This window comes from Toxotes jaculatrix, chromosome 3 (genome assembly GCF_017976425.1).
Source record: "Toxotes jaculatrix isolate fToxJac2 chromosome 3, fToxJac2.pri, whole genome shotgun sequence".
NCBI lineage: Eukaryota > Metazoa > Chordata > Actinopteri > Toxotidae > Toxotes > Toxotes jaculatrix.
Window position 1 is genome coordinate 563,470 of NC_054396.1, and position 72,089 is coordinate 635,558.

The 72,089-nt window shown below is 40.2% G+C and overlaps 3 protein-coding genes and 1 long non-coding RNA gene across 4 annotated transcripts; all 4 read left to right on the forward strand.

Annotated features, from left to right (window-relative positions):
• Nucleotides 1-902: 902 nt before the first annotated feature.
• Nucleotides 903-10,178, forward strand: LOC121178908 (chitinase-3-like protein 1). The gene is made up of 15 exons (XM_041033391.1): nucleotides 903-930; nucleotides 1,042-1,068; nucleotides 1,173-1,377; nucleotides 1,489-1,542; nucleotides 2,234-2,399; nucleotides 3,783-3,907; nucleotides 4,007-4,109; nucleotides 5,482-5,664; nucleotides 6,170-6,286; nucleotides 6,833-6,965; nucleotides 7,349-7,544; nucleotides 9,275-9,443; nucleotides 9,562-9,741; nucleotides 9,843-9,989; nucleotides 10,095-10,178. Exons 1-15 carry the CDS (start codon nucleotides 903-905, stop codon nucleotides 10,176-10,178), a joined length of 1,917 nt encoding a protein of 638 aa, XP_040889325.1.
• Nucleotides 10,179-10,982: 804 nt separating this feature from the next.
• On the forward strand, nucleotides 10,983-19,138 carry arfrp1 (ADP-ribosylation factor related protein 1). Its single transcript, XM_041034947.1, has 7 exons — nucleotides 10,983-11,322; nucleotides 12,889-12,976; nucleotides 13,328-13,410; nucleotides 15,855-15,936; nucleotides 16,433-16,503; nucleotides 16,711-16,811; nucleotides 17,391-19,138. The coding sequence occupies exons 1-7, from the start codon at nucleotides 11,230-11,232 to the stop codon at nucleotides 17,476-17,478; spliced, it is 606 nt and encodes a 201-aa protein (XP_040890881.1). The 5' UTR covers nucleotides 10,983-11,229; the 3' UTR covers nucleotides 17,479-19,138.
• Nucleotides 19,139-22,983: 3,845 nt separating this feature from the next.
• On the forward strand, nucleotides 22,984-42,135 carry LOC121179404. The gene is made up of 3 exons (XR_005893865.1): nucleotides 22,984-22,997; nucleotides 23,126-23,131; nucleotides 41,849-42,135. It is a non-coding gene; the product is annotated as an uncharacterized LOC121179404 (long non-coding RNA).
• Nucleotides 42,136-63,609: 21,474 nt separating this feature from the next.
• LOC121178909 (regulator of telomere elongation helicase 1-like) lies at nucleotides 63,610-66,544 on the forward strand. Its single transcript, XM_041033392.1, has 6 exons — nucleotides 63,610-63,636; nucleotides 64,009-64,086; nucleotides 64,456-64,601; nucleotides 65,416-65,539; nucleotides 66,172-66,335; nucleotides 66,452-66,544. The coding sequence occupies exons 1-6, from the start codon at nucleotides 63,610-63,612 to the stop codon at nucleotides 66,453-66,455; spliced, it is 543 nt and encodes a 180-aa protein (XP_040889326.1). The 3' UTR covers nucleotides 66,456-66,544.
• Nucleotides 66,545-72,089: the final 5,545 nt, after the last annotated feature.

Here is a 72,089-nt window from a genome sequence, read left to right on the forward strand (position 1 = left end):
CATCTTCATCAAGGTCCTTATTTCTTACACAACAGTGTAAAATGTGAGCAGTGTTACTGCAAACAGAGCAACATGAGGGGATTTACCAAGGCTCATCTCAACACAACAGCCTGAGAAACAAATCACCCACTGAAAGCTGACCCTCAGGCTGCAGTGTCAGGGGTGTCACTCAAATACTGAGTTAGTCGTAATGACATCATCAAACAAGGTTTGAACTGTGCTTTGCCATTTTCTCATGAAAGGTTGAACCATTCAAAATTCAACAATTTTCTATTTTAAAACAAAGAACACTGAAATCAACAAAGCAGCAGATGAAACAGCAGCTCTTTCTGTGAATCCTCCACTCCTGCCTTCGCAGCTCCTCCAGCAACTTTAGCCTTGAGGTGAAAGTGTAATGCCTCAGTATGAAATGTCCTTTGTCCAACCAGTCTGTTTCAACATATCATAGTTACACATTGATGGATATTAAGAGATCCAGAGATGGTTTGGAGTTGAGTTTCAAACATGGGTTTCATGTCAAAAATGCTTTAGGTGAAAACCTGGAAGTGGGTCACTCTAAATTGTTGAAAGAATATCAGTGTCCTGATGCTGGGCAAAATTTGGATACTTTTCTTCTTCTAACTGCCAGGGGTTGTCTTATGACTATAATTCTGCCATCACAACCTGATGTTTTACAGCTCATCATACAATATACACATGATTATATATTTCTCTCCAGAGGAAAAGTTCTACTTCAGGTAGGTATCTAGATATGAATACCACACTATGTGACGTAATGTGAGATGTAGGACTGGAGTGATGTTACACTGTGTGTACATTTTCTACTTTTCTATCTCTGTTTCACAGTGTGAGGTGCCACACCATGGGAGGCTGCTGCTGGGAAGAGATCACAAGCAGCTAAGATGAATGCAGGAATAACAAGTATGATTGGTGAGATTTTGCACTTGTTGGCCTGATAATTATCTAATCCAACTGCACTATTTTTTCCTTAATACAGCAGTTCATGCAACTGCAATGACATGTGAATTGTGCCTCTTACAGTGGCTCTGCAGCTCTTCATGCAGATTGGTAAGAATCACATTTTAAAACAGGGATGGGAGAGAATGTTTAGTAGCAGACTTCAGTACTGTGTGCTGATGGGGTTTTTTTTGTTTGTTTTTTTCTTGGTCCAGCAACCACAACCAAACTGGTATGTTATTTTACCAACTGGTCACAGTACAGAACTGGTGTGGGAAAATTCCTTCCTCAAAACGTGGATCCCTTCCTGTGTACTCATCTGGTGTACTCCTTTGCAATCATCAGCCATGCCAATGAGATCTCTGAATATGAGTGGAATGAGAAGAGCCTCTACAAATCATTCACTGAGCTCAAGAACAGGTAACAATTGTTCCATGGAAAGTATGTAAACTAAACTAAAACGGTCACAGTTATTTTGAAATGTAATGTCCGTTCAGCCAGGTTGTCATTTCTTTGTGTGCACCTAAACAGAAACTCCAAACTGAAGACTGTACTGTCGGTCAGAGAGGGGAACGAGGGATCTCAGTGAGTTGGTTCCCTGTTGTAAACTCCTAATGGAACTCCTCCATCTGCTGACAAAATGCAAGAATGACTGCAGAGTGTAGCATTTTTTACTGCTCTCAAGTTGATCATTTGGTTGTGAAGACTGGATATTTGCCAGTATAGTAACAGACCATCTCTGCAAGTATACACACATACTTGTATGAATTAATTAATCAGTGGTACAACTACAGGAGTACAGCTAGTAGCTGAATACTGGTAGTAGTAGTGCTGTTGTGCACAGCAAGTTTTTGTGTCCTATGAGGACCTGGCAAAAATGTATTTCTGGAGGAGAATTTTTTTCTCAAGTAATCAACAAAATATTAACCAAGTTAGTTAATTTAACCAAAATCAGTTCATAAAGTTCATAGTTTGCAGTCATTCTGTTTCTTCTCCCTGTTAATGTAAGGTTATGACTAGTTATTTGTTATTGTTTCAATACTGAATAGACTAAGTAATTAATATTAATTAATAAATTACAAAGAAAAGAATCAGTGAAATAATTAGTTGTTTAAATTATTGTTAGCTGCAGCCAAATCAATGGCCAAATTGAAAGATACATTATAAAGTATCAGTTATTGTCAGTCCAAATGTTTCGGTGGGCTTTCAAAATACTTCAGTTCACTATTTTGTACCACAGACAACAACACACACAATGTCATTGTATCTACTGAAGGTTCTCCATCATGGTGTCCACTCCAGCCAACCGTCTGAGATTCATCCAGTCGACCATCAAGTTCTTGAGGACTCATGGATTTGATGGTTTGGATCTGGACTGGGAGTATCCTGGTGCTTATGGAAGTCCTCCAGAGGACAAGCACAGGTTTACACTGCTCTGTAAGGTGAGACTGACGTGTGTATGCCTGCTTTTCCCCACTAAAATCTATTTGTTCAACTCCAACTTTTCTGTTTGCAGTCTTTTTTTTTTTTTTTCAAAAACTTACTCCAATTTCTCTTCTTTTTATGTGACTTGAATGTAATCCTAAGTTCTCAAATTTATTTATTGACTTTTGATATTACTTTGCTGTTGTTAAATGGATACAATTTGGATGCTGTCTAACCACAAAGAACAAATATAGAGCAAACAATTTGTCTGGCATTCCAGGGTGTGGCAGTGAGAAGCAATTTTCCACCACTTTCAGTGTGATGAAACATAATTGTCAGTCTGGGTAATTGCATAAAAAAACAAACAAAAAGCAAACAAACAAAAAAAAAACATTTATATTTTCCTTCCTTATTTTTTGTGAGTGTTGAATGTTACATCATTTCTGCACTAGTCATTACATTTGAGGAAATGCTGTTTTCCTAAATGCCAATAATCACTCTTTTTGTTGTCAGTCCTATTGTGTTTTGACTCTTCAAAATAAGCTCCTCAGTTCACTATGGAGCTGAATTTTAATCAACAGCTTTACAACTTGACACAACTATTGTGATTGAGGAATCAAAGACACCTCTTGAGAAACAGGTTAAAATGATTCGTGTCTGTTGAACCTTGTCGTTCTTCTCAGTTTCTACTCTTATAACATCATGTATCTTCTGCTGCTCATTGTGTGCTAAATTCATATCATTTCACACTTGTTACTATCTACTTCAAAACATTCTTAGTGTAGGAGGCAGCATGTTACTGCCCTGTTAGCTTAGCTTCTGGCCTAGCCTATCAGCTTAGCCTCTATTTACTCACAGCTACTGTGTTACGGTGTTAAGATGTATTATTCTAATGAATACATCTACTAGTGGCTCTACAGTCTGGTCTATTACAGAAGGAAGTCCAGTCTCAATCAATCAAGAACTTTATTTGTCCCCTGGGGGGCAATTCAAGTTATTATATATATATTATTATTAAGTATTCAACAAAACCCTCAAATGTGGTTTTATAAATAAATAGATCATTATCTACTAAAGTTTTACTGGTAAATGATTAGATTTTTCAGCATAACGTAAATATGATTACCAGCCAGGTGTTTTCACCTCATGAGTCTGTTCTTGTGTGTATCATGATGGCAAAATAGACCTTTTTTGTGTTTATAAATAGCGAGGACACATTTGTGGTGTGAGCTTAACTGGTGAACTTAACCCATTGCCCCACAATTATCACAATTATCACACTGAAGTTGATGGGAGCTGGGAGGAAATTGAATATGATTTGCAGTGATATAAAATATAATCTTATGTTCTACATTTCAGACCACTGACTAAAGTGTAAATGAATTTCCATTGATTTCTAGGAGCTTTCAGAGGCCTATGAAGCTGAGAGTAAAGGAGGCAGTAACACACAACTAATTCTTTCTGCAGCTGTGTCAGCACATCCAGATGTTATAGACACAGGATACGAAATCACTGATGTGTCAAAGTAAGACATAGATTCCTGTCAGCTCCACATTGAGTATGTTTTTTTATTAGATAACGTGCTTAAATGAGACCTCTCTGTCTTATATTTGTGTGTGTTTAGGTACCTGGACTTCATCAGTGTTAAAACTTTTGACCTCCATGATGTTCAAGATGCAGTGACAGCCCACCACAGTCCACTCTACTCTGAAAACAATGCTAACATAGTAAGAACACATTTTTTTTTCTTTTTATTGAACAACCACCCTTCATGTACTGTAACAGTCAAAAGTTAAAGTACTCTTGATATCAAAATAGTATTTTTAGGGTGTGTTTGGAAACTTGAAACACTTTAAAGATTTAACTAATTAGCAAGTGAAGGTGTAATCACATAGAAGATGAATAACAAAATTTAAATGAACCCTTTCTTGGCATGTCCTGGTACATCAACAGTAATGGTAATATTAAATTAAAGCTCCTGTAAAGTGAATGTAAGAAAAAGAAATATCCATTAAATATGTTCATATAATTGATGGACACTGTGGTCATCATGTGATTGATTGGGGTTTGTATATCAGATAAAATCCTGTAGATTCAAGTCAGGAGCTTCAGTTAATGCCAGTGACTTTGACTGTGTCAAACTGCTGATATCCTGGGATTTTCACACACAACAGTGTCTAGAGAGTGGAGCCAGAAACAAAAACCATCCATTGAAGTAGCAGCTCTGAGGATGGAAACACTTTATTTATTTCAGTGGCCTCCCCCAGTCTCCAGACCTGAATCCAGTAGAACACCTTTGGGATGTGGTAGAGCAGGGCATTGGCAGCATGAATGAGGTGATGGATCATGTCAACGTGGAGCAGAACCTCAAAGGAACATTTCCAACATCTGGTGAATTCATGAAAGCAAAGTGAAGAACTAATCAGTGCTCAGTGTGGAGCTCCTGATAAAGTGCTCACTAGTCATTTGCCCATTTAGCATTTTTTAAATCCTGTATTATTTTTTACTTTTTGTGGCTGAACGACACTTATAAACCCCTCACAAAGTTGATATGGGGAACGCGTTAGCAAACACCTATCTGTTTACACATCCAGAAGAAACAGAGCAGCATACAATTTTAAAATGTTTTTGTTTCTCATTCACTTTTTTTCAAGCTTTATCTTACTTTTCATTAAATCCTGACAAAAATCATGTGACTGATAAATGCTCTACACTTATTGCACAGTAAGTCAATAACTTTGTCTGCCTGCTGTTTGGTACCGGACAGGTATTATACAATGGGTTTATCAGAACCTTTTGCTAAAAAAAAAAATCCCGCTGTTGCTCAAAACAAGGTTGATAAAAGTAAACTTGCTTGAACTGCAGAGTTTGTTAAAAAAGGGAAAGTGTTTCCCACTGTGAGATGTGCCCTTTCTCAGTATCTGTGAGGCTGTTTTTCTGTTTGATGAGTACTTTTGTAAGAGACAGACTTTTAATGTTTGGATCACATAGCCCTGCAAGAGAGCAGCCAACGTATACAGCTGAGGTCCTTTGACCTGATAGACAAATAGACAAAACTTCAATTCCTTTACAGCTCTTCTTCCTTTCTTTTCCTGTCAGGATTATGTAATGCACTACTGGATGCAGCGAGGAGCCCCGGCAGGGAAGCTGTTGCTGGGATTTCCCATCCATTCTCGTTCTTTTACACTTTCTACCAATGCAACAGGCCTGGGTGCCCCATTCAGAGGCCCTGGAACCCCGGGGCCTTACACCCAGCAGATTGGCCTCTGGTCTTACTATGAGGTAACAAGGGGACATTTACAATGGTACATTGTGCAGAGATGTATGGTCTGTATAGTCACATCAATAACAATCAGTGTAGAGCACCCCTATATATATATAATTGTGACGTTAAAACCAGTGACCTGTTTTAAGGTTGTGAGTGATAGGTGCACATTTAAACCAAGCCATTCATAAATGTGTGCTTCATTCAATAAGTAGAAAAAAAAGTGGTGCTGCTTGCTTGTTCTGACTCAGAATCCTTTAAGTTTCTTTATCCAAAGTTGGATCATCATCTATATAACATCAACACAAAATCAGTCTTCATCCCTTAATTAACAAACTCATTTGTCACACATTTTCTCACTCCTTGCTGCTGGGATTTACCTAAGGCCTTGTAAAGGATTCAGCAGTCAAGCCCAAACACAGAATAGGAAAACTCAAGAAGAGACAACACATGAGTTTTAGTGCCTGTTTTAAAAGTACAGCCGCAACTATTGTACACCATGTTTTGATGTTTATTTTCCAGACATGCTCTTTCCTGAAAGACACCTTGGTTCAGTGGATTGACAGTCAGAAAGTTCCCTACGCTGTCAAAAGCAATCAGTGGGTGGGCTTTGATAACCAGAGGAGCTATGTCGCCAAGGTACAGTGTCTGCAGTGGAAAAGTACTCTGATTCAGTTCAGTATAAAATACAATTTGAGGCAAACAAATTTGCAAACTCAAGTGCACATAATTCATTTACAACAATCAAATGAGTCAAAAAGTGTTGAAGAGCTGTAGCATTTATCGATCTACACACAAGGCAAACTGAACACTTCTTGTACTGTGGCTGTTTACAAGTCCAGTCGCTTCTGGAATAAAGCCAAACTTAAATTAAAACATATTAAAACTTCTTTCTCTGACAGCCTTCGTTTAAAGTAATAATAGAGAACATGTGTGGGGTCAGTGATGATTGCGTGTGCCTTTCTTAGGACTTGCAAATAATTTTGGAGCTTAGATTAACAACACTGTGCAAATTATTCTTCAGTTAATCCAATAAATAAATTGTTTGCTTTTGCATTAAGAGTTTCACTAAATCTAAACCTTAATCTGACATTAAATACAGTTCCAAAGTGTAACTCTGGAATATGGACCATGTCTGTCGGTGAACGTGTGAGGATCGCTGTCTCACCTCTGTTTGTCTTACAGGTGGACTATCTGAAGAGCATGCAGCTGGGGGGAGCTGCTGTGTGGACACTGGATATGGATGACTTCTCAGGACAGTTTTGTGGACAGGGACAATTTCCACTGACATCACATTTAAAACGTGAACTCAGTAATGGTAAGGCTGCCATACTCTGCATTATTCTATTTACTTCTTGAAAGTTATTTCGATTCATGAACACAGAGACATTTTGAGAGATAGTGATGCCATTCAAGATCTAACAAAGTACAGACAGTCACAGATTAAAGAAAAAACCAACACAAAGTGTCATAGTAAGATGTTGGGCCTCCATGTGCCACCAGAACAGCTTCAATACACCTTGGCATTGATTCTCCAAGTCTCTTGACTCTACTGCAGTAAACCGCTAAACCAGTCTGAAAACTATAGCTATTTTCACAGCCTGCTCAGTAAACTAAACAATATGAGAAAATTTGGTGGATTGCCACTTTAAAATAAATCCTTCCGTGTTGTACAGTGCAATGTTTTTTTATTTTTTCTAGACCAGGTGGCACAGAAAACAACTCCTGACGTATCTCCCCCTGCAGCATCTGCTTCTCCCTCTGAAAGCACACGACAAACACAGGGGCATTTCACCACAACCAGCAGCACCACAGCAAAACCAGACAACAGCTGCTTGCAGAACATCACTGTTGTGTATCCTGTCAACAGCTTCTGCACACGCAGAGTTGATGGACTGTACATAAGATCACACGATCCAAAGACATTCTACAGATGTGTGCAGAGGGCTACGTACATCACAAGGTGCCACAGCCTGGGGACAGCTCACAGCAGCGGAGTGCAAATCATACCATCAAAAAATGTAGTCATAGTCAGCTTTGCTATAACCAAGCTATGTCATGTGTTACATCTGTGGAGTAACTGGTGATTGTGTGTAATGTGTTCAGACAAATGAAGTTAATGCTTTATCTTCTATAAGTCCAGGAATAGTACTAAACTGGATCCATATTCTTAATACTGACATTAAATCAGTTGTCTCTGTCCACTATGAAAAGGCTGGCTAGAAGTAATGGACACAGAAAATGATCAGTTAACTTCTTAGCTTTTTTGGCCCTTTTAGTCCATATTGTTTGGGTCACATATTTCCTGTATGTATGTCTCACACATCTTTATGTATTTTTTTGCATTGTTGTATTTATTTGATTTATTGTCTTTGTCAAGAAGGTTAAGTTTTCTGTGTTTGTTTGTCAGCAGGATTATGCAATAAATGCTGAACTGATTTGCACCAAACTTGGTGGAGGGATGGGACATGGTGTGGATCCAGTTAAAAGGGTGGATCCAGGATTTTTTAAATCATTTTCCATAACATTGTGAGATGTTTGCATTTTTCAACGTTTTTGCAAATTTCTCAGGAAACTGTGTTTGGATTTTGATGTAAAAATCAGACATGTTCATGGTATTGAGATCTATGAGTCTGTACCATTTGATGCAGATCCCGATACAAGTCAGAATCTGGTGGAAGACAATGCTTAACATGTGTTGTACTTTCTGTGTTTAATGATAAATAAGTATTTAGTATTTATGATATCAGACTACTTCCTTTTCCTTTTTTAATTATAAGAGCCAAACAGATGTGCGTAGGATTGTTTGGCTTTGGCAGGGGTCTGCACTTTATAGAAAGCCATTCTGGTTGGAATGTTTGTTATGCTGAATTGGTTGATGTTTAAATTCTCTCTCAGCTTGATCAGTAATATTTGTTGTCATTGCTGATGATGATGACTGGTGTTATTGTTGTATAGTAGGCCATGTGTAAATGAAGTCTTCTGTTAAGGTAAGGGATCATATTTCAGATTCAGATTCAGAGAACTTTATTGTCATTCACTTCACGTCCCAAATACCTATAATGAACGAAGGTTTGTTGCACCGGCTCGGAAGATGACGGAAGTTAAAAGTAAAGAAAAGGAAAAACACAGTAAGTTTCCAATAATAAATTATCATAAAATACAATAAAATTACAAAAGTGTGCCTGTACTCCTTTTCAACAAAACTGTACATACCTGATAGTGGAGGTTGAGGATGTCAGAATACAAAAGAAAAAAAAATATACACACAGCTGGCCATTAATATTGCTCATGCCGGTGGTGTGTGTTATATTATTGAAACTACAAAAGTATGAAGTACAGTACATGGTATGGTGTATATATCTATTTCTATGGTATTTTAATATACCTATACACATGCAATACCAAAAAATACGAAAAGACAACCCTTTTCAATGCGGCATCAATTCCAACATTCTGTGGGTATAAAAAGCTGGTATTGTCAGTAAGTCATTCCAAGTTCATCATTCAAACAGCCATGAACACATGACGTCACTTAACGGACGAGTAGCGCCACCTGGCCATAGCGCACCTTTGGGTTGGTGGCAGGCAGTCAGATGTTGCTCGTGAACTTGGTGTGTCTCTAAGTGTCATCAGCAGACTTGCATCAAGACACAGAACTACTGGCAGAGTTCGTGACAGACCCAGGAGTGGAGCCCCACTAGTGACAGACCGCAACGATGACCAGTACCTAAGGACCTATGCACTCAGACACCGTTATGCAACTGCCACACAGCTGCAGGCCCATTTACGAGATGTGAGGGGTACTAAGGTTTCCAGAAAAACCATTCGCAACTGACTCCACCGCTTTGACTTGAATGCCACCGTTGCAGGTGACTCCATTGACACCAAGACACCCCCGTGAATGTTTGCAGTGGGCACAAGACCATGTGACCTGGACAATGCAGCAGTGGTCTACTGTCCTGTTCACTGATGAGTGTCGGGTCACCGTGCACAGAAATGATGGTCGTCAGCGTTGCTGGAGAAGGCGAGGTGAGCGATACGCAGAGGTCAACATGGTCCCCAGGGTTCGCTTTGGTGGAGGAGGTGCAACAGTCTGGGCAGGCATCACCAGTCAGATTTGGTTATTGTAGATGGCTCAGTCACTGCACATTCTTACCTCAGAGACATCATAGAACCCATCATCATCCCCCAGTTCCGCCAGCACACCCCCAACTTTCTGTTCATGGATGATAATGCTCCACCACATCATGCCAGAATTGTCACAGCTCGACTTCAGGAAGTCGGAGTGCCTCATATGATATGGCCAGCAATGTCCCCTGATCTGAACCCCATAGAGCACGTCTGGGACCAGCTGAAGCAGAGACTGGACGATCGTACCCCACCCCCACATGACCTGGCAGAACTGTGTGTAGCACTTGTGGAAGAGTGGAACGCATTGCCTCAGAACAACATCATGAGGCTAGTGAGGAACATGAGACGTCGCTGTCAAGCTGTCATTGCAGCAAATGGTGGAAACACCCACCACTGACATTGTCAATTTTTGTTATTTGGGGCTATCCTTGTTATTGTCTAAATTTTGGGGGTAATAAATATTAAACTAATGAAAATGGTGTTTCTTCTCATTCATTATTAGTAATATCAAAGGGAACTTTTACTTATTTCATTAAAATTCAGACCAAATAGGAAAAGCACTCATAATAATAATATCCCTAACTTATTGTGAGTAGTGTGTGTATATATATATATATATATATATATATATATATATATATATATATATATATATATATATATATATATATATATATATATATATATACACACACAATTATGATTATTATTATAGTATATTTAGTTACAGTTGTGGTATACAGTATATCCAATATATTATAATAATAATTGCACATGCCAGTGGTAGAGATAAATAAATAGAAATATAGAAATATAGTTCCTGAGAAACAACAACGTATTGCACGGAGCAGCTGTACAAATAAGTATAACAATATAAAAATGTGTGTATTTACTTCTCTTTCAGCACATACAACAGCTTTGTATACGTCTAATTAGAAATAATGGAGGCAGTCCAGCTGAAACAACAGTCATGGCGGTTTAACTGAACATTTTCTGGGATTTTTTTTTCTCCCTTCTTTACTTCTGAAAGCCACACATTTTGGGTTGGATGTTTTCCTTTAACTGGATTTCACTCCATGAAGTAAATATCGAAATCGTCTGTGGGAAATGAAGTTTTTGTGAATATACAGCCGTCTCACACAAACGGTTTAACGAGACACTGTTTACTTCATTACCCAGAATTCCTACTGTTCAACTTCCTGGTTGGACTATACGTAGCGTCAGTGCTGGTTATAGCTTCGGAGTAGGAAAATAGCTGCAAACGACGACTTTTATTGACTCATTTTATGAATCTAGTGTTGTTAGTCAGTCGTGTTTATATACATGCTTGTTAACAGAGATTATAATGAAGACACAGTGGTGAGACTCGCTGTGTTTTGCCTCATATATAGGCAAGGCTAGGTTATCAAGCTAACTAAGTACCTGTGTTGTTTACATTTTTTTCTAAGATGTATACTTTATTATCTGGATTATATAAGTACATGTTCCAAAAGGACGAATACTGCGTTCTGATCCTGGGACTGGACAACGCCGGAAAAACGGTGAGTTAAATAACAATCTGAATTTCTTGCGCCTGGGCCAACTCCTCGCGGTGTGGACAGTTTGACGGTAAATGTCCAGACATTAATCCTCAATATCCTTTGAGTGAGACCACTAGGCCCCAGCAGATTAGTTGTGTATTACAGAATAAACATTTCTTATTCTTCGGGTAAGACTGAATGCTCCGCGAGCCGCCGGTACACCGGGGGAGACGACGAGCGAGCAGTAGTTAGGGACTGTCTGTAAAGTTCATGCAGCCTGGTCAACAGGGCTTGTCAGATGGTTCCCCTTTCAAATCTTTCAAATGCTGTTTTCTAGTTATTCTCAGATCAGCTTCATGCTCACCTCAGAGTCCAACCCCTGCCTGCACGTTCCCTATTTTTAGATTAAAATCGGGACATAGGGAGTAATAAGGTGTTACAGACCCTTTCATATTTTGTCACACACACTTCAAACCAGTTTTTGTTTTCATCTGTTCCTCCTCACTCTAGCTGCACACTACTGTTTTTCAAGAAATATCCTGAAATATGGCCCTGTGAGCTAGCACAGCACATTGGTACCATGAAAGCATACTATTATTTCAGTACCAGTCGGGTTATTTTAATTAGTACATACGACAAATATTAAGGAATTAACCATTCTCACCAGATTTATTAAATAAATTATGGATACTTTTAAGCTTCTGAGTATCTGCCAAAGGGTTCTTGTTTGTGTATTTATGTGTTCATTTATTTGCTGACTTGCTGTTTTGTTTTTTTTTGTCTTTACATTGTATTTTTCCAGTGTTCGATTGTAACCACTGGTGACAGGCGTGGCTGTCTACTTTATTCCTTTTTCCTTTCTTCTTATTTGTGTAACTTTGTCCACATACCCCCAGAGGTGCTAAAGTTTTGGGCCATGGGGTGAAAATATCACCTGAGCAGCATCAGTAAAGTTTTATTCTGAAATGCAGTGATGATGTTTCTCAAAAGTGATTTAGAATTAACCTGGTTCATTGTCTGGATATCCAGACTACAGTGTTAACTCGTTAATCCACACTGATAGTGTGTACTGTCATTTGTGTTATTTCTGTGTGGTGCTGCTGTCACACCCATGTGGTTTGGGTCTGTCACTTTTGTGTTCTCAGAGTTAAAGATAAGTGCAAACCGGACTCTATTCAAAATTAAGTTTAGTCAGTGTTTTCTAGTTTTGGCAGAGGAAATATTATCTCAGCATACCTTAGCATGGTTAAGGGTCGCGGTTCAATCTGGCACATAATTACTACTAATATGGTACATGTAAAATATATACTGTGTACTAATATATACATGTGTATAGTGCTTTAGCCTGGTAAAATTAGTCATTTTCAGAATATTACATTGTTAATAAATTAACAAATAAAAAGTGTTTTCATTTTGTAGATTTTCTATGTGGAGCTACAGAGATGAACTTGATATGAAGATATGACGTGATCTAATGACGTGTGTGTGTCGGGAGTGTCGTAGCCCTATGCCATGATATTTGATGTGTTAAGCAAAATGTGCCCAGTCTGACTTATGCATCAATCTAACTGTTGTCTCTCTCTGCAGACTTTTCTGGAACAAACCAAAACAAAGTTCAGTAAGAACTACAAGGGAATGAATTTATCAAAGATCACAACTACAGTTGGCCTCAACAGTAAGTCAGTCCAGTATGTGTTCAGTTGTGTTTGTCATGAAGAGTGATGATCTTGTTGCTTCAAACAGTGACTACCCTGCATCACTACCCTGTGCATCACTATTCTGTTACACCAACAAAATTGACAGCTTACTCCTCTCTATAACATCATGGTAGCAGTGATCCATTTCAGCTTTTTGTCAGCTGAGTGGATGATGACCGAGCCAGCATCAATCAAATTGGGATCCTTTGAGGACGTCTTCCATGGCTAGCTGCAGTTATTACTGGATATTATTGCATGGCTCAAGTCAATCCTTTTTATTCCTCTTACACTGTGATAACATGATGGTCTTTGCTCACTTTCCTTCACAGTTGGTACAATCGATGTGGGCAAGGCTCGTCTAATGTTCTGGGATCTGGGAGGTCAGGAGGAGCTCCAGTCTCTGTGGGACAAAGTGAGTTCAAAATGAAACATCTACAGTGTCCTGAGGGCAATTCTTCAATAGCCTCACACTGACACACACATGCACGCACGCACGCACGCACTCCATGTCTGTCAGCACACTGGAAAATTATTCTCTTTCTAAGACACAGTTAGGGAAAAAACAAGCTGAGATTTCCATAATAAAGTAGAAGTATTTTGTGCAGAAAGCCATAATATTTAAAGTTTCAGGCTTTCGAGTTTAGTGTAGAACTTTAGTGTGTGATTTATCCACACAAACATTACTTCACCACCTAAGTTAGTGTAGCACACAGTCGCTTCTTTAAACTCTCCTGTAGGAACAGTCCTGGACTTTGTGAAACAGGACCTCATGGGGTGGGGTGTCTGTCAACCAGTGAATGACGAGTGTGTCAAGAACCTGTGGATGTGAGGGGGACACAGTGACAGTCAGAGGACACTAAAGCTGTTTATCAGTCAAAGGGGAGTGACACACACTACATGCTGGAGATAATGCCCCACCTGGCCTTCTGCGTACCCTCACCTCACATCGTGGTCCTGTCTTTTGCAAGTAAAAATAGTACCTGGAATATATATGGACTATCAGGAATATGTACAGAAAATCTTATAATCCATCTGGTCACTATATACAGTGGAGGAAAAAAGTTTTCGGACACCTTTAAAATTTTACACAATCTCAAATATTATCATGAAATATTTGCAGCAAAAATCTTTTTTGTATTTCACAAGGTGTGGCTGCATCAGACAGACACAAACAAAGCAAATGATTTCTTTTGTTTATTGTTATCAAGGAAAAAAACAGCAAAACTAAATTCTTGATGGTGTCGCCGTGTCAGTTCTCAACTTTGTCGGTATCAAATTTAACAAATAGCAAAGACTGTGTTCCATACTGAACAAAAAATAAATAAACCGTCACATAACAAAATTAATATTTAGTACTCCTGCCATTAGCACGCAGTAGCGCTTTAATCCTGGCTGGCATGTTCTCCATGAGCCTTTCACACTGTTGAGGGGTAATCTTCTCCCATTCTTCTTGAATTACTGTTTTTAATTCTTCCAAATTCTTTGGTTTCCACATTGAAACAGACCTTTTGATAATCCAGCAAAGATTTTCAATGGGGCTCATGTCTGGGGATTGAGCTGGCCACTCTATGACCTGGATATTGTGCTCCTGCAGCCAAGTTCTACTTGACCTGGATGCGTGGCAAGGGGCATTATCTTGCTCAAACATCCAGTTTCGACCTCGACGGAACAGTGTATGTGCAGAAGGGAGCATGTGGGTTTGAAGAATGGCACAATACTCAGCAGAGTTCAATGTGCCATCACAGACAGTGACCAGGTGACCAACGCCAGCAGCACTCATACATCCCCAAACCATGATACTGCCTCCACCATACTTGACAGTAGGTACTGTACATGCTGGAGATAATGCCTCACCTGGCCTTCTGCATACCCTCACATTAGCACGAGCAGCATTAAGCTGGAAACTGGACTCATCCGACCACAGAATCTTCTTCCAGTTCCTGGCTGTCCAGATCTTGTGTGCTTGGGCCCAGCGGCACCGAGCTAACCTCTGCCTCTTGTTGATCAGGGGCTTCTTAACAGCCTTGCAGGACCTTAAGCCACGATGTAGGAGTCAGCCACGCACAGTGCGGGTGGAACATTGGATACCAGTTTGGTTTGACCACTGTTGCTGAAGCTCATGTGATGCCATTCGGCGGTTTTCCCTGTACATGCGGATCAGGATGCGGTCATTTCTCACCAAAGACACTCTTGGACGCCTAGATCTTTGTTTGTCTTCCAATCTGTTTGTTTGTTTATATTTCTGCAGTGTCTATCTAACTGCTGAAGGACTGCATCTGCACTTTCTGGCTATCTGGCGGCAGCTGTACCCTTCCAGGCTGAGAATCTTTATCTTTAGGCGTGTTTCTTGTGTTAAGTTCCTTGTTTTAGCCATTTTTGATCTGAAGAACAAATGTGCTGGCTTTATATAGACACAAAGCACCCTAACAAAAATTGTCTTCAATAAAAATTATGATCTTCATTAGTTGGTCAGTGGTACCACAATACTTAAAATTTGTTAAGTCTTTTTATCGAGCTAATCAATTTTAAGTTTTTAATGGCTGATTTCTTTAGGATTGGTTTAGTATTGTGGTTGTGACTGTACAAAAACAAATTGCACTTGGAAACTTAAGAGTGATTGTTAATGCAATATATCACAAATGCATGGGGTGTCCGAAAACTTTTTTCCACCACTATATGTCATTTGGTTCTGCAGTGTTTTAACGTTTTCTCACAATATCATCACTTTAACCTTCGAATCTCAGCTTTTTCTCATACTTTGTTCAGCATTTATACCAAAAAGTGCCATTAAGGTTGATTCTTTAAGCCCAGGAGCCTACTCTGATGTCCTCTGTGTTTCTTCATGTTTTTTCATAGTACTACGCAGAGTCCCATGGAGTCATCTATGTGATAGATTCAACTGATGAAGACCGCCTGTCAGAGTCGAAGGAGGCCTTCGGTGAGTAACACGTCCTTCCTTCTAACACGTATCATGTCCTTCTCCTCCTCTCCTCCATTCCCAGCTGTCCTATCATCCTCCTTTTCCTCCTTTAACCCAGCAGGAGGGTCCCCGATATGAGTCAGGTTCTGGTCAATGTTTCTTCCTGTTAAAAGGGAAGAAAAGTTTTTTCTGATCTGGGGTCTGATCTAAGTGATCTAAGTGCTGATCTGGGGTCAGGCTCTGGGTCTCTGTAAAGCACCTTGAGACAATTTTGATTGTTGAAGGTGCTATATAAATAAAATTGAATTGAAAACTGTCTACCCTGAATGTGTGTGAACCTGTGTTTAAACTTTACGTCACTTATTTTTTCAATACAAATGAAATGTTTTGTAGCTATCAGTAACATAACAGGGAACAGTAAAAAGCCTGTAACAGACTGTTTGTGTCAGCATTATGAGATGGACTTTTTTTCTGTTAATTGTTGAATCATTAAATTGACTCTTGTCTCCTCCAGAGAAAATGATCAGCAGTGAGGCATTAGAAGGCGTTCCACTGCTTGTGTTGGCCAACAAACAGGATATTCCGGTACTGTGTGATCTTTTTAATTTACTCAAACCACATTCAGGTGAATGATGATGATGATGTCTGAAAATACTCACTAATTGATTGGTTGTTTCAGCTCTTTGTACATTACATAGCTTTTGATTGATATGCCCTTGTGGTTTTGACAGACGTGTCTTCTTTTAGGCATTTGTAGTCTAAACTCAAGTCTTGTGTCTCCTCTGTTCTCAGGACTGTTTGTCAGTGCCGGACATTAAAACAGCCTTCAGTGACTGTGCCCCAAAGATCGGCAAGAGAGACTGTTTAGTCCAGCCTTGTACTGCCCTCACAGGGTAAGACTGCTACAGAGTTACAACAACAGCAAACATTCAAATGCTCCATTACATGTTGCGTGTTTCATTTCAGGAACAGAAGCCAAACAAAGGTAGTATTTGTTGTGTTGCTGCTGGTTTGGAATACATGACATTTTATGATGATGTTCATATCGTTGTGGTTTAAGTTTCTTCTCTCAACTTTTTACATGAATTTGACGTTGACAGCTATGCAGAACACCTTTAAAAAGCCACAATTATAATGTTGCACTGAAGGAAATATTGTGTTCAAGTTGTGCGAAATATCAAATTCACTGTCAGGCCTTTAATTTTCCATTTTCCATTTAAATAAGCCACTTAATGAAATGAGACATTAAGACAGTGTAGTGGGCACACGTCTTTTTGTGAAGCTGATGGATATCTGTGGTAAAATGACATTTTACAAACTAACTGTGGTGATCCTTATGAGTCAGTTTTGGACACACCATCACTCTCTCTGCTCTGCCGTCTTGGTCTCTGGATTGTTTCCTTTTTGGGTAACTCTTCAGAAGAGGTTTGAAATCCTACAAAATAACTTACTCGACACTTGTTCTCATGCAGGGACGGAGTGAATGAAGGAATTGAGTGGATGGTGAAATGTGTGGTCAGGAACATTCACAGGCCTCCCAGACAGAAGGACATCACATAAGAAGTCATCAGCATTCTTCTCTCTCATTTTGGACTGAGTTTCTCCTTGAGGACACTCCCACGTAAACCCTGGAGCTGATCAACTCTCCTCTCTCCTTGTGTTTGCTGTGACTTTGAACAGTTTGGATTTCTGCATTTAGGAGCTCATTACAGACAGAGTGTGGCAGTATTTTTATCACCAAGCATAATGTCAGATGTGCTTTGGAACAGAAGTCCGTCTGGTCCACTTGTTCCACTTTTTTTTTTCAGTGGTGTTATGATTTCTTCTGTTTCATGTGTGAGCCTCAGTCTCTGGAGCTGGCTGCAGCTCACTGGCTGACTCCCTGCACTATGTTCACAAGAACACCGTAACTTTTGACTCATCAGTTTTTTTTGACTCGTGTAAAATATGCATAACTTCAGCAGGGTGGGACTCTGATCTCACAGCATCAAACTAGCTTCAGCCACATTTAGAAAATCAAACTTAAATTTGAATTTTCTTCACTTTTTGCAGACGGAAATATAAACAGCATCTGTGTTTCAACAGTTGAGTGACAGCAGAGAGCCAGCATTGCTATTACATGTCAATGTCATGGAACCTATGAACATTGTCATATTTTTTTATACATTATTTTTTTCCCCCATTTCACATTTCCCCCAAGTTCACATTATGTAAGTTAGGAACCGTTAGCAATGGAAGACCTCTGTATTCCACTCAGTGACTTTAGCTCTGATTCCCACTAAAACTTACTGTAGTTGTGATGTTATTTCATCACCTGCTGAGTCTCTGTCAGACTCTGAAGGATGGGATCTAGCCTGCATTGGCTTTCTGTTTTCTAGCTGTGGTGATGGAATATCCCCAGACTGTCAGATCTCACAGCAGCAGTTACTCCTGTAACCTCAGCCCATGATTTCAGTCAGGACATATTGTAATGTAGGGACTTTTACAGTCATAGAGAATACCTTCAGCTGGTTAAAGGATGAGAAGACCAAAACCAACAATGTGTTAGTCTGTATCTTTGTAATCATCTTCCATTTCCCTACACTATCTGTGGCTTTCAGCACCAAGCCCACTGGTTCCTACTGAAGGTATACATCTTTAACTGTTTCCAAATACAAGTGTTCATTAAAAAATAAATAAGCGGTTGAATAGTCTCCTGAAGCATTTGGTCACTTCATCATCTGTTGGGAACGGAATATTTCGTATAACGTCAAGGAAGGCTCACTGTAACTTCCAAAAACTAAATAAAACCTATTCAGATTTCTTCTCTTAGACGAAAGGGAGAATAACTACTCTGTTAACAGTTTGGTGTATTTTTTTTGGTGGTTTTTGAGTTGTGTCTTTTTTTCCTCATGGGGCTCCATAGAGACTCCGGTGCAGCCAAACAGCACCACAGTCTTAGAAACTCGTGTCCTTTGACCTCATTTATCATTTGATCACCCATTGAGATGCCTTTGGATTTTTGAAATTGACTCTGGAGATCTTCATGTGTTAACTTGCAGAGACACTACACACAGTGTGCTGAACACACAGAAACCTTGCTGACCTCTGCTGAATCACTGGATACCAGCAGTTTAACCTGCGGTGTGTGAAGTGGTTTAATAAACTGAAGGTGACGTCCTCTGTCAGCCACATGTATTGTACATGATTATAAGAAATTAATAAAATAAAAAAAACAACTTGTCACGTTTGAAATTGACTGTAGATGTGTTATATTTTCATGTTGTGTTAAGTACATATTAGATCTGGAGGTATGTAACCTGCAAACAGTTGGTTGTTGTTTTTGTCCAGGCTTTCGGATTTTTGCCTGCACCCTAATAAGAATCGAATGACATTTACAATGTTTGATAACTTAATACCTTTCCACAAACTGGGTCATCGTGGCTCTGGATAATCCACAGAACCAGGGGACACTTTCTTCTGTAGACAATAGTTACAGTTCTCCTGAACTTCATTCACCTCCATGATGTTAGAGATGGTACCAAACCCTGAATAACTCAAGCTGAAAGGCCACTGGAGGCAAGTGGAATATGGGTGATTTGACCCTCTAATAGTGTGTGTCCCGCTTTCTGTGTCAGCACTAACATCCTCCCCACAGGTCCACCAAGGACACAATTTCCATGAGGACTATGAACTTTTAAAATGAACTAACCACACCACAGAGATGTAACCTAATCTCAACATTTGCAACAATTTTGACATTTATTTTTCATAAACATAAACTGTTAGCAATGGAGACATGGACATCTGCAACTGACAATGAAGTTTGTATTTGCAACAGAGAGAGAAACCTTCAAGTTTTACAGCATGTGAAAAATCAAGAACATGACATCATCACAGCCACAGTAGTTGAGAGGACCAGTTGTTGACATGGTAACTATTCAGAGGCTGGAAATTGCCTACACGTTAAAAAAACGATGCAGTCAGCAAACAGAGGGGCTGGATTGGAGGGAAAAATGTCTTATAGTTTGGTTTTGCAGAAAGCAAGCATCTCATAGAGATGCCTATTGTTTATTACCTGTTGATTTACCCATTGTTGTGGCTGTTTTCTCTTTCACAGCTCATGGATGCATTTTCTTTTGCACAGGAGAGTTTGACACTTTTGGTCAGGGCTCTTTACCACACAGTATAATGTACTTTTCTTTCAATCACAAAAGGTCTGGAAAAAGGAGCAGAGAGAGAGAGCTGAGACAGAAGTTGGCAAAAGAACTAGACCCTTGTCATCTGATTTGGAAGATCAAGGAAATGCCTGCTTGTGAGGGTGGCATTTCATTCTCCTCTGGGAGCATGAAATAGCTTCCTTAAGTTAGTTTATGTTTATACTGTATAAACTTATATTATAAGGAGCCCAGGGAGCTGGGGTAGCTCAGGGACACCACAGCCATGGTCGCAGAGGCGGCTCCGATCTCCAGGAGGTCCAAAGTCCAAAGACACACACTTCACTTGGCCGCTGCGAACAACTGCCCTGTCTGAGGCCTGAACTCACAACCTTCAGATTACAAGACTGACACCCTGCCTGCTGCGCCAACGAGGCTTCACCACCACGCTGTTGTAGCTGTAGTCCAAAACTTTAGTTTTGATAAACTGGTTAGATGATATGAACTACAGTAGTTTTAAAAGACCTAAAAGGGACTGGACAAAGACAAGGTCAGACAGACTAAAACCAAACTTAGCTGTGCATATGGCAAACACCATGAGTGGCAGCAGCAGTGACATCAATTCAATTCAATTCAATTCAATTCAGTTTTATTTATATTGCACCTTCCACAATTGTCTCAAAGCGCTTTACAGAGACCAGAAATTCGATTTTTAAAAAATGAAAACACATCACAAAGGCAGTGTAAAGAATAACAATTCTGACAGGGCCGGCCCAAGCCTCCATGGGGCCCTAAGAAAAATTTGATTTTGGGGCCCTCTACTACTGCCAATAAAACTGATTATTGATCATTCACACACTCAAACGTACTCTACTTATTGTACTCTATCATTATGAATACAACTTGTAAAACTAAATGTGATAACTTTTTGTTGTAGTTAGATAGTAATCCACAGTGATTAATGCCATGGAAGCAGACACCAGATTTGCAAAGTTGCAGAAAAATCTTTCAATGAATTTTTGGCAAAGTCAGCAACTCCCCCTACTGGCCACACAGAGAATCAATACAACCTCAAAGAGCAGCCTGACATGTTTTACCCATCTATGGTTTTTAATCTGAAATGGTAGCAACAAGGTACAACACATAAACACAAATGGTTTATAAATAAAATATAAAGCTGAATTAGGTCTGAAAATTACATAAAAAAGTGCAAAAGCTTTGGTAAAAATAGGTAGAAAAAAATTGTAAATAAACTACAAAATGTACAAAAACTAACATAAATTAAATGGAGAAAGTCATTTATGACATCACTGTAAGAAATCTGATGGCCAACTTTGTTGTTTATACTCATTACTGCCAGTCCACTCAGTCTTTCTTGTGCCAAGGATGATTCTGCTTCAGCACTGCTTCATTTGTTCACACGTGTCTTTTGCTGAGACCAGTGCATCTTTAAAAGCAGTTGTCCTGTAACTGATTCAATTCGTTTGTTTTTCTGAATGAGGCTCACTGCAACATCAATCTGCATGTTGGCCGATTGAAGTAGTTTGCTTGTGGTGTTAATCTGGGAGAGAATGTCAAACCAAACCATGCAGCAAATTTGAAATCTGAATGATCCCATTTCTTCAGCAAGGGAGTGGGTCTCAACTTTCACTATGGAGTCAGTAGTTTTTTCCCTGACTTCAAGCAAAACTTCTCGTCTTTAAGCAAATCGTCTATAGGGCACATTCTATTAATGGCAGCTCTATGCTTGCGCACAGATGCATGACAAGTTTTTTTTTTCCTTGGGCAACTAACAGCCCGCTTCACGTGAACATGACCAATCAATCATGGCGAAGTACGAGCAGTGCTGATTTTTTTTTTTTTTTTTTTTTTTACTGGCCTTGCTGTTTTAGTCAAGATGTAGCAGGTAGCCATGGCCGACAATGTAAGTGAGAGATTGGAGTTGGTCCCCAAAAAGAACTCAACGTCGGTCGTATGGAACTGGTTTGGGTTTTCTCCAAACAACAAAGCGCAAACAACTGTCATCTGCAAAGTTTGCGCAGAGAAGATTTGTGCTTCGGATGGCAACACAATGAACCTCTTTAACCACCTGAAGATGCAGCATCCGAAGCAATTTGGTGAGAGCCAAGCAGCGAGGCCAGCCACACATCAGCCTGTGCCAGTGACACAGAAACAACCAACTATATATGCAAACGGTGGAAAGAGGTGACTGACGCAGTTACTTTTTACCTAGCAAAAGATATGATTCCTATCAAAACAGTGGAAAACTACGGTTTCAAAAGACTGCTCAAAGTAATTGATCCGTGGTACGAGCTGCCCAGCCGCAAATATTTCTCCAGCACTGCCAATCCACGTCTGTGTTCCGAATGCCGTGAAAACATTGAACGCAAGGTACAAAACGTCCAGTTTTTTGCCACAACAAGTGATCTGTGGTCCAGCTGCACTTCAGAGCCTTACTTAAGTCTGACAATTCATTATATTGACAACTGGAAGCTCTGCAGTGCCACACTCCAAACTACATACTTCCCACAAGATCGCACACAGGGGAACTCCTAGCGCAAGGTCTGAGGGAAGCTCTTGAATGCTGGGGACTCAAAGAGGATCAGATGACCTGCATGACCACAGACAGTGGGACTAACATGGTGAAGGCCTTAACAACTGGACTCGTCTGCCCTGTTTTGGGCAAGACTGCATCTAGCCATTGGTACATACATACATACATACATACATACATACATACATGCATACATACATACATAGCATATGGGCAACTATAGGCCCCAAGGATATAGAAGCTATTTTTAGTAATTAATTGACTTATTATTCTAGAATAATCTCTCATTTTAGTAAAATGTTTCATGTTCATTTTATAAATGAATATACCCAAAAAAGCATTTTTTCAAAAATTAGTTCTCTAAATTATACACAATTACAGATTAAAATGTACCTTGTGCTGATGTGATTTAGTCAAATTTAATTATTATATCTGGTTAATCTATCCTACTCTTTCTCGTACAGAAAAAAGTGAAAAAGACCCTTGTGTTGATGGCAAATATCTGTCTGCAAGAAAGTGGTGAGTGCATTCTCCTTCAGCTGGAAGAAGAAAAGGGATTTGTGTCTAGCTCAAATAGAAATGAAACTTGCCATGATTGAGAGACTGTTGGACCAAGAAAAGTCCATTTCTCAGGTCCTGAAGTCAGACAAGAAGACAAGGCACTTGGTACGGTACCATCATGGCAAGATCCTGATGTAATGGAATCCTTAAAAAAAGCCCTTGGTCCACTGAGAGATTTCACTGATGCCCTTTCAGGGGAGGACTATGGGAGTGTTTCTTATATCAAGCCTGTCCTGCACCTGCTGAAAGCCAATCTCCTTAACTTGAATGAGGATGACAGTGAGCTAACCAAAACGATTAAGACAACTATCCTCAACTACCTCACTGAAAAATACCAGGATCTAACCACCGATGTCCTACTGGACATGGCTTCACTCGTTGATCCGAGGTTCAAAACCCAATACATTGACAGTGACAAGAAAGAGGGAGTACAAGCCAGAGGTGTGTCTGAGCTGGAGTCCATGCTGAAAGCACAAGCACAGCATCAGCTTCCATCCACATCACAGACCCCTGAGGCAAAAGAACAAACCCCACCAAAGAAAGTAAACACTAGCCAGCTTCCTAAGTCTCAGGTGCTGTACCTGCAGCTGCCACATCTGCTTCCCCATCTCTTAGAGAGGCAATAGATGGGGAACTCCCTGTCCACTCCAAATGCAGACAGTAAGATGGATCCTCTTAAATGGTGGCGACTCCATGAGGGAAACTTTCCAAGGGTTAGCCAACTAGCTCGAAAGTATCTCTGCATTCCAGCAACAAGTGCTCCCTCAGTGTGTGTTCAGCACCAGTGGCAACATAGTAACATGCCAAAGGGCTTCTCTCAAGCCAGATAAATTTGACAAATTGGTTTTTCTAGCTAAAAATCTGTGACTGTAACCTGTCATAATGTGTCTTATTTTTAGATAGGAGATTAAAGCTCCAAGAAGATGTCCGAAGAATAATATGTTCTAAAGCTGCTGGTGTTTTTAGTGCTCAGGTTTTTACATTGATAATTCATGTTCTAAATGCACCTTAAGAGATAACCTCAGTTAGCTAAGTTTACATTTTTATTTTACCTTTTTCAATAAGCTATTTAGTGTTTTACCTTTTGTGAGTTGACATTTTTATTTACATACTTGAAATAAGCATTGAGTATTATATGAAACAGGCTTTCATGACTTTTAAAAACACATTACAAAGGCAGTGTAAAGACTAACAATTCTGATAGGGCCGACCCAAGGCTCCATGGGGCCCTAAGCAAAATAAGATTTTGGGGGCCATCTATTACTGCCAATAATACTGATTATTGATCATTCACACACCTAAACATACTCATACGAATACACTTGTAAAACTAAATGTGAGAACTTTTTGTTGTAGATTGTAATCCAGATTTGACATTTTATTTTAATGTACTTAATGTATTATTTGAAGATTACCTAAACAGAAGAGCATTGTTGTAGGTTTGTGTTTGTTATAACTGTCTGTATCTCATTTGTAAAATTTCAATAAAAATATTGTGGGGAAAAAACAAAAAACAAAACAAAACAAAAACAAAAAACAAAAAACAAACCTCAAAGAGCAGTCCGGCATGTTTTACAGTCTCACTCCCAGCTCGTCAAAGAAACCGACGCTAGGTCAGGGCCCTTCAGCTTCAGTTTCTGCAGCACAAGGTCTCACTTAGCGTCTCAGAACGACGCAGCGGGCTTTCAATCGCGTCGCTTAAAGGCACTGAGAGCATCAGTCCCATTGGATAACTGAGGACCTGACGCACGGAAGTATTCTCCGTACTGTCCGTTTTCACGTTAACGGTGCTTTTCACAATGATATCAATATTTCTCGAGGAAGAAACACCATTGTGTCCTTGTTAATTACACAAGATTAGTCGGTTGATTTGCTGGACATTAATTTTCGTGTTTTCCCCCCATGATTCTGAGAAAGAAAGAGTTGTTTGTCAGTAGGAGCATTGTTGTAGGTTTTGTTTTGTTTGTGTTTGTTATAACGATCTGTATCTCATTTGTAAAATTTAAATTAAAATATTCTGCAAAAACGGCATGTTTTACCCATCTATGGTTTTTAATCTGAAATGGTAGAAAATTCAGCTACAAGAGCAGCCTGGGGTTAATTTACACTTAACATTCAAAGTGATATAGTACTAAGTGGGATACCAAATGTCATCAAATCAAAGATGGAAAACATGTCCCTTGTCATATGATTATATCTTATATTAGTATATCTTAATGAGACAATTTGACTAGAAATGAAATATATAGGCTCACAGTTTTTCCATCACCTGATTCATCAACCTTGGCAGATCCTGCGGAGGTGGACTGCCCCTAGACTGAATCGGTTCCTCCTCCAAAATACTTTAACAGTGCTCCCGGGGAAGTTTCATATAACTTATGAGCATAATAGGGAGTTGATGTAAAAAGACTAATGTGTTTATTTACTCAAATAAATTACTATGCTCTGCAACAAACATAGGCTACCTCAAACTATATTAGAAAGGTATAGTTAAGAAAATGAGTGACACCAGGAAAAGAAGCAAAATCTGGAATCATTTCCATTTACTTACCTCTTACCTCTATTACCTCTACTAATAGCTTATAAATGTCTTATAAAGGATCGTTATTCTAAAGTGTTACCTGTAATTTATTAAAAATCTTTATTATTATGCTGATTTATTTATTATATTATTATTGGATCCTTCAGTATAACTTATTATATTTTATATAACTTATTATTCAAATGTATTATTATTTCAGCTGATAACTCTATTTTAGCTAATGTCTTCAACCAGCCTCCATATAACCCCACTAAGAAATAGTAAAAATGCCACTAATGTTATTTCGTGTTGTATATTGTATAGTCGTGTTAACAGAAAAAATTAAATGTCTGATAGGAAACAGTTCATTCAGATTATCAGCATTATTTACACTGTTTATACTATTCACACGACTTCTCTCCAGCACCTCTCCCTCCAGGACAGCCAGTGGATATATTTTTCTTTTTACTTTTTTTTACTTTTTCTTTAAGCTGAGCAACAAGCACTCTTTTTCCCTTTCTCACACACTGAACGAGCCCTGCCTTTCTCTGCTCCGTCTCGCTCAGACTTCATGCAACACTACACAGGATCTGCTCTCCCGTGTTTCTCCATTCACACGCAGCTACTCATTCACACTTATCCGCACCGTGGTGGCTTTGTCAGACACTGGACTCACACTTATACACACAACAGCTGTAATCAACTTGTCTGATCTCCCTTGCATTTACTTCAATATGTAAGTTAATCAGCCTTTTAGTGTTATTTCAAATCTTATTCATAACAAACAGATTTACTAGGTTCTTATACAATCAACTTTTACACTTATGATTGGGTTTGTACCAGGTTCTTTAGGGGTGAGTCATACAGGTCTTTGCCTTGCCCGGGCGAGATTCCAACACGGCATCCAGACAGACATAAATTATGCAGATAAAAAGCTCTGCTTACCTTACATTTGGTGCATCGTGGTCTGGAATGCAGCTATGAATCTGCTCCAGTTCTGGTCCCAATGACTGATACCCCTCCTGGTTGGCTTGCCGATTTTGATGTGGATTTTTCAGGCCAGGCTGTGGACCCCACCAAGGGCCAGTTGGAGCCGAGTCCGAGTCCGGCTGAGTCCCCACACCTTAATCTTTAACTCTCTTAATTTTTTTTTTCTTTAAAATTGTAAGTGTTTGAGTCTTCTTCGGAGAAATTGCACAGAATCAATAAAATACAGGAGATCAGAGAGGCTGAGTCCAGAAAGCTTTATTCTGCAAACGCAGAGTCCACAAACATGAAAAAAGGGTTGTACCCAAACTCAAGGACATTTCTGGGTGTGATTGGGTACGCCCTTTTCTTTTTCCCTTTGTTTGGTTGGTGCGTTTTTACTGGTGTCATGACTTTCTTCAAATCTATCTTTTTTCCTGGAATTTAGCAGGCTTGATCTCTAATGGTGCCCGTGCTTGTCTCACGTGTACCACAATTGTCCATTTCAACCACACTTCAACCACATGTTTTTAATGGAATCTGGGTTTCTTTTGACTATTTTAAAAAAAACTTTTAAGGTTACATTAACAGACTCTGTCTATCACACATCTCCTTTACAGTGTCATTGAAATACCAAACACCTGCATACAAAGCATGAGTGATATATAGAGGATAAATACACCAACCAACACATTAATGCTACAAATGACATTAATGTCTGTATTTCCAGCCTTGTGAATATCACTTCAGCTCTGAACAAGACATCTATCGTGTGGCAGGATGTGTTTGACTACCATCAAGCAGTAAGTATACTGCAGCAAATACCTCTATGGTATAAAAAAAAGTCAGTCAGAGGCCCACATACATGCTAGACATTGTTTGAAAAATGATTAGAAATATTTCTGTAAGTGTGCATCACTGAGGGAAATTTTTAAGCTTTAATATATAAAACATATTTCATACATGTTTTCAACCATCTTTGTTGCCGATGACTCAAAGTTTTCCTGTAAGATGCTGATTGACACACTGCAAAACATGTTTTTTTGTAAAGCATAGAGAAAAGAGAAAGATCTGCCCTTTTCTGTCCCACAGTTTAACACAAGATAGTAACTTTCAGATTTCAACAGAAATAGGTAGTTATACCCAAAATAAATTATAATAAACAGGTATGCTGGTATGAATTGGTAATAAACTCATTATCTGCTTATCCCTAAATAAAAAACATTGCATTGTTATTATCCCCTCAATGGTACTGAAGAACAGAAGAAGCTGGTGATAGGGGGTGAGGTCTGCATGTGGGGAGAATATGTTGATGCCACCAATTTCACTCCACATCTTTGGTACGACATTAAAAAGACCCATAAAATCACCACCCTAGTCAACCTGTTATAGTAAGTGCACCAACAGTCCCTTCCAATTATTTAAAATATTCACTGATTGCACCCAAAATCCCAGGCCAAGGGCAAGTGCTGCAGCAGAGAGACTGGAGTGATGAGAAGCAGACCTCCAGTGTGGAGAAGGCCTTTCCACGCTCAGCTCTTTCTCACAATGTCTGCTTTATTACACACTAGTTTTTCTGCTTCCCTTTCTCCTCAAGGCAGAGCCTCTCTATGTTGGACACTGCAAACATGAGTACCAGGGTGTTTGAAGATACTGGATGGACTAACATTACAATATTTTTCAGAGTGTTTGAACTATTAAAGTTCATAGTTGCCTTCTTATCTAATTCTGAAAACAAAAAAATCATGTGTGGGGCATTTAAAGTGGTATAAAATCTTCCTCCATTCTCCAGTATGTACACACTGCTTTCTCAAGGACATCTAATAACAATATTTTCTTTCATTTTGTAATAACTATTTGAGTCATGGTGATATTTTAAATAATGAATATTTAGCAGTCAGAAAATAGAAATGTTAACAAAAATCAAAGTACTGCACTGTAATGCCTTGTTGAACCACACTTGAAGACTGCAAGATGACAGAAAAAATACAGTGTATTTTTATTTAAATATTAACATTTACCAGTATGCTGTAGCATGTGGTCTTTCACTGAAATGTAATTAAAGGATGTTGGACATCATCACTCTGATTTTTTTTTTTCAGTGTATTGAAAAATATTAGGTTGCCATCACAAAGCTAACAAAAACAGAAAAACAAATACATTGACAGCTGTCACCTCTCACATGTTGGCAGTTTAAACTTTCCAGGTTGTAAAACCTGCTTGTCTTTAGGAAAAAATTAGCACCCAGAAAACAAAAGCAGACATGGCAAGAAAATGTAGCTACACAAAAATTTATGTCCAATTTATTTTATTTATATAGCACAGAACATGTTTATCAGCAAATGACAATCTCATCCTCAGAAATTTGATCCAAATAAGGAACTCCACATAAAAACCCTTTAACAGGAAAAATGGGAGAAACCTTAGGAAGTGCAGAATCTTTTCTCAATATTTCAGGAAAAAAAAAGTTATGATAATGATAATAGTAATACTAACAGTTACATGTCAAAGCACAACATTTCTGAAAACTGACATTTCAGGTTACAGAAAGAGCAGAACATTTGTGCTTTATGAAAAGAAGCATTTGCTTTGACAGATTCCTCAATTCAATTCAGTTCAATTCAATTTATATAGTGCTAGATCATAACATAAATTATCTCATGGAACTTATGATATAGAGCAGGTCTAAACCATACTCTTTATAATATTATTTACAAAGACCCAACATTCCCCCAAGAGCAAGCACTTGGCCACGGTGGCAAGGAAAAACTCCCTTTTAACAGGAAGAAACCTTGAGCAGAACCTGGCTCATGGTGGGAGGCCGTCTGCCTCGACCAGTTGGGTTGAGAGTAAGAGGGAAGGAGGGAAGGGGAGTGATAGAGGTGGAAAGAAAACAGGATAATGCAGGTTTCATGATGACAGCAAAATTAAAAGTAATATGGATTAATAATAGGACAAATGGCAATACAATAACAATAGAAGAAGTAATCATGGTAAGACTAATAAAAGGACAAATAATTATCATTAATGAGGATAATAATAGGGGCGGCATGGTGGTGCAGTGGTTAGCACTGTCGCCTCACACCAAGAGGATTTGGGCCCTTCTGTGCAGAGTTTGAGTGTTCTCCCTGTGCCTGGGTCCAGGGGGTAGCCCGCCTCTTGCCCATAACCAGCTGGGATAGGCTTCAGATCCCCGCGACCCTGACGGATTAAGCTTTATGGAAAATGGATGGATGGAGACTAGTAATGGAGACAGTAGATGGCCCACAGCAGCAGATCCAAACTCAGTTTACAGCTCCGAGGGTAGATGAACTTGCAGATAATGACAGCAGAAGAGAGGAGAGAAAGCACAAAACTAAGGGAAAGGGAAGAAGTTGAATTAGTAGCATGCATTAATGGTACCCTCTTCCAAGAAATGAAGGTGTCTTGACAGTTTTGACAGTGCAGATGATGATTAACATATATGCAACAAAAAGCACAAACAACACTCCAATTTTGACAACAATTTTTGAAACCTTCCTCTAGTGAGCAAGAGAAAATCTCCAGTAAATCTTTTAAGTATGACTGAAGAAGTTCTTGAGAAGAAATACATAAGAGGGGCCCTATTCCAAGGCATGAAGGTGTCTTGACAATAAAAACAATAAAAACAATGCACATGACAATTGACCTTTAGGTGTCAAAATGGTTTCAAGACACCTTCACACCTCTTGTGTATGATTAATATTTATACAATAAAAAGAGGGAAGAAAAAGAAAACAATTTGACACCTCCCTCTTGTGAGCAAGAAAAATCTCTGAAAAACTGGAGATGTCCTTGGGAAGATATACACAAGAGGGGCCCTCTTCCATGACATGAAGGTGACATGAAGGCAAGACCTTTAGGTGTCAAAGTGGTTTCAAGACAACTTAACACCATGGAAGAGGGCCCCTCTTGTGTGTATTTACGCAATGAAAAGAGGGAAGTAAATTTGACACAAGAGGGACCCTCTTCCAGGACGTGAAGGTGTCTTGACAGTCAAAACAATGAACATGACAACTGATGCTTGTTGAAATGGAAAGAAGAAACTATTTTGACACCTCCCTCTTGTGAGCAAGAAAAATCTCCAGAAATCTGGAGAAGTCCTTGGGAAGAAATACAGAGGAAGGGCCCTCTTCCAGGGCGTGAAGGTGTCTTGACAGTTTTCACAATGTAACTGATGAACATATATGTAAAAAAATTACAGACAAGACCTTTAGGTGTCAAAATGGTTTCAAGACACCTTAATGCCATGGAAGAGGGCCCCCCTTGTTTATCATTAATATTTATGCAATGAAAAGAGAAAAGAAAAAAAAAACAATTTGACACAAGAGGGGCCCTCTTCCAGGGTGTGAAGATGTCTTGATAGTAAAAACAATGAACATGACCACTGATACTTACTTAACAGAAATGAAAAAAAATAAACTGTTTTGACACCTCCCTCTTGTGAACAAGAAAAATTTCTAGAAATCTGGAGAAGTCCTTGGGAAGAAAAACACAAGAGGGACCCTCTTCCATGACATGAAGGTGTCTTGACAGTCAAAACAATGAACATGACAACTGATACTTACTTAACAGAAATGGAAAAAAGAAACTGTTTTGACACCTCCCTCTTGTGAGCAAGAAAAATCTCCAGAAATCTGGAGAAGTCCTTGGGAAGAAATACACAAGAGGGACCCTCTTCCAGGGCGTGAAGGTGTCTTGACAGTCAAAACAATGAGCATAACAACTGATACTTAACAGAAATGGAAAGAAGAAACTGTTTTGACACCTCCCTCTTGTGAGCAAGAAAAATCTCCAGAAAACTGGAGAAGTCCTTGGGAAGAAATACACAAGAGGAGCCCTCTTCCAGGGCGTGAAGGTGTCTTGACAGTACAAACAATGAACATGACCTCTGATACTTACTTAAGAGAAATGGAAAGAACAGACTGTTTTGACACCTCCCTCTTGTGAGCAAGAAAAATCTCCAGAAAACTGGAGAAGTCCTTGGGAAGAAATACACAAGAGGGACCCTCTTCCAGGGCGTGAAGGTGTCTTGACAGTCAAAACAATGAGCATAACAACTGATACTTAACGGAAATGGAAAGAAGAAACTGTTTTGACACCTCCCTCTTGTGAGCAAGAAAAATCTCCAGAAAACTGGAGAAGTCCTTGGGAAGAAATACACAAGAGGGACCCTCTTCCAGGGCGTGAAGGTGTCTTGACAGTACAAACAATGAACATGACCTCTGACACTTAAGAGAAATGGAAAGAAGAAACTGTTTTGACACCTCCCTCTTGTGAGCAAGAAAAATCTCCAGAAATCTGGAGAAGTCCTTGGGAAGAAAAACACAAGAGGGACCCTCTTCCATGACATGAAGGTGTCTTGACAGTCAAAACAATGAACATGACAACTGATACTTACTTAACAGAAATGGAAAAAAGAAACTGTTTTGACACCTCCCTCTTGTGAACAAGAAAAATCTCCAGAAATCTGGAGAAGTCCTTGGGAAGAAATACACGAGAGGGGCCCTCTTCCATGACATGAAGGTGTCTTGACAGTCAAAACAATGAACATGACAACTGATACTTAACAGAAATGGAAAAAGAAACTTTTTTGACACCTCCCTCTTGTGAGCAAGAAAAATCTCCAGAAATCTGGAGAAGTCCTTGAGAAGAAATACATAAGAGGGGCCCTATTCCAAGGCATGAAGGTGTCTTGACAATAAAAACAATAAAAACAATGCACATGACAATTGACCTTTAGGTGTCAAAATGGTTTCAAGACACCTTCACACCTCTTGTGTATGATTAATATTTATACAATAAAAAGAGGGAAGAAAAAGAAAACAATTTGACACCTCCCTCTTGTGAGCAAGAAAAATCTCTGAAAAACTGGAGATGTCCTTGGGAAGATATACACAAGAGGGGCCCTCTTCCATGACATGAAGGTGACATGAAGGCAAGACCTTTAGGTGTCAAAGTGGTTTCAAGACAACTTAACACCATGGAAGAGGGCCCCTCTTGTGTGTATTTACGCAATGAAAAGAGGGAAGTAAATTTGACACAAGAGGGACCCTCTTCCAGGACGTGAAGGTGTCTTGACAGTCAAAACAATGAACATGACAACTGATGCTTGTTGAAATGGAAAGAAGAAACTATTTTGACACCTCCCTCTTGTGAGCAAGAAAAATCTCCAGAAATCTGGAGAAGTCCTTGGGAAGAAATACAGAGGAAGGGCCCTCTTCCAGGGCGTGAAGGTGTCTTGACAGTTTTCACAATGTAACTGATGAACATATATGTAAAAAAATTACAGACAAGACCTTTAGGTGTCAAAATGGTTTCAAGACACCTTAATGCCATGGAAGAGGGCCCCCCTTGTTTATCATTAATATTTATGCAATGAAAAGAGAAAAGAAAAAAAAAACAATTTGACACAAGAGGGGCCCTCTTCCAGGGTGTGAAGATGTCTTGATAGTAAAAACAATGAACATGACCACTGATACTTACTTAACAGAAATGAAAAAAAATAAACTGTTTTGACACCTCCCTCTTGTGAACAAGAAAAATTTCTAGAAATCTGGAGAAGTCCTTGGGAAGAAAAACACAAGAGGGACCCTCTTCCATGACATGAAGGTGTCTTGACAGTCAAAACAATGAACATGACAACTGATACTTACTTAACAGAAATGGAAAAAAGAAACTGTTTTGACACCTCCCTCTTGTGAGCAAGAAAAATCTCCAGAAATCTGGAGAAGTCCTTGGGAAGAAATACACAAGAGGGACCCTCTTCCAGGGCGTGAAGGTGTCTTGACAGTCAAAACAATGAGCATAACAACTGATACTTAACAGAAATGGAAAGAAGAAACTGTTTTGACACCTCCCTCTTGTGAGCAAGAAAAATCTCCAGAAAACTGGAGAAGTCCTTGGGAAGAAATACACAAGAGGAGCCCTCTTCCAGGGCGTGAAGGTGTCTTGACAGTACAAACAATGAACATGACCTCTGATACTTACTTAAGAGAAATGGAAAGAACAGACTGTTTTGACACCTCCCTCTTGTGAGCAAGAAAAATCTCCAGAAAACTGGAGAAGTCCTTGGGAAGAAATACACAAGAGGGACCCTCTTCCAGGGCGTGAAGGTGTCTTGACAGTCAAAACAATGAGCATAACAACTGATACTTAACGGAAATGGAAAGAAGAAACTGTTTTGACACCTCCCTCTTGTGAGCAAGAAAAATCTCCAGAAAACTGGAGAAGTCCTTGGGAAGAAATACACAAGAGGGACCCTCTTCCAGGGCGTGAAGGTGTCTTGACAGTACAAACAATGAACATGACCTCTGACACTTAAGAGAAATGGAAAGAAGAAACTGTTTTGACACCTCCCTCTTGTGAGCAAGAAAAATCTCCAGAAATCTGGAGAAGTCCTTGGGAAGAAAAACACAAGAGGGACCCTCTTCCATGACATGAAGGTGTCTTGACAGTCAAAACAATGAACATGACAACTGATACTTACTTAACAGAAATGGAAAAAAGAAACTGTTTTGACACCTCCCTCTTGTGAACAAGAAAAATCTCCAGAAATCTGGAGAAGTCCTTGGGAAGAAATACACGAGAGGGGCCCTCTTCCATGACATGAAGGTGTCTTGACAGTCAAAACAATGAACATGACAACTGATACTTAACAGAAATGGAAAAAGAAACTTTTTTGACACCTCCCTCTTGTGAGCAAGAAAAATCTCCAGAAATCTGGAGAAGTCCTTGGGAAGAAATACAGAGGAGGGGCCCTCTTCCAGGGCGTGAAGGTGTCTTGACAGTTTTCACAATGTAACTGATGAACATATATGTAAAAAAATTACAGACAAGACCTTTAGGTGTCAAAATGGTTTCAAGACACCTTAATGCCATGGAAGAGGGTCCCTCTTGTTTATGATTAATATTTATGCAATGAAAAGAGGAAAGAAAAAAAAAACAATTTGACACAAGAGGGGCCCTCTTCCAGGGTGTGAAGATGTCTTGATAGTAAAAACAATGAACTTGACCACTGATACTTAACAGAAATGGAAAAAAGAAACTGTTTTGACACCTCCCTCTTGTGAGCAAGAAAAATCTCCAGAAATCTGGAGAAGTCCTTGGGAAGAAATACACGAGAGGGGCCCTCTTCCATGACATGAAGGTGTCTTGACAGTCAAAACAATGAACATGACAACTGATACTTAACAGAAATGGAAAAAGAAACTTTTTTGACACCTCCCTCTTGTGAGCAAGAAAAATCTCCAGAAATCTGGAGAAGTCCTTGGGAAGAAATACAGAGGAGGGGCCCTCTTCCAGGGCGTGAAGGTGTCTTGACAGTTTTCACAATGTAACTGATGAACATATATGTAAAAAAATTACAGACAAGACCTTTAGGTGTCAAAATGGTTTCAAGACACCTTAATGCCATGGAAGAGGGTCCCTCTTGTTTATGATTAATATTTATGCAATGAAAAGAGGAAAGAAAAAAAAACAATTTGACACAAGAGGGGCCCTCTTCCAGGGTGTGAAGATGTCTTGATAGTAAAAACAATGAACTTGACCACTGATACTTAACAGAAATGGAAAAAAGAAACTGTTTTGACACCTCCCTCTTGTGAGCAAGAAAAATCTCCAGAAATCTGGAGAAGTCCTTGGGAAGAAATACACGAGAGGGGCCCTCTTCCATGACATGAAGGTGTCTTGACAGTCAAAACAATGAACATGACAACTGATACTTAACAGAAATGGAAAAAGAAACTTTTTTGACACCTCCCTCTTGTGAGCAAGAAAAATCTCCAGAAATCTGGAGAAGTCCTTGGGAAGAAATACAGAGGAGGGGCCCTCTTCCAGGGCGTGAAGGTGTCTTGACAGTTTTCACAATGTAGCTGATGAACATATATGTAAAAAAATTACAGACAAGACCTTTAGGTGTCAAAATGGTTTCAAGACACCTTAATGCCATGGAAGAGGGCCCCTCTTGGTTATGAAAAGATTTAAGTTTAAGTTTAAGAAAAACACAAGAGGGGCCCTCTTCCAAGGTGTGAAGGTGTCTTGAAGGCTACTTACTTAACAGAAATGGAAAGAAGAAACTCTTTTACCACCTCCCTCTTGTGAGCAAGAAAAATCTCCAGAAATCTGGAGAAGTCGTTGGGAAGAAATGCACGAGAGGGGCCCTCTTCCATGACATCAAGGTGTCTTGACAGTCAAAACAATGAACATGACAACTGATACTTACTTAACAGAAATGGAAAGAAGAAACTGTTTTGACACCTCCCTCTTGTGAGCAAGAAAAATCTCCAGAATACTGGAGAAGTCCTTGGGAAGAAAAACACAAGAGGGACCCTCTTCCATGACATGAAGGTGTCTTGACAGTCAAAACAATGAACATGACAACTGATACTTAACAGAAATGGAAAGAAGAAACTGTTTTGACACCTCCCTCTTGTGAGCAAGAAAAATCTCCAGAAATCTGGAGAAGTCCTTGGGAAGAAATACACGAGAGGGGCCCTCTTCCATGACATGAAGGTGTCTTGACAGTCAAAACAATGAACATGACAACTGATACTTAACAGAAATGGAAAAAGAAACTTTTTTGACACCTCCCTCTTGTGAGCAAGAAAAATCTCCAGAAATCTGGAGAAGTCCTTGGGAAGAAATACAGAGGAGGGGCCCTCTTCCAGGGCGTGAAGGTGTCTTGACAGTTTTCACAATGTAACTGATGAACATATATGTAAAAAAATTACAGACAAGACCTTTAGGTGTCAAAATGGTTTCAAGACACCTTAATGCCATGGAAGAGGGTCCCTCTTGTTTATGATTAATATTTATGCAATGAAAAGAGGAAAGAAAAAAAAAACAATTTGACACAAGAGGGGCCCTCTTCCAGGGTGTGAAGATGTCTTGATAGTAAAAACAATGAACTTGACCACTGATACTTAACAGAAATGGAAAAAAGAAACTGTTTTGACACCTCCCTCTTGTGAGCAAGAAAAATCTCCAGAAATCTGGAGAAGTCCTTGGGAAGAAATACACGAGAGGGGCCCTCTTCCATGACATGAAGGTGTCTTGACAGTCAAAACAATGAACATGACAACTGATACTTAACAGAAATGGAAAAAGAAACTTTTTTGACACCTCCCTCTTGTGAGCAAGAAAAATCTCCAGAAATCTGGAGAAGTCCTTGGGAAGAAATACAGAGGAGGGGCCCTCTTCCAGGGCGTGAAGGTGTCTTGACAGTTTTCACAATGTAGCTGATGAACATATATGTAAAAAAAATTACAGACAAGACCTTTAGGTGTCAAAATGGTTTCAAGACACCTTAATGCCATGGAAGAGGGCCCCTCTTGGTTATGAAAAGATTTAAGTTTAAGTTTAAGAAAAACACAAGAGGGGCCCTCTTCCAAGGTGTGAAGGTGTCTTGAAGGCTACTTACTTAACAGAAATGGAAAGAAGAAACTCTTTTACCACCTCCCTCTTGTGAGCAAGAAAAATCTCCAGAAATCTGGAGAAGTCGTTGGGAAGAAATGCACGAGAGGGGCCCTCTTCCATGACATCAAGGTGTCTTGACAGTCAAAACAATGAACATGACAACTGATACTTACTTAACAGAAATGGAAAGAAGAAACTGTTTTGACACCTCCCTCTTGTGAGCAAGAAAAATCTCCAGAATACTGGAGAAGTCCTTGGGAAGAAAAACACAAGAGGGACCCTCTTCCATGACATGAAGGTGTCTTGACAGTCAAAACAATGAACATGACAACTGATACTTAACAGAAATGGAAAGAAGAAACTGTTTTGACACCTCCCTCTTGTGAGCAAGAAAAATCTCCAGAAATCTGGAGAAGTCCTTGGGAAGAAATACACAAGAGGGACCCTCTTCCAGGGTGTGAAGGTGTTTTGACAGTACAAACAATGAACATGACCACTGATACTTAACAGAAATGGAAAAAAGAAACTGTTTTGACACCTCCCTCTTGTGAGCAAGAAAAATCTCCAGAATACTGGAGAAGTCCTTGGGAAGAAATACACAAGAGGGGCCCTCTTCCAGGGCATGAAGGTGTCTTGACAGTTTTCACAATGCAACTGATGAACATATATGTAAAAAAAATTACAGACAAGACCTTTAGGTGTCAAAATGGTTTCAAGACACCTTAATGCCATGGAAGAGGGCCCCCCTTGTTTATCATTAATATTTATGCAATGAAAAGAGGAAAGAAAAAAAAAACAATTTGACACAAGAGGGGCCCTCTTCCAGGGTGTGAAGGTGTCTTGACAGTCAAAACAATGAACATGCCTACTGATACTTACTTAACAGAAATGGAAAAAAGAAACTGTTTTGACACCTCCCTCTTGTGAACAAGAAAAATCTCCAGAAAATCTGGAGAAGTCCTTGGGAAGAAAAACAAAAGAGGGACCCTCTTCCAAGGTGTGAAGGTGTTTTGACAGTCAAAACAATGAACATAACAACTGCTACTTACTTAACAGAAATGAAAAGAAGAAACTGTTTTACCACCTCCCTCTTGTGAGCAAGAAAAATCTCCAGAAATCTGGAGAAGTCCTTGGGAAGAAAAACAAAAGAGGGACCCTCTTCCAAGGTGTGAAGGTGTCTTGACAGTAAAAACAACGAACATGACCACTGATACTTAACAGAAATGGAAAAAAGAAACTGTTTTGACACCTCCCACTTGTGAGCAAGAAAAATCTCCAGAAATCTGGAGAAGTCCTTGGGAAGAAATACACGAGAGGGGCCCTCTTCCATGACATGAAGGTGTCTTGACAGTCAAAACAATGAACATGACAACTGATACTTACTTAACAGAAATGGAAAGAAGAAACTTTTTTGACACCTCCCTCTTGTGAGCAAGAAAAATCTCCAGAAATCTGGAGAAGTCCTTGGGAAGAAATACAGAGGAGGGGCCCTCTTCCAGGGCGTGAAGGTGCCTTGACAGTTTTAACAATGTAACTGATGAACATATATGTAAAAAAATTACAGACAAGACCTTTAGGTGTCAAAATGGTTTCAAGACACCTTAATGCCATGGAAGAGGGTCCCTCTTGTTTATGATTAATATTTATGCAATGAAAAGAGGAAAGAAAAAAAAAACAATTTGACACAAGAGGGGCCCTCTTCCAGGGTGTGAAGATGTCTTGATAGTAAAAACAATGAACTTGACCACTGATACTTAACAGAAATGGAAAAAAGAAACTGTTTTGACACCTCCCTCTTGTGAGCAAGAAAAATCTCCAGAAATCTGGAGAAGTCCTTGGGAAGAAAAACACGAGAGGGACCCTCTTCCATGACATGAAGGTGTCTTGACAGTCAAAACAATGAACATGACAACTGATACTTACTTAACAGAAATGGAAAGAAGAAACTGTTTTGACACCTCCCTCTTGTGAGCAAGAAAAATCTCCAGAAATCTGGAGAAATCCTTGGGAAGAAATACACGAGAGGGGCCCTCTTCCATGACATGAAGGTGTCTTTACAGTCAAAACAATGAACATGACAACTGATACTTACTTAACAGAAATGGAAAAAGAAACTTTTTTGACACCTCCCTCTTGTGAGCAAGAAAAATCTCCAGAAATGTGGAGAAGTCCTTGGGAAGAAATACAGAGTAGGGGCCCTCTTCCAGGGCGTGAAGGTGTCTTGACAGTTTTCACAATGTAACTGATGAACATATATGTAAAAAAAATTACAGACAAGACCTTTAGGTGTCAAAATGGTTTCAAGACACCTTAATGCCATGGAAGAGGGCCCCTCTTGTTTCTGATTAATATTTATGCAATGAAAAGAGGAAAGAAAAAAAAACCAATTTGACACAAGAGGGGCCCTCTTCCAGGGTGTGAAGATGTCTTGATAGTAAAAACAATGAACTTGACCACTGATACTTACTTAACAGAAATGGAAAGAAGAAACTGTTTTACCCCCTCCATCTTGTGAACAAGAAAAATCTCCAGAAATCTGGAGAAGTCCTTGGGAAGAAAAACAGAGGAAGGGCCCTCTTCCAGGGCATGAAGGTGTCTTCACATTTTTCACAATTTAAATGATGAACATATATATATTTCAAAAACTTGCTGTTTTTATGCCACCATTTACTGAGCAAGAACAATCTGCACAACACCGTTTTGGTTTTATTGAGATTGAGAAATTGAGAAATCCTACTTTGAAACATTTTCAAAAAAACTACAACTACCCCATGTGGAAATGCAACTCAGAGACAATGGTTTCAGAAAAGCTATGCCATGCAAATACAGCAAGTGGTCTCTGAGCACACAGAGAGAAGGTTATGCAGAGCCAATGGTGCACAGAAACAGCACCTGACATTATGAAAGAATGACATGAAAAATTTCAATTTACATTTGAGTAAATGATCTCTCACTATGTTAAAGCTTGAAAAGAAAAAACATCTGAAGCTTCAGCTATGTTCACAGAGTGAGTAGTAGTGATGTGAGACAGAAAAAAGAGTGGCTATGAAAACAGAGACCACTGCAGCAACATAAACCTCACACTAGTGCCCTTCAGGACACACATCATCACACACACACACCTTAACATTCCAGTCAGCATTACAGCCTTGTAATGCATTAACAAGTCCAAATGAAATCTCTTATTCAGCACGTCGATCCCTACCTGTGCTGCAAGACCTCACCAATCTGATTTGCAAAATGTGAACCAGTCAACAAAAGCTGTTGTGACACTAAATGCCAGTCACAATGTGGAAAAAAAGCACATTCCTCCTCTCTCACAAATGGTGGAAATTTTTCCATGTGTCTCGAGAATCCACAGGCATGGGAAAGTTAAGAAAAAACTTCAATAATGAGGAAAACTCCTATGTGTCCCTCCAATCCAACCTGATCCAAAGGTAGTCTGTGCACACTCTGGAGGGACACATTCTAAAGTGACGGTTATATGCTAATGATTAGAACTTTGAATGACATGCCATTATGAGGTCACAGGATTCTGATTCTGTGTTTGGAATTATTATCATTTCATTTAACTGTAAATATTCTGCTCAGATTTTCTATGTATTTCAGTATGGGTACAGCAGAAATGCACATTTGCTCTTTTTTTCTGTTTTGAATGTCTTTAACAGTTATGAAAACAATGTGTTAGTGTGCAAATGTACTGCAAATACAGTATTTAGTGTTTCAAGGGAATACTTACCTATTGCCACTGTACCTGTCATCAAACTTTTGTTTAATTAATATGTAAATAGATCTACTGCACCTTAGATACACCATGAACAGTTTCAGTTGTTTCATAATCAAATAAATTCAATCTGCAGTGGTTTCAGGGAACTATTCTCATTCCTTCAGACTTCAGATGTTGCTATACTGCAGTACACACAACTCGCGCAGTTAGCAGTCATAGTTTTTGTTTTTTTGTTTTTTATCCCCTTTTTATCCCCCAAGTACAGTTACAAATAATAGCGATAGTGAAAAGTCTTTTTGACATTTCACCAGATTACATTTTTTACCTCATGTCATTGCTCACCTTTCCATCTTGTTCTTACAAGAAATCTCACTTTCAGTTTAATTGGTTTAAATGAGAAAAACAAAAAAATCTGTGCAAAAATAATAATGCTGTGGTCACTAGTTTTCATCATGGATGAACCAGATCCTGCATCATGTTCAGGACATATGTTTTCACAGAGTTTTCACATTGCTCAAAACTCCTTCAACTCTCAACTTTTCTTGGATACATAAAGAGACATACTGATATATTCTTCTCCTGACACTGTTTTGAGCAAATGTAAGGGAAACCAAACAGGGTTTTAATTAACACGGATGTGACCCAAAAGATCTTATTACTGTTACTGAATGGTAATGTAACCTAGATGAATTTAGCAATACATTCATAGGAGCCTTAAAAAAACAGTTAAAAAAATGTTAATTCATTCATTATTTTTGTGTGAAATGCTCCTTTAGCAAGCACAAACACAAACAGCCAATCAGGTAGCTTTAGCGTCGCTTGTTGGAGGAAGGGATAAGTGTTACAGAAAGAGGAAAAAAAAGATTTGACACGAGAGAGGGAAAAGTAGTCGAAAAGCGAGAAAAACAAGGAAATTGAAGAAACTATATTTTAAAGGATACATTTTGGTTTGTTTTCTTTTAAGCTTTGGACATATATTTTATGCACCTCCAGTACGGTGTGTGCTTCTCCGACTGACTGACTGCGTTCAGAGGTTTTTCGCTTGTTTTTGACGAAAACATGGTGACAACTGAACTCGACACGGCAGTCGCTGGTATTTTCGTTGAAGGAGTATTTTGCTGATTTTGTCGGCATCGCCGAACTTGTCAGCTGTCGGACTGGGTTGACCCATTTCACGCCTGTACGTTGTTGGACTCTTTTTTTTTTGGGTTGTTTCGAGTTTGAAGGATTTGGCAGTTTTTTTTTGGAGATCGATCGTGAGTACAACTGGCGTTGTCAACACAAGATGGCGAGCCACCCATAGGAGAACCACTGGAAGAATCGTCTTCGCTGTGGGATTCACCCGCGCACTGTGGATAGAGACAAGTCCAGCACCTGAAGGTTGCGGTAGGACAGAACTGTGTTGCAGAGACTCGCTGTGAACTTTATTTGGACAGAGAAAAGGACTTAACTAAAGAGCTGATATATCCACCTGTGGGAATTTATGTAATTTCTAACATATTTCTCTGTGAGATCTGATTTGAGTTATGAGTCATTGATATTTTGTGTTTTATTTTATTTGTTCATTGTTTAACTCATTGTGTGCCAATTTGGTATCACTCTGGTGTGTATTGAGTAGAGCTGGTTAAGCAACTACAAGGAGATAGAAAATTAGAACTAAACTGATAAATAGGCCTAACTGAGATAAATTGAGAACTTAAATTGAAATTAATTCAAACAAAATACCCGGGACTAAACCATTAATCTATGAAATATAGATATTAAATTATACTTCAACTCAAATAGGGTACGGTAAAACCTAAACAGATAAATAGGGGTCAATAATTTTACTTTTATTTTGTTTTTCCATATCTTTGATCCATATTGGAAATTGAGGCATTGTGTTATTTGTGTTGCATGGTTTACAGTGTTATTGTTCTTTTCCTTAATCAGTTATATAAACAAGCCGGCAGTAAATACCTATTAATACTACTAATCTGTGGTCTGTTATTCCCTATTCAATCACTCACCTGAACCTAGAGTCTAAACTAAATTTCAGTAGTCATACATTTACAGTTGCTACATAATTGGCGAGCCAGCCAGGAGTGGTTGCTAGTTAAACAGAATAACAATAAAATCTTCTGATTTGACCCAGTTATCAGACCACATAGATCTAAACTATTCAAAGTCTGACGATATGGAGGTTGTGGAAAGTGAGAATATTAAAGTATCTAACTCAGTCATTGTTAGTGGACTCACTGATACTGAGTCAGATGAGGAATTAACTGATTTTTTGAACAAATATGGGCGTGTAGCCAGAATAGTAAGAGTAGATAACCCCCAGTCTCCATACCACAGAAATGTCATAGTAGAGTATGAGAGTGGGAATGCAGTGGATGCTCTTACACCTGTACTCCCAGACAACTATGAAAGCCCCAGTCAAGTCATTTACCAGGTAAAAGCCCTTTCAAGTGAATATGTACCCATTGTGACTGGTAGCGCCACCCAGTGCTTTTTAAGCGAACTGCAGAAGATTGCTAAGCTTAGTGGCAGATCCTTTGAGAAGCTTTTGCAAGAGCAACTGCTTGAATGCAGTAAATCTGTGGCTGCTGAGACAGAGCCCGCAAGTAAACCTCCAAGTGAGCTTTCCATTGCAGTGCCCCAAAGCCCACCAGCACAATTGCCTACTTCCGAGCCCAAAGTAACTTCTTTGAGCAACACACCAAGCTGCGCTAAAGGAGGTGAAATTCCTGAGGGAGCTACAAGTTATGTTAACCCTCCAGAAGTTCAACGAATGGTTGTGGAACACATTGTGAGAAGTGAAGCCCCTGTCTCGCAGATGAATGTCTCATTTAGGCTCAGAAGTTTTTCTGGCAAAACTCCTTGCCCCAGTCATGAGGCTGATTTTGATACTTGGCGCAACAGTGTTGAACTCATTCTTCAAGATACTTCTCTTTCGGAATTGCAGCGTTCACGGAAAATTTTAGACAGCCTTGTATCACCAGCTGTTGATGTGGTAAAGCATCTTGGTCCACAAGCTCTGCCTTCAACTTACCTTGAACTACTTGATTCAGCTTTCGGAACTGTCAAAGATGGTGATGAGCTTTTTGCTAAATTTCTTAACACCATGCAAGATGCAGGAGAGAAGCCATCCCATTACCTATACAGGTTACAGACAGGTCTTGCCAAAGATAAACATCTGTTGCGACAATTTTGCAGAGGATGCTGGGATAATGTATTAATAGCTGACCTGCAGCTTGAACGTAAAAAGGATGCTCCACCCGCTTTCTCTGAGCTTCTGTTACAACTGCGTGTGGAGGAGGATAAACACTCTGCAAAAGAAAATCGAATGAGGAAGCACCTTGGTTCATCAAAACAAAAGGTTGGTGCTCATTTCTTGACTGCGAGCCCCTTCGCTACTGCCACACCAGTAGATAATGACCTCACTGATGTAAGGAAGCAAATCACTGAACTGCAAAGTCAACTTACCCGGCTTAAGACATCAAAAGCAGAGCCCCATCTGCCTACTCAAGACAGCACTGTGATTGAGTTAAAGAGACAGGTTACTGAGCTTCAGAGCCAGATTACAAGCCTAAGAGCACAGCAACCCTCAAAGACTAAGACAAGTACAACAAAATTGAATACAAAACAGTCTACAAAGACCAAAGGATCTCCTACCACTGTTGAACAAAAGCCAAGCAGCAGACCGAAGCCATGGTACTGTTTTCAGTGTGGTGAAGATGGCCACATTGCATCCTCCTGTCCTAATGATCCAAATCCAGCATTGGTGGCTGCGAAAAGGAAGCAATTAAAGGAAAGACAGGTTCAGTGGGAAAATCAGAATGGCTCGGTTGCTACTCCGCCTTTAAACTAGACCCAGCCCTCATCACGGGACAGATGGGAGCTGAAGCCAGTGATAACAGTCCCACTTCTGATGCTGGGCACAAAGCCAAGAAACCCAAGAAGTTGTTTCCTCATACAAGATTCGCCTCTGCAAAGATACCCAAGGGGTTGATTGGAGCTAAATACACTGCTAGTGTACTCATTGATGGACAACCCTCCACCTGCCTTCTTGATACAGGGTCACAGGTGACAACAGTCTCACAGCTGTTCTATGAGAGCCATCTTTCAGGATTTGACATCCATCCCTTGGATGAGCTGTTAGAGATAGAGGCTGCAAATGGCCAGCCGGTGCCATATTCAGGTTTCATAGAAGTAGACATCACCTTTCCTAAAGATTGTTTTGGTTCTGAGATCACCGTGTCTACCCTTGCATTAGTCATACCAGACATGCAGTCTAATGCACTTTTGATTGGTACCAACACATTGGATCTAGTGTATGAGGCTTATTCCATGACCAACACAGTTTCTCAAGCTCTCCCCTATGGTTATAGGGTCGTTCTGAAGATAATGCAGCAGAGAAACAAACAAAAGGAGAATAGCCGCTTGGGGCTTGTGAGACTAGCAGGGAGAGACCCCGAAGTTGTCCCAGCAGGCCAGAGCTGTGTCTTGGAAGGGTTCGTTCATGTTGACAGCCAGACATCAGAGAAGTGGGTTGTAATTGAACCCCCTTCATCTTCAACCTTGCCAGGAGGCGTGATGGTTAGAAGCTGTTTAATCAGTCTCCCAAACAGTCCCTCCAGAAGGTTGCCAGTTGTACTGCAAAACGAAAGTAAGCATGACATCATTATTCCAGCAAAGAGTGTCATAGCTGATATCCATGCCGTGCAAGAAGTGATCTCCACTAAACAGACCCAGAAGGACGCAGCGTCAACAACTAAGGTCCCTACGTCACCTGAAAATAAAGGGTTAATCTTCAACTTTGAGGACTCTCCGCTTCCTCCTGAGTGGCGGACGCGAGTAGAGCAGAAGCTGAGCGCTATGCCAGAGGTGTTCGCTCAACATGATTCTGATTTTGGTAGAACAGATAAAGTTAAGCACCAAATCCGATTAAGTGATGAAACCCCCTTTAAACACAGGCCTCGTCCCATACACCCACAAGATCTTGACGCTGTTCGGAGGCATCTGCGAGAGCTGAGTGAGGCAGGAGTAATCCGCGAGTCTGAATCCTGTTTCTCTTCACCCATAGTGGTGGTTAAGAAGAAAAACGGAGACATAAGGCTCTGTGTTGATTATCGAAGGTTAAACCTACAGACAATCAAGGATGCCTATGCTCTGCCAAACCTGGAGGAGACCTTCTCGGCACTCTCGGGTTCAAAGTGGTTTTCGGTTTTGGACCTCAAATCTGGTTATTATCAGATTGAGGTAGATGAGGCTGACAAACACAAAACTGCCTTTGTATGCCCTCTAGGTTTCTGGGAGTTTAATAGAATGCCCCAGGGCGTAACTAATGCTCCCAGTACTTTTCAAAGGTTGATGGAGAAGTGTATGGGTGACATCAACTTGAAAGAAGTCCTTGTGTTTTTAGACGATCTGATTGTGTTCTCAGACACTCTTGAGGAGCATGAAACCCGTCTTCTCCATGTGCTCAATCGTCTTAAAGAATATGGATTGAAGCTATCCTTGGAAAAATGTAAATTTTTCCAAACATCCGTGAGGTACTTAGGACACATTGTGTCCCGGGATGGTGTCGAAACAGACCCCCAGAAAATTGAGGCCCTTAAAACCTGGCCAAGTCCGAGAAATCTCAAAGAGTTGCGTTCATTTTTGGGGTTTGCTGGTTATTACAGAAGGTTCATTCAGGATTACTCTAAAATAGTGAAGCCATTGAATAACCTTACTGTTGGGTACCCACCCCTGAGGAAGGGCAGTAGGTTAAAAGAAGACAGTAGTCAGTACTTTCAACCTAACAAACCCTTTGGTGAGAGGTGGACTGACAACTGTCAGCAAGCCTTTGAGACTATCATCAAGAGACTCACCACGGCCCCTGTGTTGGGTTTTGCCAATCCAAAACTGCCATATGTCTTGCATACAGATGCAAGTACAGTTGGGTTGGGAGCAGCACTCTATCAGGAGCAGGACGGGGTGATGCGTGTCATTGCATTTGCCAGCCGTGGGCTGTCCAAGAGTGAATCTCGGTATCCAGCCCATAAACTTGAGTTTCTGGCGCTTAAGTGGGCTGTGACTGACAAATTCTGTGATTATTTGTATGGAAGCTCGTTTACAGTGGTCACAGACAGCAATCCACTTACTTACCTTCTCACCACGGCCAAGTTAGATGCAACTAGCTATCGCTGGCTATCCGCCCTCTCCACCTTCAATTTCCAGCTCCAGTATCGAGCAGGGAGACGCAATCTTGACGCTGATGGTCTCTCACGGCGCCCTCATCCCGCACTTACCAATGATCTTGTCTCTCAGAAGGAGGAGGAGCGAATTCATCAGTTTTTAAAGCATCACTTACCTGAGTCTGATGATGTAGCTCATGTGTCTTGTAACATTGTTAGTGCCGTGTGTGAGAAACATCTTGTCTCCCCATTAGTGGAACCTGATGGAAGCAGGTCCACTGTTCCTCTTGTGACCTCTCTTGCTATGTCAGCTGGGGCTGTCCCAGACAGCTTTGAGCAATGTGATGGGTTCCCGATCATTCCCAGTATATCGCTGGAGGAATTGAAACAGAAACAGAGGGCTGATCCTACAATAGGTGAAATCATTCGCCAGTTGGAAACAGGGGATACCCCCTCTCCAACCGTGAGACGGGAGCTTCCAGAACTTTCCATCCTTCTCCGAGAGATAGGAAAACTGGAGCTCCAAAATGGAATTCTCTATAGGAAGAGACAAATTAGTGAAGAAACTAATTACCAGCTAGTCCTTCCAGAAGAGCTGCGAGAAATGGTTATGAAAAGCCTTCATGATGACATGGGTCATTTCGGTATTGATAGAACCCTTGATCTTACACGAACCAGATTCTTTTGGCCCAAAATGGCTAATGACATTGAGAAGAAGATTAAAAGCTGCAGTCGCTGTGTCTGCCGCAAGGCACTGCCTGAGAAGGCAGCACCCCTTGTAAACATTCAAGCTACCAGACCGCTTGAATTAGTATGTATGGATTTTCTGTCGATAGAACCAGATCGCAACAACACAAAAGATGTCCTGGTAATCACCGATTTCTTTACAAAATATGCTGTAGCGATACCGACTCCAAACCAAAAAGCTAGAACTGTAGCTAAACATTTATGGGAGAACTTTATTGTTCATTATGGTTTCCCGGAGAAATTGCATAGTGATCAAGGGCCAGATTTTGAATCAAAAACAATCAAAGAGCTCTGTGATCTTGCAGGGATCCATAAAGTGCGAACTACACCTTACCACCCGAGGGGAAACCCTGTGGAAAGGTTTAACAGGACTCTTTTGAACATGCTTGGTACACTTGGAACTGATGAAAAACAGCACTGGCGGGATTTTGTGAAACCGTTAGTACATGCTTATAATTGTACGAAGCATGACACAACTGGGTTCACACCCTACGAGCTAATGTTTGGACGGCAACCCCGTTTGCCCATTGATCTTGTCTTTAATGTCCCATTGAACCATGACTGTCACAAATCTCATTCACAATACGTTCAGAACCTGAGGACTCATCTCCAAGAGAGTTATCAACTTGCAACCAAAAATGCAGCCAAAACTGCTGAAAGAAACAAAATCAGGTTTGATAAACATGTCATTGAATCAACCTTGGATGTTGGTGACCGTGTGTTGGTACGAAATGTGCGCTTGAAGGGAAAACATAAGCTGGCGGACAAGTGGGAGGGCACTGTGTATGTTGTTGTTAATCGCAAGGCTGACCTTCCTGTATACACAGTCAAACCAGAAAACCAAGATGGTCCCTTAAGAACCCTGCACAGAGATCTCTTATTACCTTGTGGGTTCATATCTTTTGAAGCTGATCCACCTGCAGTGACAAACAAACCTTCCACACGACCAAGAACACGTCGACATCCAGGTGTTGATCCTCATGAGCAAGAGGCTGAGTTTAACTCTGATGATGAGGTGGACCATCCAACACACTTCTTTCGAGATCCACCCTTGACGACCACCAGATTCAGTCAAGAATATGAAATAGTTATGTCTCCAAAGCAGCACTTACCTTCTTCTGTTGAGCCGAACTGTTCAGACATTGAAGCTGTTCTTGACAGTACTCCAGAAGAACCAGCTGAACCCTTACCAGAAAATGACACATTACTGGACAGAAACTACTTACCTGAACTGGAACCGCCACCTGGAAGTGACAAACCTGAAAAGGAAAAACTGTCTGGACTAACTTTGGACAAAGTTGTAGATGAAACAGAACTGGTCACAGCCAATGCTAAAGATACACCAGAACTCCTTGAGGGTGATGATAACCAGAGATGTAGTGACTCTGAACATGTGGAAAATGAAGACACACATCAACCTGAAATGGATGTCAACCAAGTAGAAAATGACGAAAGTGGAAGTGAAATGATGAGTGCTTTGAGAAGATCATCAAGGCAAAGACAACAGCCGAAGAGGTTGACATACCCAGAGTTAGGAAATCCGTTAGTGACTATTGTCCAATCCCTATTTCAAAGCTTAAGCACAGTTATTACAGATTCACTCATGGAACCTGCTCTCACGCCACTACCTGAACCAGAAATAGTTTAGCTTATTTATACCATGCAAAGGGACTTGCATGAAGTCAAGGGGGGAGGGTGTAACCTAGATGAATTTAGCAATACATTCATAGGAGCCTTAAAAAAACAGTTAAAAAAATGTTAATTCATTCATTATTTTTGTGTGAAATGCTCCTTTAGCAAGCACAAACACAAACAGCCAATCAGGTAGCTTTAGCGTCGCTTGTTGGAGGAAGGGATAAGTGTTACAGAAAGAGGAAAAAAAAGATTTGACACGAGAGAGGGAAAAGTAGTCGAAAAGCGAGAAAAACAAGGAAATTGAAGAAACTATATTTTAAAGGATACATTTTGGTTTGTTTTCTTTTAAGCTTTGGACATATATTTTATGCACCTCCAGTACGGTGTGTGCTTCTCCGACTGACTGACTGCGTTCAGAGGTTTTTCGCTTGTTTTTGACGAAAACATGGTGACAACTGAACTCGACACGGCAGTCGCTGGTATTTTCGTTGAAGGAGTATTTTGCTGATTTTGTCGGCATCGCCGAACTTGTCAGCTGTCGGACTGGGTTGACCCATTTCACGCCTGTACGTTGTTGGACTCTTTTTTTTTTGGGTTGTTTCGAGTTTGAAGGATTTGGCAGTTTTTTTTTGGAGATCGATCGTGAGTACAACTGGCGTTGTCAACACAAGATGGCGAGCCACCCATAGGAGAACCACTGGAAGAATCGTCTTCGCTGTGGGATTCACCCGCGCACTGTGGATAGAGACAAGTCCAGCACCTGAAGGTTGCGGTAGGACAGAACTGTGTTGCAGAGACTCGCTGTGAACTTTATTTGGACAGAGAAAAGGACTTAACTAAAGAGCTGATATATCCACCTGTGGGAATTTATGTAATTTCTAACATATTTCTCTGTGAGATCTGATTTGAGTTATGAGTCATTGATATTTTGTGTTTTATTTTATTTGTTCATTGTTTAACTCATTGTGTGCCAATTTGGTATCACTCTGGTGTGTATTGAGTAGAGCTGGTTAAGCAACTACAAGGAGATAGAAAATTAGAACTAAACTGATAAATAGGCCTAACTGAGATAAATTGAGAACTTAAATTGAAATTAATTCAAACAAAATACCCGGGACTAAACCATTAATCTATGAAATATAGATATTAAATTATACTTCAACTCAAATAGGGTACGGTAAAACCTAAACAGATAAATAGGGGTCAATAATTTTACTTTTATTTTGTTTTTCCATATCTTTGATCCATATTGGAAATTGAGGCATTGTGTTATTTGTGTTGCATGGTTTACAGTGTTATTGTTCTTTTCCTTAATCAGTTATATAAACAAGCCGGCAGTAAATACCTATTAATACTACTAATCTGTGGTCTGTTATTCCCTATTCAATCACTCACCTGAACCTAGAGTCTAAACTAAATTTCAGTAGTCATACATTTACAGTTGCTACAGTAACATACAAGCCTATCAATGCTCCAGTTTCAAACAGCATCTCTGACTCATCAGCTGTGGGTTTACTCAGCTCTAATCAGCTCCATTGCCTGTGACCACACTTTTGAGAAACAGTCAGAGAGCGACTGTCTCCCTCTAGAGACCAACCTGGGATCCACAGTGTGGATGAAGACCGTGACAGCTGAAAGGACAAGCTTGTGGCCACTGATTGTCACAAAGGCCAGAAAGTTAATATTTTACTTTATCTTAATTTGTGACAGGCTACACGGAACCACCTGTAGACCACAGCAAAGTGTGGGAGGAATCTGTATATGGTACAGTACATAATTTTTGCTGTAGTGACGTTTCAGAGTATGTTTGGCCTTCTTTTTAATATCCAATTACAGTATTATAAGCTATCACAAAAAATAAGGTGAATGGTTCAACTGCAAGAAAAGGACAAGCTTGTGGCCACTGATTGTCCTGATGAACCAAGCTTGGTTAACCACTCTCTGCAGCTGCTTGGAATCAGATCGACATGCTGAGTGCAGTGTAACAGAAGCTTATGCCATGATAACAGAGCAGGAATAAGATTATCCCGCTGGGACATTTCACAGTATTTATTTGTGTGTAATGGTTAACTTTTAAGTTTGTGCAAAAGCAGTTATAAAAGTTTATTCAGATAAGAATTTGATTTATTCATCTGTCTGTTTTGTAAGGCCAAAACGTGTCTACCTATAAACATTCTTATTCTCTGTCAACTATGACATACTTTATGCCTCAGCAACTTTAGACACCTGTTTCCTGTGTGTAAAGACAACAGCAACAACTTTAAAAGTTAATCTCACTCTTTGACAATAGCTGACATTCATAGAGATTATAATAAAAAAGCTGCTTAGACTGATGCAAAGATTTGTCAACTCGCATTCAAGGGCATCATCTGAAGGACAATAAAAATGTCGTGCACATGTGTTTCTTCTGCAGTGGATGTGTCTCTAATGTTTTATGAGCTGCTAAAGATTACAATAAAAAGTATTACATAGTCACAGTCACAGTCATAGTCTAGTCATATCTAGAAAGGTAATGGCATTCTGAAACAAATGAACAGCCGATCAACTGAGCTAGCGTTTCGCTTGTGACGTATGTTCAGTCACCTGCAGGGCTCTTGTCATCACTAAATACATAATCATCCGATTGCCTCATGGCAGCAGGCTGCCATAGATTGGCTGCATCTGTACAACAATCACAGGGCTGAGGAGTGAAGAAACTTGACAGTTATCCCTGCCAGGCAAAACCTCAAAGCAGCACTTTGCTGATGGCAGCAGCATTTCACTCGTTCTGACAACTGGAGAGTTGGGATTCCAAGGAAAGACAGGAAGGACTATTACAAGTTTTACTATCTTGGAAGTCTTGCAAGTTACACTTGGGTGACTTATTCAAATTCCTTACATAATGTTAGTGTAAAGGTATTGTCAGTGATCACAAGCAAACTTGACAAAACTTTGAAATGGTCTGAAACATCCAACCAATCATTTAGCTCAATGGTAACCTTTGAGAATACACCTTAGAGGTAAATTTCCTGTCTGATAGTTTGAAGAACAAGATAATCAGCTCCTCCTGACATGTGAGTAACACCTGTGTTATGGAATCTTATATGGGACTCCAGATTACTGTATTCAGTACTGCTTAGGTCGGTATAAAAATGTATTTCTGGCTTATCCATAAAGTGGGTTTAGATGATGTTTTGAATGTGAATTTATACGGCAACCAATCGTGCAGTGTAAATGCACATTTCCGTGGACCACAGGGAAATCCCTGCTGAAAACCAGCAACGCCAAGACAATATCTTTTCGTTGCCAGAATGTTTATTGTACAAGTTAGGTATGCAAATGGACCTAAGTGTCAAGTGACAGAGGAAGACGCAAGACAGAGAAAGCAAAAGGCATTTATTGTTCAGCCTCACTCATCCATCACACTGGTCTGAACCGGTTTTCTGAAGTTAGGCAGGAAGATTCAAAGAAAGCTAATCTTTTCCACTTGCAGCATCAGCAGACTTAGATGCATGAAAGTCACACAGTGTGAAAGATCATTTTTTTAAGCATAACTCATTAATTCCTTCTTGAAGTCACCCAGTAAATATGAGAATTTCCCTCACGACTGTCTGTCTAGAGTGCATAAACATCCAAACTCTATTTATTTATGCCACATTTCTCACCACTAGCTGTGTGACTGAAGAGCACACATGCATTTTTTGTATCATATTTTTACAGGTTCCCACAGACAAAATTAGCTGAGAAGTGAAATCACATTAGAAGTCGTTACTAAAGGTGCATGTGAAATGTTTTGATTTAAACTTTTTAAAAACTCCTTTCTACTGTTTTCAAATGCAATGCTAAAATCAGTTAAAGTAGAATAAAATTAAAGAACATACAAAAAATAGGATATAAAACACCAGGCAAGAAATAAAGTGCAGTAAGAAATTTTATTTAAATTTAATCAATCAAAAGCAATGGAAAACAGGACATTATGAAGCTGTTTCTTATCTGAATGCAACAACATGAGGTACTATGAAATGACTATTCTGCAAACGTATCACAAATGCATTTAAGGTATAAACGCATCAGTAGCACTTTAAGTGTAAGGTAGTATGAAGATTTAAATTTAACTGTATTATAAGAGTCTGTTTTTTCCATGGGTAATAATGTAAGCTACTGTATTACTAAGACATCTAAAACAACACCAGTGAGCTACGTAAAAAACAAACACGAACCTCAAGGCTGACGATTATTATATGTATGTAATATTGCAACTACTTAGGCCACTGAAATCCCGAGGATTATAAAACTGATTCAGACAACATGTTCTGAGTTCAAAGGAATCTGTGTGTTCAACCCCTGTAGTCTGTAATCCTTTTATACACCAGTTTAAGTCAACAGAAAGAGCTCTGTTTTCCGCACTAAGTTCTTCTCCTATAATCAAGAGTGACTTAATAGGGATTACAGATGTGATAGAAATCAACAGAGCACATAGTGACTTCCGTATCTAGTGTCTCTGTTGTTGATCTGATTAAAGAGCTGAACTAGATTTTATTAGCTATATGCAATAGTGCCTTAAGTCAAAATTGTTATTAGCAGACAGGTACAGAAAATAGCAAGCAGGTGTTGATGGTTCTGGTGTTTCTTTGTGGCTACCTGCTGTTTAATACTTTAGGGTAAAGAAAAGTGAGAAAATCAGTGATGAGGAGCCTTATTAACAGTAAATTGCACTTGGGTCACTAATTAGGCAGACTAAGGCCCCAGAGAGCAGCCACCATATGGCAGAAGAATGGAATTAAGGGTCAACTTTGCTGGTCTTTCTATCTCTGCACTAATTGTTTTTCTTCTCATCACCCCCTTTCGTGACCCATCACCAAGCAGAAGACCACATTTTGTGGAAGGTTAAGCTACTTTGCTGATTTGGGGTGGCTGTACACTCCTGAGGCCATTAGTGTCACTGACAGGGCCAATATGGCACAGAGGGAATGTCTTAACTAGACCGTAGTGTAAGAGTAACTCTGTTAAAAGGAAGGCGAGGGACATATGTGTACTAGGAGAGGGACAAATAATCAATATTACAATATCTTGAAATATTTCATTGAATAGCAGTAGTTGAATAGTCTGCTTATTCATTAATAGTCAACAGAGGACCTTAAGTTGATGCTGTGGGCTGTAGTGGACTACTCATGGATGGTTTTAGCCAGCATCACCTGATCCAGAATAATTTAGTTAACATGTGAAGCATATTGGCTTACACATATATCTTTCCTCAGTTTTATTCAATATGATAATAATAATGATAATATTAATACAAATGATTTATTTTACCCACCTAAAAAGAGACCCACACGTTATATAATCTTTCAGAAAAGCCAATGAAGGAGTTGCACAAAGAAATTCTATGCACACTGGTGTTTTTACAGCTTTTTTGTTAATATTGGCATAATTGGTAACTCATAGCCAATTCATCAGCTAGAGACTATCTGACCAGTTCTACTTTTGGTAAAGTGCCACAGACAAATTGTAATAATAAAAATTCTTCTGGTACTAAGTTGCAGTTTGGATGTGATGATAAACCTGATAAACACGAGTGAAGCCATTCTACATAAAACCCATGGAAACAATGATAAATGAAGTCTGATCCGTGAATAATAACAAGTGTTGATTATCAGTGTCGGGGAGTAACGGAATACATGTAACGGCGTTACGTATTCAGAATACAAATTATGAGTAACTGTGTTCCATTACAGTTACAGTTTAAATAGATAATAGAACAGAATACAGTTACACTGTTGAAATCGATGGATTACGTGATGATACCTCTCTGTTTCACGAGTTCATATTTATTCTCTAAATGAACGAAGGCAACCGGATGCATTTCCTAGAAGCCCCAGCTCCACGAAAACAAACGTTAATAAACGAGCTATTTGCCTGATCAGTCGGTCAGAATGGAGTCGGACGAGGAGCACCAGGAGCCAAAACAGAGCCGGGACAGGAATGCGTTTCTGTCTTGGAAATTCAAACAGCATTTCACATTGAATAAGGAGGGAGAACGAAATGTAACTGTGCAGTGCAACCTCTGACTCCACCACCTCAAGACTCCACCTCCAATCTGAAGAAGCATCTTAAAGTAAGTTCGTTTTTTCTTTTTAATTCGCCAGAGGTTGGCGTCTACTGTACTTTTACTGGTCATCTTGCTATTTAATGTTAGTATCACCTGCTAAGTTGATGTGTGACTTTACTGTTGATTTACTAGCCCCAGAGCCGTTGGAGTCTCACTAGCCCTGTATGACATGCTAGCTAACGTCAGCTAAAATTAGCGTGTGTTAGCTTACACAGCGGTTAGGTTTTTGTAGTATGCAGTTCGGGACTAGTTCTACAAATAGGAGCTACAAAAATCTATCTGCTAGTTCGGGTACTTGTTAGTAATGCTACGGTGGAAGTTTTTTTTCTATGTTTAAATGCTTCCACGTGGTTTTAGTTAGTTTAGTTTAGTTTAGTTTAGTTTAGTTTAGTTTAGTATGTATGCAACTTGGCGAGCAAAAGGGAGTCTGATGCAGTCTAATACATAATGCCAGTGCTTCCAATGAATGATGAACGGACCTAGCACCTAGGTGGTGGGGGCTTTTAGATTTAGACAGCTTCTTTTTTTTTTTTTTTTATTTGCACTTGAAATGAAACCATCACCTATTCTGAAATATTATGATGTTGCTATTATCTATGTCTACTTATTAATGTGCAGTTATTTACTGTTATCCTTTTTATTGTCATTTATTGTCCTCGGTTAGGCAACTGTCTTATGTTTCCTTTCATGTCATGTCTACGTATGAAATATGTAGGCCATGATGTGGTAACATAGTATGTTGAATAGCCTAGACTTAACATATTAAATTTAAAACAGATGCTTGCATGGGTTCTCTCCGGGTACTCCGGCTTCCGGATACAATACAATACCAATACAATACCAAAAACATGCAGCATGGTGGTGAACAAAGTGCCATGTCCACCACACCTCTTCTCAAACAATCTACACTCACCACCTATAATTTTTGTTATTTAATGTTCTATTTTCTCTACTGAGTAAATAAAGAAACAAAGGGGGAATTGGTCAGTTTTTCTCCTTTTTTAATCAAGCAAAACATCTTTTGTGTTAACATACCCTTAGTCTTTGTTCAGAAAATGATAATATATTGCACTTTCAGGGTGTCTTGGACCTAACACATTCAGACAGTTAGAGCAGAAGTACACACAGAACAGGGCTGTTTAATAAGCAGGATTTGAGGGCCGCATTCCTACACTTATAAAATGTAATTCAATGTGGAAGTAATCCAAGTATTCAGAATACGTTACTCAGATTGAGTAATGTAATGGAATACGTTACAAATTACTTTTTTGGGCATGTATTCTGTAACAGAATACATTTTGAAAGTATCCTTCCCAACACTGTTGATTATAGATATACTCAGACAATGGTGGCCATTAATATGCAGCAGTCTTTTCATGAAGAGTCATTTCATAGCGGTGAAGGTAGGAAGAGATATTCTTTTCCTTTTCTTTTTCCTTTCCTCACCTGTGTTGAATGTGGTTATTCCTGCATGCAGTGTGACTGATTCACCCTTATAGACAGTAAAGATCAAGAGGATGACAAATTAGCATTTGCTTACACAGTGCCTGTGGCTAATCTCCTTGTCTTCCTCCAGAAAGCCCCCAGACGACTCGGGCTCACACACTCATTCTAACAGAGAGAAAGAAACATGACAGGTAGTAACTCAGCTGAAAAAGTTCAGTCCAAGGTCTGCTTTGTAAAGTGTATTCTGATTCAAGCAGTGGTAAACACTATGGCATCTATGCCTGTAATGGCTGCAGTGGCTTCTTCAAGCGCAGTGTAAGACGAAGACTCATCTACAGGTGAATGGGATTCAGACTGTAGTTACTACATGACATTTTGCAGAAGAACGTCAAATGTAACAGAAAAAAAATTGTCAATTAACTGTTTGCAATTTTACATTTGACTTGTCGTTATTTATTAAAATCATAGGTGTCAGTAACAGCCACCGCTTCATGGTCAGCCTGCTGACTGCTGAGATCTGTGTGAAACTGGAACCTGAAGATGGTAAGATCAAATGAAGCATGTTACATTTTGGATATAATGGATATGATGGATATAAGCACAACACATTTTCACAAGTATGATGTCATACCTGGGACAAATCATTTTTAAAAAACACATGGTTTTCTTTTTGCTGACCTACGTGACACACAGTGGGGTTTGCCTGTGTCAGTCACAAAAACTGAATACAGTATTTTACTCCCAGAAATAGGAACATTTCTCTAATGTACAGTGGAGGAGAATATTGATGTAACAACAAACGATTCAGAGAGCGATCGGACTCCCTCTGACTTTCGCATGACACCGTACACCTCCAGCTGTTCAGAGAGTGTACATGAGACATCGGCAAGACTCCTCTTCATGTCTGTCAAGTGGGCAAAAAATTTGCCTGCTTTTGCTCACTTGCCATTTCGAGATCAGGTGAGAGTGACTGGCATGAGTTTTTGTATGTTTACTGAAGTGATTTACACATACATGAATCATGGGTGAGGCTCACAACACGTGCTGTATTTCTATGATATTCTCAGGTGATCCTCCTTGAAGAAGCTTGGAGTGAGATGTTCCTCCTCTGTGCCATCCAGTGGTCCCTGCCCATGGACAGCTGTCCCCTTCTGTCTCTGTCAGAAACTTTCCCCCACACAGCAGGCCAAGAGCAGCCTCCCCACAGCTGACCTGCGCATCCTAGAAGAGGTCTTCAGTTGTTTCAAGGCCCTGGCTGTTGACCCCACTGACTTTGCTTGCCTGAAGGCCATTTTACTACAAGCCAGGTAGGGAGTTATTTATCCAGCGACTGGTGCTCCTTTTTGAATGGACAATGTAACTAATGTCAGCTTTTTGACTTACTGGAGCAGAGACGTGCAGCCTGAAAGACCCAGAGCAGGTGGAGAATCAGCAGGACCAGTCGCAGGTGTTGCTGAGTCAGCATATCCATTCAGTATACCCCAGCCAGAGTGCCAGGTGACCTATAAATACAAAGATTTTCAAACATAAGAACATCTAGAGTATATGAAGTTTGTCATGTAAATGGCATTGTAGAAACATTAAGTTCACTCTACTTTGTTCTTGTCCATCAAAGTTTGGGAGAATGTTACTGCTGCTGCCATCCCTCCGCTTTGTGAGCTCTGAGAAAATAGAGCAGCTGTTCTTTCACAGGGACCACTGGTAGCTTGCCCATGGAGAAGCTGCTGTGTGACATGTTTAAAACTGAACAAGCATTGAGAGAAGCTGCACTGTACTGAGAAAGCACAATAGACCAACCCCCATACAACAAGTTTCCTCATTGTACAGTTCACATATTCTGGTTTTGACTTCTTTAGAAGTCAGCAGTACTTTCCATCATCTCAGACAAAAATAAATAAATATATTTGACTGTGGAAGTCAGCACAGTAACAGAGCTCGGCTCTGTCCTGGAGTGGAAACGTCAGTGTGGCTATATTAACAGTAGATGGCGGTAATGAGCGTATTCACTGATAGGGCGCTCAAGTTTTGAATGCAGGCAAGAGTGATACCACCCCCCCCCCCCCCCCCCAAAAAAAGCCACCCCCAAAAGCATTGTTTTGGGATTTTATTTTTATTTTTTCATTGCTTGTTGCGTTATCTTAGCCCGCCCCTTTCCTTTTTTGATTGACAGGTAAGTGACAGGCTCAACTCCATAGGACACGTGCTTGATTCCTCCCGGTTCCACAGCAACGACGCAGGAGAGAAATTTACCGTTTTTTTTTCTCTCAGCAAAATACAATGTGTGGCGGGAGTGCGTGACAAAAGACCGAAAAGCGTGACTGTCACGCTCAATGCGTGAGACTTCAGAGCCCTGAGTCCGGTATCTGTTCTGCCGCGGGGTTTTCACCCGAAGCTAAAGCTAACTGCAGAAACTTCCTACCAACTAAGGCACTGGAACTTAGCTAGGCTACCATGCTAATCTGCTTCCCCACAGCAGCCGGTCCCCTCTCTGGACTGACTCAACCCGGACAAGCTGTCCCTGATGGATCCGTGAAAACTGAACCGGGGTCCGGTGACTGTGAGGGACCAAAGGTCTGTGCGGGCAGTTAAAACGAATCGTGTTGAGTTACAACACGGATCTTAGTTACCCCGCTCCCGTTGCTGTTAGCTTCTCCGACATTAGGACAAACAAAACTTTATTGTTTGTGGGCTCTGCTCATCACGGCTCAGCAGGGGGTAGGTTAGTTTGCTCTGCGGTGCCGGTCTGAATAACCCATCAGACACAAAGTGCCCGTCGGTGTGTGACTGTGTCCGGTCGTGTAAAAGCATTTATCATTTACTCAGTGGAGACAGATTTTACAGCAGTAGCTTGTAGACAGTGATGTTTCAACTCTTTTAACTCACCATTAACCTAATGGTGGTGTTGGTTTGGAAGAAGAAATGTCATTTAGACGAACTGACCCTTTAATCGACATAACTGATCAAAAAATATCACTGCAGTTAAGGATTCATTTCATTTTGATAGTGTGACGCTCATTTTGTTGATCGATCCCAGTATGAAATGTGTTAACAGCAGTTCAAACGGTGAAGATTTTCATTTCCTGTCATGTGACAAACAGCGAAGTCACATCTAACTGGATAAAACCTCAGAACATCTGAAACATGATTTAAATAATTAGTTAATTACTCAGTTGTTGCAGATTAATTTCCTGTTGCTGGACTAACACAGCGCTGACTGTGTTAGTGATGAAATTAAGAGAGTGAATGAAGCAGGTGAGTAGGCAACAAAGTCTTTATTTACTTTTTCTAGTTTTACAACTCAGCAGGAAGCACAGACCTGATGTCCTGATGTGGACCACCCAGGACCAGGATCAATGTGATCTGACTCATCGGACTGACAGGTGAGATCCACTGCAGACACCAGACCCACAGGTGAGGTCTGCGTTTACCTTGTCTTTCTGCTGGAAGTGATGAAAACGGTGTTTTACTGAATCCCTCCCCCAGCAGTCTGCTGGGGACCACATGTTGAGAGGCTTTTCCTTCTGATCCAGACACCTGACTGGGTTTATATAGGATCGGTTCGCCTGTCCTACCTGTTCATTGATACTGCTCTCTGATTGGCTCTTACAGATCGAGCTCAATGACCGACTGATGACGTCAGACCTCCACCATGATGGTGAGTGTCATCAAAGGATCAGTCGTGTGTCTGGGGTGATGTTACAGAGTGGGGTTAGACTCTGCTGGGAGACGTGCTGACGTGATGGTAACGTATTGTGTCACTTCCTGTGTGCTGCTTCTGCACTGTTTTACGACTGTTTCGAGTTATCCTAGATTATCATTAACTTTGCCGTGCTCTGTGGTTAATCTCTGAATTCTTGCACACGTATATTACTTAAGTTGAACATCTGTTGTGCACGGGCCCCTTGGGATTTAACACTATAATATAATCGCTCTATCTCTGGTCCGCTAGCTTAGCTGTTAGCAATGGTTTCTCTCTCTCCTGCTGCCTCTCCTCTTTCTTGCACGGTGTGCGAGATGTTTAGTCACTCCTCTGCCTCCTTTAGCGATAATGGTATATGTAATAAATGTAGCATTTTTGTAGCATTGGAGGCGAGGCTGAGGGAAGTAGAGGCTACCCACCCCATAGGTAGACAACCACCCCGTAGCTGCGCTAGCTAGTTGGTCCGGACCAGCCTAGAGTAGCTTCAGCTAGCCGTCCTACTTTAGCTCCTGTTAGCTGTTCCCCGCCAGCTCCCGAGCAGCCGTGAAGCCAGGGCGGCTGGGTGGCAGTCCGAAGGAAACAGCCTGAAACAACGCCCGTGGTTCACCAGCAACCGCTTCACGTTTCAAACAGATTTTCCCCAATCAGCGACACACCCTCTGTGGAAAAAACTTTGCTTATTGGCAGCTCCATTTAGCCAAATGTTAAGTTACAGACTCCAGCGACCATAGTTAAATGCATTCCTGGGGCCAGAGCAGGCGACGTTGAATCGTATTTAAAACTGCTGGCTAAGGATAAACGTAGATTTGGTTAGATTGTTATCCACGTCGGCGGTAATGACACCCGATTACGCCAATCGGAGGTCACTAAAATTAATGTGGAATCGGTGTGTAACTATGCCAAAACAATGTCGGACTCCGTAGTTTTCTCTGGAGTCCTGCCCGATTTGACCAGTGATGACATGTTTAGCCGCATGTCATCATTCCGTCGCTGGCTGTCTAGATGGTGTCCAGCAAACGACGTGGCCTTCATAGACAACTGGAAAACTTTTTGGGGAAAACCTGGTCTGATTAGGAGAGACGGCATTCATCCCACTTTGGATGGGGGTTACGGTTAGGGTTAGAGACCAGGAGGCAGAGTTGCAGTCCTACACGCTTCTCTGCAGTTTCTCTAGAGCTGTCACCCTCCCATGATTCCTACCATTCCAACAATTCCCTTTATCCTATAGAGCAGGGGTGGGCAAACTGTTCCACAAAGGGCCGGTGTGGCTGCAGGTTTTTGTTCCAACCAAGCAGCAGCACACCAGACTTGACTAATTTAATCAACTGATCTCAGTCTTCAGACAGTTGATTGGTCAGACTGTGTGCTCTTCATTGGTTGGAACAAAAACCTGTAGCCACACCGGCCCTTTGTGGAACAGTTTGCCCACCCCTGCTATAGAGACTGTGTCTGCTCCCCGTCAACAAAAAGTGAATAAACCAAATAAGGCAAGAGGTGTTATTCATAAAAACCTTAAACACCACAATTAGATGTGGGCTATTAAACATTAGATCTCTCTTGTCTAAATCTCTGTTAGTAAATCATTTGATAATGGATCAGCAGATTGATTTATTCTGTCTTACTGAGACCTGGCTGCAGGAGGAAGAATATGTCAGTCTGAGTCAACCCCTGCTAGTCATATTAATTATCACATTCCTCGAGGCACAGGCCGAGAAGGAGGAGTGGCAGCAATCTACCACTTCCCTTGACCCTGGCACTTTAGCAAACTATAAACCTATATCCAATCTCCCCTTTACTTTTAAAATTCTTGAAAAGGCTGTTGCAGACTCTGTAAAGCGCTTTGAGACAATTTTGATTGCGGAAGATGCTATATAAATAAAACTGAATTCAAATGAATTGAATTAGAATTCTCTTCTACGTTCTAGTCTTCATTATTCTCTTCTATTCAACAGTATTGTCTTCTTCAGAAAAGCTTCTACACTTTTAATCATGTCCATTGACTGGACAGATGTACACATTCTTTTGTAATCTGTCTTGTGATGGAGTTCAATGTCCTGGTGTGAAAAGTCATCATAGCACCATTCAGCTCATCTTTTGCTGAGCTTTCTGAAGTCCAGCTGTCTTTCACACAGGAAGGTCCATGTTCTCATAAACCAACTATATCTGATGTGTTGGGTTTATTTTATTACATCAGGGTTTACTCTTACATCTCATGTAATGTCCTGATGGGACCCGGCCTTTGGAGAAGTGTAATATTTAAACTTTTTCATATTAAAACAGTTTAACTTACTTACAATGACAATGATGATTAATTTAAAACTACTGATCTTTGCTTCTGTGACAGGTTTGTTCCTGAAAACATGGCATCTTTAGGCAAAACTGTTGGTAAGGTCAAACAATATACTATGTGTACTGTATGCAAATATTTTTATTCTTCATTATTTCTGTCATCATCCTCATATGAATATCTGTCTCCTAGCTCTGTTGAAAGCTAGGGATGCTGGAGAGCGTCCTCTGCACCTGCATCACTGTGTGGCATGGCAGCTGCACTGCTGCTGAGAGGAAGGCTCTGCAGAGGGTGGTAAAGGCTGCACAGAGGACTGTGGGGAACAGCCTGCCCACCACCTCAGACCAACATGTTCATATAGGTGCAATATATGAACTACCTCTTTGCACTACTACTACCTCCTACTTGCACATGCATATTTATGCACATACTAATCTTGGCTTCCTTATTTTATTTAATTTAATTGTTTATATGTTTATATTTTGCTCTGTTGTGTAGATTTTTATTGCCCTTATGTTTATATTCATATTTTCACTCTTTACATCTTGCTCTTGATGGCTTAAACTGGGACCTGAGTACTAATTTCGTGCCATAACATGTAAATGTACTGGTTTGACAGTAGAAGTTCCTTGATCCTTGATCCTTTCTTATTGTGTTCTCTCCTCAGCCAACCTGAGCCGTGTGGTTCCTCATGGTCTCTGAGTGTTTTTCCCTCCTTCCCTTTAATGGAAAAAACCCTGGAATTCTGGAGAGTAAGTGGAAATGTGGCTCTCAGGAAAACATATTGCTTTTATCGTGTTGTATTTTTGTTGATTTATGTATTAGAGATGTTCCAAATGATTTCTGAATTGAATGTTGAAATATCGGCCACAGTGTGTGTGTTCTCTCTCATTAGGCTAATGGACATGCAGATCGCATTGACAGCATAAAGCCCATGTTGAAACTAAAGGAAAAGGCACCTTCACTGAGGTGAGTGTGGTTTAATTAAATATCTGTATGCATGGCTATGAATCCACTCTTTAGACAATGTCCAGGTTTCCAGACCTTTACAGGTCTCACAGTATTTCATGAGCTGGACATGGTGTGAGTTGGTAACAATATCTGATCTCTTTGTCTGTTCTTAGGTTATGGACAGATTCTACAACAAAGTCAATGATCCAGCATCCAAAGGGGGATCCTTCTTTGCTGTGTGTCGAGGGAAGGTGAGGTTGTTATGGTTTCATGGAGTCTGGAGAAATGTTTCAGAATATACTCTTTTTACCTTGGCACCTATCTTTTATATCCAAAAGACAGAATGTCTTCAATGTCCCCATCACCTCTCCTCTTGTGTCGCCATCAGGCTAAACGTTTAGTTTTTGGCTTCATTACTGGAAGTCATTTTCACTTTGCTATTGTCAAAATCCCTCTGTTGCACCCACAATCCAGTAACTTTCTATTGCTATTACATCTATGCAGGTTTGACAGGAACCCCCCTGTTTGCATATGAGTTGTAATTTCCTTTACATCAGCTGTAACATTACACAAGTGCATCCATCTATAAATGAACTTCGGTTAATGTATTCCTGTGCCAGGCTAGTGAGGGTCTGGATTTTGCAGACACCTTTGGTCAGGGTGTCATCATTCCCGGCCTTCCCTTCCTTCCAAAATTGGACCCTCGAGTCATCCTGAAGATGCAGTTCTTGGATGAGATGAACAGGAAGAAAGCTCCTGGGCTGAAGTGAGAGAAACTGCTTACTGAAAAGGCTTGATGATGTTTTCTTGGTTCAGTCTTAGCGTGGTTGTCTGTGTCTTTCTCTGTGTGTGTGTGTGTGTGTGTGTTTGTGTGTGTGGACAGAGTGGTACAGACAGCAGGCTTTCATGGCTGTGAACCAGGCCATCGGCAGAGTCATTTGCCATAAGGAGGACTATGGAGCCATCTTCCTGTGTGATCAGAGGTCAGACTGCTGATTAACAGGTGGCATTAACAGGTGGCTTTCATCAGGCTATAAGGAGCCATTTATTTGTATAAGAAAGAGAGCTTGATGAGAGAGGTTAGGGTCAGAATATGAAAATGCAGTGCCATCCTAGCATGGCTTTTATTCTCATGTCTACCCTGCAGTTCAAATTGTCGGTGCTGGAACATAATGAAGTTGCACAAAATGTCTCGAAAAACAAGTCGTGCCAGAAAAAAAAAAGTTGTCATCAACAACAAAAACTCTGTTCATGTTGCTGTTGTGTTATTAAAAGATTTTTATTAAAGTAGGACTGTTTGTGGATGCTGTTATTATATTTTTCTTTTGCAGTTTTGTAACAGTTCAGCAACCAGCAATCAGAAATCTAGCAACCAGCAATCAGGAAAATGCATGAAATAAGTTTTAACTTCTAAAGTTAACTAATAATTCTAGTCTTGTGACAAGTAACCTGAACTTAAAGTGTAAAATCTGTGGAGTAATTAAACAAACTTTTAGCTTTACTAACATCTTTCAGAAAGAACTGATCTGTTCCACAATGATGAAGGTGATTAAAATAAAATAACCTGTGACTTCACACAGGTTTAAGTCCTCTGATGCCCGGGCTCAGCTTCCATCATGGGTTAGGCCTTATGTGCGGCTTTATGAAGGCTTTGGAAATGTGGTCCATGACGTTTCTCAGTTCTTCAGGGTTGCAAATAAAATGGTGGGTCCTAACATGAATACAGTTGACAAAAAAGATCAACTGACTCAATGTCCTGGTGTAATTGAGGTCAGTTGGCAGTTTTTGTGTGGCTTGGCAACAGTTGGATATATATATAGTACACCCATCAACTGTCTTATCTCTCTGCACACTAATACTTGTCCCAGTTGGTCCAACTCAGGTCTCAAGTCCCTGAGGGCAAGTTACAGGATAAGTCTCAGGACAGTGTCCTCCAGGATGATGAAACCAACTGGACTCACATATATTTCATATTTTTTTTGTAGTGTTGTATACCAGAATAAATGTCTCTTAAATGAACGATAGACCTCTCTCACAGGAGGTGGAGCTCCTTATTTCCTGGGACAGGCGCTCGCTCTGCACTCAGCTCAGTGTGGGACAGAAACTCAAGGCACATTCAGCAAGTGAAGCAGAGCTCAGGTGCAGTTCAGAGGTGGGATTTTCTATGAGTCAGACCAGTCTAGAGGTGGAGTGGCCTCTTCAGGCTTTTTCAGCAGCGTGTTCATTTCCTCTCTCAATGCCTGTACAACTGTGTTTACTGCTAAGAGGTCTGATCCAGAGCTGTGACCATTAACTGCCTGTACAGTACTGACTGTGTGTGTTTGTGGTTGTAACAGGCCTGTGGTAGAGAAGAAGACTGCTGCAGAGAGCTGTGGGGCAGTGTGTTTGCCAGATACTCAGGCCTCTGGCTTCCCTTCCTGCTCACACTCCCAAAGCCCCCACACCCAGAAGGCCAAGGCACTGGATGCCCACCTTCCCAGCCTGAAGAGGAGGAGGCTCAGTGAGTATCAATATAAAGGGAATGTTTCCATGACTCCTTCAAATCCTGAAACAGTTCACAGAGGAGAAGTTAATCCTTAATGTGTTTTTAACCTCTTGTTTTGTCTTTGTGATCAGATGAACACACTGGAGCCAATGGGATACCCAGGATCTTTACTCAGTATGAATGTGAGGTGCAGAAGAGTCAGAGGAGACCAGCCAACCTGTTGGAGACAATCGACCATCACAGTGGAGGAAACGGCGATGGTGTGATGGGAGAGGAGAAGGTATTGTGTTTTCTGTGAGACACTGTGGTCTGTCCTACAAGACAAAAGCTGTTCGTTCTTTTTGACATGTATTAGTTTGTATGTCTCAAACGGGGTTACTGATGACTTCGTCCCTTATTTTTCAGGTATGTGGAAGAAATCTCAACAGCTGAACCCGGAGCAGAAGCTTCTGGTGATAAAGTAAGTCATTACCATGGTAAAACTTACTGAGGACTTTTTAAGTGTCGCTGTGTAAAACACTGTGCTCTGTCAATAATGCTAAAGTGGAGGTCTCTGGTGGCGTTCCTCTTCTTTTTTCCCTCCTGATGTGAACTGATTTTCTGTAAACCTGACCTTTGAGGTGCATATAATTTACACTGTAGGCTTAATATGTGTCTGGCTCCAGTGTCCCTGTCAAAGTATGTGTGCACAGAAGGCTGCATCTGAATTAACACCTTACTTAAAGAATAAACAACTCTTCCTTTTCCTTCAGCCACGAGGGACAATGACAAGGAGTTGCAAATCATGGCGAGCAGCTTATTCATGTAAAAAGCATGCTGGGAACATAGAAAAGAGGCATCATATTGCATGGAAAATACTACTTTTTTATGTACGTTAATCGATACATTCATCAGTGTGCCACACATGCCATTTTAAAATAAAATGAAAAATACATCCAGTCTGAGTCTCAGACTTTTGGAACCCACTGTATAATCATAATGCGTAGTGTTGTTATTGTGTTTAACCCTGCAGCTGTAAATTTGGTAATTGTGTCGTGTTTGTTTCCTGAAAACCACAACCTTGCTGACTGGCATCTTTACTAGAATGGACAAAAAAGGAAATACATTAGTGAAAAAAGATGAGAGTTAAGTGTGCAATACTTTGGAAACCTGGTAGTAGAAAAACATTTGTGGTGACTCCCCGGTTTCCAGTGCCAAAATAACTCTTGGCTGATTAACAGTTAACCCAAACAGTTTAACAAAAAACTTACTTGTGTCCATGCTACTGTTGATTTAAAGCCCAGTTGCCCTACAACAACAGCCTGTTGGCCATGTAGTGATACTAGCTGACTCCATTTTCCTTCACAGATCCCAGCTGCACGACCTCTTCTCCCGCCTCCTCCCTTGCTCCACCTTCCTCCTCTTCAGCTGTCTCCATTACCACTCTCTCCCCCATTTCGTCCCCATACACCAGTCTTCTCCAGCAGACAGAAGACCAGATCCCTTCCCTCCCCTCCCTTCGTCCTTTGGGCCTTTCCTAAACCTTGGGCCTCCTCTTCTGGACCAAGATGACCTTGTAGGTTTGGCAGATGACCAGTTTTTCATTTGTTTGAAGCCTATGACTTTGATAAAATGCCTTCCTGCCTGGATGACCTCCTGTGCAGCTAGCATTAGCCAGCAGAAGTTCAGATTGAGTGCATGCGAGAGGGATGTAGAATCAGTGAGGGTTTCGATGCCTGTGACTGACTGTAGTTAGTGGAAGCCAATTTGAAATAGATGGAGAGGAACCTAACCTTCCTTGCACTCTTCCCCTTGACCCAGAATATCTTCCAGGTTCACCTTGAACCAAAGCAGGACGAGAAACTCATGAGATGGATTGCCTCAACACGCCTGTTTGACACAATTCTGACTTCCTTCCTCTCAAGAGCCGCTGATATTTGTCGGGAAAGACACGGAAGCACAGCCAGCCACTTTGCTCTCACTCCCTCATCTCACTAACCTTTCAAAGCCAACACACTCCTCAGAGCATCTGTTGAGTCACAAAGAAATATTGCACTTTGTCTGTTACCATACCAGACGTGGCAGCTTTCCAAACCAGGAACATACAGCCTAGGTTGTGTCTTTCTTTTTTTTTTGCTGAAAATCAGTGCTTAGACTTTGAAGGTTGTGCAACTTTGAAATGAACTAAAAACCAGAAAATCTAATTTTCCCAAGCAATCTGAAATACAGCATCACTTGAATATCTTATGAGTCCACAATTCATGTGAAACTGAACCCCTACAAACAAGGCAGCAGCACCTGTATGTTGGTTCAGTGCAGCTGAGAGGAGGTTATTTATAACACTGTATGATGTTTATTAATAAGATTGAATAGGCATATATTACTTTGAACAACATGTGACAGCAGAAAATCCTAATGTTAGATCAGTTACACTCATATTGAATGCTGCAGCTGCTGAGATTATTCATTTGGAAAAATAGACTTTGCAGATAACACACCAGATGCTCATTTAACCATCTTGCGCAGCCATGTGCACAGAGGGGATGCACTGCACAATAAAATCTCATCCAATAAATACTCTGCCATTTACTGGATGAGTCAAAGCCTTTTTTGAATTCTAGAAAGGCTTCTCATCAAAAGGGTCAATAAAATCTGAACTGAAAGCCGATGCTTGCTTCTTCAAACTGACCCTTTACCAGTTCAGTCACCGTGACTCAGACATCCTGAGAGATAAGAGAAACACACTGCAACCTTTACTGAGACTGTGACAGATATAGGTGGATCAGTTTTTACTTTAATTCTGATTTGGTTTGGTTTCAGAGGGCGTTCAGGCAGAGTTTTAGAAATTAAATTAGTCAGAAACTCGGATAGGAAGTCCTTGATTCAAATCCAGATCCAATATTTTCCAATATTTCTATATACAAACTTTATACAGTGGGGCACAGTTTTGTTGTTGTTTTGTTTTTTTATGTTTGATGTGACCAGTTACTGTCAGGATCCATCAGTATCCTTCTCTGTTTCCCTATGTTCTCCTTTGTTTTCCCCTCCCTAGTGTTTTGGTTTCATCCTGTTTGTCTGTGTTGTTTGTTCTTGTGTGTGGCGACCTATGTTCTCTTCCCGCCAACTCGCCTGTGCAGCTGCTCCACCCCAAGCCAGCAGTATAAGAACAGTTCATTCAGCCAGTCTCCACAGTCACCTTAGTGGTATTATGCTTCAGCCCAACTATTGTTTGCTTTGTTCTCCACTTATGCTTCCTTACACACTAACTCTGGTTTCCTTGTCCTTCAGGTCCAGCCCTCTTCAGATCTTCTTCCTTCCTGGATTTTCCTCAGCATCCTGTCCTCCATGAGGAGGACAGGATGACTTTGTCCCTGCCTGGTCTTCCTTGTAATTCACCTGCTCTCCAGAATCTCCTCACTGCTCTGCCTACTCCTCAGATATGTACACCTGCATTCTGTGCCTGTGTTCTCCAATCATGTAGAATTTGTACATTAAACTGTGTTAAACTTTCACTTTCTGCCTCTGAGTGGTGTGCGTGTGTGTGTGTGTTGTGCATTATGGCTCCATTTATCATTGGTGTATTCTGCCTTACACAGTCAGTTAATGCAACTATTTTATTTATTTATTTATTTATTTTACTTTTGTAGAAAAATAAATATATGCTATATTATACATTTATACTTTTTGTAAGTATTACAATTATGTGCAGATTTTTACTCATATTTTAGGCAACATAAAAGTTAGTTTTTATGTACTTATTTGCATTTAGTCGCTCAAAGTTTTAAACCAGAATAAATCCTGAGAGGTGCAAACCAAACCATATTTTAATGAGAGACACTCGGACTCTGTAATCGTGGACATGATGTCATGTTTACGCGGTGTTCACATCAGCTATATATCGCAGAAAGGATTACTCCTCTAGAAACGCCATAATTAGTCCCATCCAACTGGAACTTCGTGGACCTGGACAGTTGTTTGGCTACCACATGATGTGGCAGGTACTCAAACAAAAGCACAATCTGCGAGTGAAGAGGGATCGTGATGAATTTGCTGTGGGAGCTCGCAGAAGGTTTATAAGAAGAACTTACCACTCCATGGGACCGAACAATATGTGGCACGCGGACAGTTATGATAAACTTAAGCCATACAGTTTTTCTCTTTCAGGCTCTATCGATGGATTTTCACATAAAGTACTGTGGCTTGCATGTGGACCAACAAATAATGACCCAAGTGTGATCACTCACTATTTTCTGTCATATGTGCAAAACCTCGGTGTCATTCCCATGAGACTGAGGACTGATTGTGACACGGAGAACGGGACCATGGCTGCAATTCAGTGCACCCTATGTCATCATCACGACTACTACTCTGGAGCGTCCAGCCACATGTATGGCTCATCCACAAACAACCAAAGGATTGAGTGCTGGTGGTCCATATTCAGACAGGGAAGGTAAGTAGCCTTCATTAAGTAATTTCATTATGTGTAACCTTTGATGTCATTCATTCAAACATATGCTTAACATTTTTTTTTATTATTATTTTTTTTTATTATTTATTCTTGCTCTATAAATGAACTTCGGTTAGTGTATTCCTGTGCCAGGCTAGTGAGGGTCTGGATTTTGCAGACACCTTTGGTCAGGGTGTCATCATTCCCGGCCTTCCCTTCCTTCCAAAATTGGACCCTCGAGTCATCCTGAAGATGCAGTTCTTGGATGAGATGAACAGGAAGAAAGCTCCTGGGCTGAAAGTGAGAGAAACTGCTTACTGAAAAGGCTTGATGATGTTTTCTTGGTTCAGTCTTAGTGTGGTTGTCTGTGTCTTCCCTGTACAAACATATCCATCCTGAAGTGGCACATAAAAGTGATTTAAGAGAAGTAGAGCTGAAACTGTGTGTTAGTCGACAGAAAACTACTTCAACTAAAATGCCAAACGTTCGCTCATTTTCTTCCACTGTGGGAATAATAATTTCCAGCTTTTCTCATCACAGTGAACTTAATATCTTTTGATTTTAAAATTTATTGATTTATGTATGAGGATCATCAACATACATCCATGTATATTAATAATTTCTAACAGTTTCAGGTCCTCTCATATGACACCTGACACACCTAAATCATTTTATTTATTTATTTTTTGTCTGCAGATTTCAGGCAGCTCTACTCTTTCTTTTTACTCTTTGGTAATGTTTTTTTGAATGAACCAGGCTCTCAAAACGAGCAGTTTTACAGGCATTAATTATGCAAACAATGAAATCTCACAAGCAAGCACCTCCTCATTAACAGGTGGCTTTCATCAGGCTGTAAGGAGCCATTTATTTGTATAAGACAGAGAGCTTGATGAGAGAGGTTAGGGTCAGAATATGAAAATGCAGTGCCATCCTAGCATGGCTTTTATTCTCATGTCTACCCTGCAGTCCAAATTGTCGGTGCTGGAACATAATAAAGTTGCACAAAATGTCTTGAAAAACAAGTCGTGCCAGAAAAAAAAGTTGTCATCAACAACAAAAACTCTGTTAATGTTGCTGTTGTGTTATTAAAAGATTTTATTAAAGTAGGACTGTTTGTGGATGCTGTTATTATATTTTTCTTTTGCAGTTTTGTAACAGTTCAGCAACCAGCAATCAGGAAAATGCATGAAATAAGTTTTAACTTCTAAAGTTAACTAATAATTCTAGTCTTGTGACAAGTAACCTGAACTTAAAGTGTAAAATCTGTGGAGTAATTAAACAAACTTTTAGCTTTACTAACATCTTTCAGAAAGAACTGATCTGTTCAACAATGATGAAGGTGA

Bases quoted from the DNA above. Each gene is read 5' to 3' on its own strand.
- LOC121178908 (XM_041033391.1), top strand. From the start codon at position 903: ATGAATGCAGGAATAACAAGTATGATTG. The intron at 931-1,041 runs GTGAGATTTTGC...TGCCTCTTACAG, and splicing joins AGGAATAACAAGTATGATTG to TGGCTCTGCAGCTCTTCATG. The intron at 7,545-9,274 runs GTACATAAGATC...TGTGTCTCTAAG, and splicing joins ACACGCAGAGTTGATGGACT to TGTCATCAGCAGACTTGCAT.
- arfrp1 (XM_041034947.1), top strand. From the start codon at position 11,230: ATGTATACTTTATTATCTGGATTATATAAGTACATGTTCCAAAAGGAC. The intron at 11,323-12,888 runs GTGAGTTAAATA...CTCTCTCTGCAG, and splicing joins TGGACAACGCCGGAAAAACG to ACTTTTCTGGAACAAACCAA. The intron at 15,937-16,432 runs GTGAGTAACACG...TGTCTCCTCCAG, and splicing joins AGAGTCGAAGGAGGCCTTCG to AGAAAATGATCAGCAGTGAG.
- LOC121178909 (XM_041033392.1), top strand. From the start codon at position 63,610: ATGGAAAAAACCCTGGAATTCTGGAGA. The intron at 63,637-64,008 runs GTAAGTGGAAAT...GTCTGTTCTTAG, and splicing joins AAACCCTGGAATTCTGGAGA to GTTATGGACAGATTCTACAA. The intron at 65,540-66,171 runs GTGGGTCCTAAC...TGGTTGTAACAG, and splicing joins TCAGGGTTGCAAATAAAATG to GCCTGTGGTAGAGAAGAAGA.